This window comes from Phragmites australis, chromosome 17, assembly GCF_958298935.1.
Source record: "Phragmites australis chromosome 17, lpPhrAust1.1, whole genome shotgun sequence".
Taxonomy (NCBI): domain Eukaryota; kingdom Viridiplantae; phylum Streptophyta; class Magnoliopsida; order Poales; family Poaceae; genus Phragmites; species Phragmites australis.
In genome coordinates, this window is record NC_084937.1 from 17234988 (window position 1) to 17304738 (window position 69751).

Sequence of the window (69751 nt, forward strand, 5' to 3'; positions counted from 1 at the left end):
GTCTGTGCGTCGCCCGCGGTGATGCAGGCTGGATCTGAATTCTACGCAGGTTCATGTAGGCCGTTCTTTAGTCATGATATCGGCGAACTGTTGGCTAGTTGGAACATGCAGCATACATAGCTTGCCCAGGGCTACTTTTCCACGAACGAAATGGATATCAAGTTCCACATGTTTGGTTTGTTGATGATGAATGGAGTTTGCGGCTAGGTAGAGAACAGAGATGTTATCGTAGTAAACGACCGTGGCCTTGTTGATGTTGACATGGAGTTCCTTCAGAAGATTCCTTAGCCAGCAGCATTCGACGGTGATATTGGCAATGGCATGATACTCCGTGATAAATGTGTGTTCTGTGATGAAAAGAAATCTGCCAATCATCTCTTTTCTGAGTGTATTGTTGCTAAAAATACTTTGCATATGATATATGGCACTACTACAGAACATGCTATTATTGTCGGTCCAAAACTGTCATTATTGTCGGCTATAAAACTTGCAGCGAAATAGCGGTGGTGATAACTATAGATTATCATAGTTAGCTTATGAATCGGCAGTGATAGTAAGTATCACTGCCGATTTAAGTCAAGAACCGACAGTAATAATCTATTCATATGTGTAAAAATACTCTACTCTGAACTCTTCAATATAAGGATTAGCTTAACTTTGATATCAAACTTAAACATAGACCCCATACCAACATATTCATGATAGAGTATTTTATATCTCAAACTTAGATAAATAGGAATATATGTTTCAAAGATGTTGTACTAGGAGCTCTTTGACTTGGGAACATCGAAGAGCTCTTAGTACAGCTGTCTTGCGCCATCCGTTTTATATTTTACACTATTCAAGTGACAATAGTATATCTAAATGAATGACGAAAACATAATCTTAAAGCAAATGTATTTTCTACCACTTATTTAGATCTACCTATTGTCACAATCTAGCTACTCAACTTGCCACTCATTTAGTTGGGGAGACGGAGAGGCAAGCTTGGGAGATGGGGCGATGGGCTCGGGAGATGGGAGACGGGCTCAGAGACAGCGAGTTCGGCGAGACGATGATGAGCACGGAGGACATGGAAGTCGGGCCCAAAAGATAGAGGCAGTCGCAGCGATGACGATGACTATCGTACCACTTCGATCGCCACTATATCCTTCATGAGTGGCTTCAAGCAGTCGCGAGTGGCTTGGTAGACAGCAATTGTGAGGTGGCTCGGGCTCGGGAGACGGCAATGAGCTTGGAGGACCTGGAAGTTGGGCATAAGGGGTAGAGGTGGCCTTAGTAGCGACGATGACTATCACATCACTTAGATCGTCACTACCACTCGGGAGTGGCTTTTAGAGATTGGGAGTGAAGTGATGAGATAGGGTGTGACGGAGGGAGATGGGCTCGATTATATAAGAATTATCACTGTCGGTATAGAATACGAACCAGTATTGATAATAATTAACACCAACGGTTTGTCTTTACTCAATTATTGCTTTGCCGGTGAGCATACGAACTGGCAGTGATAATCATAATCACTATCAGTTTGGAATACGAGCCGACAGAGATAATCCTTATCACTATTGGTTCGTATTGACTTGATTATTGCTGTCAGTGAGCTTTTGAACCAGTAGTGATGTATTACTACCGATTCTAGCTACGAATCAGTAGTGATATTAACCATCAGTATCAGTTTTTAATAGTTCATAGTTAAATCTACTGGTTCAGCTTATGAACCGATAGTGATACTAACCGATAGTGAAAAAAGGGCATGAATGATTCTGTAACAGTGGGAATTTCTGAACCAACAAGTAGGAAATGACAACGAGTCTGTTGCTAAAATGTGGATTATGGTTCTCAAAGTAGTATTTGTGCACTGTGCTGTGGGCACTGTGGACCTGCTGTAATGATTTTATTTTTCAGAAACAAGAATGGAGCACTATCAAAATGATATGGAGGAGACTCTGGAAGCTCATAAGAAACTGGACGCCAATCTACGAGAAGCTCATAAGAAACTGGACGCCAATCTACGAGGATACCGTATTGGAAAAGGTGGATCAATGTTCTGTACACTTGAAGAGGCTAATGGGAGAGCCAGTGCAACTGAGGAATGCGGAAGATCTCTGACTATGAACATACAGTTGAAAGCATATACATATCAAAGTCTAAGTCTGACATATATATGACTTCTGCACTTCATGGTGGGCTTAGCCCCTGTAGTGCACTGAGCTGAATGCTTAACTCAGTTTCTTATATGATATATATGCAGCTGGGCCACCAATTTGGTGCCCTGTCTTTCTAAAAAGCACCGCATGCATTCGACAATCAGGTTATGCGCTGGTATGCAATAACCATAACCATAACTTGCATGCTGCATTGAACTGAGCAGATGCTTTTATGCAATGTAAATTAGTTTACTTGGCAAAATCATACATTATAAAGCTAATCAATGGTGCTGTTCTTGTTTCACATGAACTGAGACCATGGATGTTGACAACCCAGCAGCCAAGCTATAGAAAACCAAGGGAGGCTTAAGCCTACACACTGCTGGTTCACTACAGTAGCAGACAACTTCATCTAATTTCGAAGTTGATATATTCAAGGTCCAGTAGTCCCGTAGAGTCGACTCGACTCGACAAACATTTCAGCTTTGTGACGTTGGGACCGCGCGGCTGCATGGAGGTTGCGGTGCTGCTGTTTTGGTCATGATCTTTGCGTGAGCTAGCCATACGTGAGTGGCGGAATGTGGGAGCCGCTGGTGAAAGTTCTACCAAGTTTTTGGCTGGCATCAATGACGGTGATGCCATCGGGCGTCATTCTCCTTCTTAGAGGCGTTGTTAGGGCGTCTCTCCACTCCCCTCTCCTGGAGCTTCTAGGTGAAAACCTGTTTCGGGCTACCGGACGGGCGACGACGGTGGCTTAATGCCGTGTCCTCTTTAGAGGTGTCGCTCTGGAGATCCAGTTCTCGAGCTACGGTGGTCGTCGACTTAATGGCGGCTTGGCCAGGTTTGGTTTAAACTGTCAGCTTCTTTTATAGGTTTATCCTTACGTCCTCGATTCACAACGGCTCTTCGTTCTGGTTTAGCGCTTCATGACAGCGATTTGTTCAAATATACACTCCTCTGAAGCGATGTGCTGCTAACCTATGTGATAGAGAGGTGCGGCGTGGGAGCAGGACTGCACCAATCGAGTTGTGTGTCAGAGGTGCGACATGGGAGTAGAGCTCCGCCGATCGAGTTGTGACGGCGTGGGAACAGGACTCAGCCGTCCGGATTGTGAGGGAGACAATCGATTGGTTGGTTAGCGCACGAGTTGAGTTAGGTTGAACTTATCTATTGTCTGGTTACATCTTTGGTGTGGACGTCATTCTGTTTTAAGTTGAGATCATATTCTCGTCTCAGGTTGTTTGCCGGTTCCTTTAAACCGTACAGTTATGAGATTTTCAGGTCCGATTTTCTTTATAAACTGATCAAGTCTTCTCTTCTATTAAAAAAATGGCAATACTCTTGTTGTCCTTCGAAAAAAAAAGATAGTAGAATTTTAATTTGTGACAAATGTGCTGATGTTGATTTTGTTTGGCCAGTATTATACTAGGACACATTAGAAATCTCGAGAGGCATCCTCCGAGGAAAAAAAGAAAATCAATTTTTCAAGCAAAGTTTTCTTCATCAGTGCTTTGCCATTTTTTTCCAGCTACACATTTATTCATCTTGAAGTTGACTGCAACGATAAAGCCACGTGCAAAAAACATGAAAGAAGATAAACTACTTCCACGATGTATGCACTCGCTTTTACGCTTCTACGTGTTGAAGACATGTTTTTTCTATGACTCTACTAACGATATTTCTATTCGGCCAATTTTAATTGTTTTGCCGTTGTTAGTAGGGAAAAATAGTTTTCAACCAAGAGATTTTGCACTAGTATTTGGCGCCTTGTCCGTTTATCCTTTAAGTTATGAATGCAAAATTTATATAACACATATTCATCCATGTTAGGTAATCTCATTGTGGCCACTTATTTTGAAGGTTTTGATGTCTATGATATCATATCTTATTGTGAAAATTCATGAAATCCTTGTCAAAAAAGAAAAAAAATCAAAACGTCGAGAGAAAAAAAAAAAGAATTACAATTTGCCAAGGAATGCTACCCAGAGGAAACAAAAAGGAAATCATATACTATCACCCTTCCAAATATACATCTAGGGATGACAATTATCTACCTGTAGGTACGTTCGTGAATAAAAAAACTCTACCCGACGAGCATATAAATACAGGTATAGATAAGACTTACTACTATAATAATTGGATCTAAAATGAAACTCTAATTGGCCACCCTTGAGGCCCCTTCACCCCTCCCCATTCCACGCCGCCACCCACCCTCCTCAAAGGCTCATACCTCACCTCTCTCTCTCATTCTCATCCAGTCATCCCTAGATCTAACCTTGCTTGCTGCCTCCGCCCTAAATCTCCACCGCATCAGCCATAAATACCCGTCGTCACGCCGCCACCTCCTCCGCCCCCTATCATCCGTCCGCCCAGATCTGAGTCGACCATCCGTTTGCCCGTGCAAGCCCGTGCACCAAGGAAGACCAAATTTGAGGGTCGAGAACGCACTACGCCATACATTGGGGAACTTTAACGCACTGCACAAGGACTTCTACTATGTATACACTTGATTTTACGTTTATACATGTTGAAGAAATAGTTTTTTATGAATTATTCTTTTTTTAACACCGGATCCCTTTTACTCGGGACCTTTATTGGAGGCCAATACAGGGGATTGCGACACCAGGGATCGAACCCCGACGGGCTCAGTCGCACCCTGCTTTGCTATCGTGCTCCATGCACGTTCGCATTTTATGAATTACTCTACCAATGATAATAGAGAAAAACATTTTTCAACAAAGGGATTCCGCACTAGTATTTGATGCCTTGTTCGTTTACCCTTTTAAGTTATGAACACAAAATTTATATAACCCATATTCATCCATGTTACAGTGATCTCACCATCCCCAGTTATTTCAAAGGTTTTAATGTTTGTCACATCTTATCTTATCATGAAAATTCATGAAATCCTTGTCGAAAAAGAAAAAAATCAATATGTCGAGAACAAAAAAATAATTACAACTTGCCAAGGAATGCTAGGCAGAGAAAACAAAAAGGAAAGCATATATCTCTCGCCTTCGTCATCTCCTCTCTCCCAAGCTTCAATCCTCTCTTTTCTCCTCCAATGGCGCTGCTCTTCCCACCCCCCGCCCTCTCACCGAAGCCCCTCTTCCCCTACGCTCTGCGATCAGCGCGGCCGCCCCGCGTCACCTGCACCTCCACCACTACCTCCGCCACCGCAAGCGTCTCCTCCCCTCCCCCCGCCACAGCGCCTTCTCCCTCGACCTCCTCGCCGGCGGCGTCGGACGGCGCCGGTGGAAGGAAGAGGAAGAAGAATATGAGGTCTCTCAAGCCGAGCTTCGAGGAGCAGGCCCTCCGCCGCTGGTCCGCCAGGGCGCCCTCCCAGCGCGTCTCCTTCCCCTGGCAGCAGCAGGAGCAGCCGCCGCCGCATCGGGTTGGCCAAGAAAGCGACGGTGCGCGCGGGCAAGAACCCGGTGGAGGTTCAAGTGCGACGTTATGTTCCATCGTGGACTACTTGGGCGGCGGCTCCTCGGACGATGACGACGACGGTGTTCGAGAAGAGGTCGGAGGGGGTAAGAATGGTGCGGTCCGGAGCGAAGCGACGCAAGACCGGGACGAAGGGTCGCATTTTCCGCCGCGCTATCTGCTTGGGAGCCGGGCGGTCGCTGCGCCGTGGATGCACGGGGAAGGCTCGACCGAGGACCAGTTGGTTTTCGGTTCGGTGGTGGCCGGTGCGGAGGAAGGGGTGGACATGGATGATGTTTCTAATGATGAGCTGGGCTTGGTGGATGGAGATGAGGAAGAGGTGTCCAGTGAGGAGCCCCTTAGTGTGAGTTCAGAAGACGAAGTGTATGAGGATTATGCCTCACCGACTGCAAATTCCTCTTATTGGATGGATATGGTAGTGGACCGGGGCTCTAAAGGTGGTGAATTTGATAGGAGCATAAGGCAGAACAGCGTAAGGACAATTGTTAAAACATTGAGGAATTCAATGGAGGAAAGTAGTCCAAATGTTGCAACAGAGCGGTCTGGTGCGGAAGATTTTGTCCAGAAGATGGGTTCTGTCCTCCTTCCATGGGAAAGGGAGGAGGAGGATGAAGAGGCATTCGGTGGTGGCAGGCCAGGGAGGCGCAACAACACAGAGCTGGCAGAGAGGACTATCCCAGAGCTTGAGTTGAGAAGGCTTAGGGATGCGGCATTGAGGATGAAGGAGAGGATAAAGGTTGGGCCCGGAGGGGTTACTCAGGACATTGTGGAGAGCATCCACAGGAAATGGAAGGTGGACGAGGTGGTCAAGATGAGGTTCGAAGGCCCACCGAGCCTGAACATGAAGAGAACTCATGATTTACTGGAGGTACCTAATGCTATGCTTCATGTTTATTTACATTTTTTTTCAGTCCAATGAAATATGATTCACATTTCTGATCTTGCTTTTGTCAATCAGGACAGGACTGGAGGAATTGTTATATGGAGGTCTGGGAGATCAATTGTTCTGTATAGGGGAATGAATTACAACCTTCGATGTGTGCAGTCATATGCTAAAATAATAGAGGTTGATTCTAATGAAGAAGTTAGTGATGCTAATAGTGTTGTGCCCAGCCGTGGAGGTCACAACTTGCAGAAGTCAAGCGCAGATGGTGTGAACCACTCAACATCTAATGTCAATTTCTCTCCAGAAGCCACAGAAACATTTGATATTGATAGCTTCTTGGATCAGTTGGGACCACGGTATAGGGATTGGTCTGGTCGCAACCCTATCCCTGTTGATGCCGACTTGCTTCCTGGTGTAGTTCCTGGCTACAAGCCGCCGTTTAGACTACTTCCCTACAAGATCAAGAGCACTTTAAGAAGTAAGGAAATGACAGCTCTACGTAGACTTTCAAGGCAAACTGCTCCTCATTTCGCTCTAGGTATTGGAATTTCTTTTCGAAGTTGCTTGCTTCTATCAAATGCTACTCAATGTTCAATGAATATAAACCCTTTTTATGTACTTGTCTGTGGGTAGGGAGAAACAGAGAACACCAAGGCTTAGCTACTGCTATTGTTAAATTATGGGAGAAAAGTGCTCTTGCAAAGATCGCCATCAAGAGGGGGGTCCCAAACACATGCAATGACAGAATGGCGGAAGAAATCAAGGTAAAGCTATATAAATTTCAAAATACATTGTTATCTGAATGCTCAGCTGCGCACTTATTATATGATAAAATCTGTACTGAATCTGATACTGTACCCAATTTAGTACATATTGAGAGAGGATGAGAATTGGTTAATGTGGTCGATTGTATTGTATTGAGTCTCGAGGATTGAATATATAGAGTACAGATAGCTTGGATATCAAGCAACCCTAGAGATAAGATGGAACCTAATCCTATCCTACCATAACAACCGGATCCTTGTGTATCCTATACTATATACTCTAACATTCTCTCGCAGTCGCAGCGGGAGCGTTGCAGACGATGAGACTAGAGAGGAAGACGAATGACATCCCCCCGCAGTCGAAACAACACGATGCATATGCTATGACTGGAGAAACCGATGAGTTACTCATGCAGATGGTAGCCCTTTGTGCAGAAGTCAAGGTAGCCGAGAGCGGGGAGAGTAGCCGTGGTCGAGGATGTCGTGCGTGAGGTAGCCGTGGTTGAGAGAGCTGCACTTGAAGCCACGGGCGCCAGAGGCGCCATGGAGACGGGCGCAGGGAGGCCCAAGGGAGGAAGACGGTGACGCGGACGAGGCGATCGTTAAGAAGAGGTCGATGCCGAAGTCGACGCAATCGAGGCCATCGAGGATGAGGCGTGCACCGGGTTTGCCAAGCTCGTGAACACGTTACAGACGAAAGCACACATTGGTGTTGCCAGTACCGGACGCGCGAAGGTAGGGAGCCCAACTAGGCTCCAATGTGTGAGGGACCAGCAAATAAGGTCTCGATGGTCGCGGTGCACAGAGTGGCGAGGAGGAGAATGTGCAGATGTAGCCCGCAGTTGCTGGAATATGCGAAGAGGTTGAGGAGACTGCGACGTTGGCGACGAGGTTGTGTTGGACGAAGGCGGTAGAGGGAGGCGGAATCAGTTGCCTGGAGCGGCAACGCCGGTGTCCAAGAGCGTGGCGGCGATGCTCGAAGAAGCCGGTGAAGAACACTCGAACAGCGTGACGAAGACCAAGGGCACCGACGATTGAGGCGACGACGTGCGGAGAGAGGCGACATTGATCGGCCGAAGTGTCGTGGCGTGCAGAACGACAATGAAGGGCGACAGCGGGATCCTCCATTCAGTCGGACCGTGCCAGGGAGGGCACGGCGGTGTTGCGGAGGCACAGACCACAGACGGCAGCACTGCGGCCCGAAGGTGACGCAGCGGCAGCCTCAGTTCTCAGGAAGGGGGCATGCGCGTGCTCGAGGAGGACGGGAGCAATGCTCGATCGGTCGGGAGGAAACCGCACACGATCGGCTGATCAGACCGAGGGTGCGCGAGGCAGTCATGGCGGAGGCGTCCTGATTGGTGAAGGCGACAACGAACCAACGACGAGGGTATGTGGACGGGGCAGCCGGGCAACAGCGCCTGAAAGCATCCCTAGGGTGCCGCGCGCCTAGCCGTGCCGCACGGGTGGAGGAGCCGGTCGGTGGAGTCGATGCCAAGGTCGGAGTATAGACGCGCGGACGATGAGCGGTGGCAACGCAACTTGATCTCTGATCGGGGAAAAAAAGGAAAAACCAGCAGCAAATCGGGCAGCCAGCGGCGCGTGGACGTGGTCGGACGGAGATGAACGACGCATTGCGTGTGGTCGGGGCGACATGGTGACGCAAAGGCTGGAGTCGAGCGACGTGGCGACCAGATCGATGACGTGTGGGAGATGAACGCGATATGCGGTGTCAGTCGACCAGAGGCCCGTTGGTGCGTGGAGACAGAGGTGTGGAGACTGGTCGATGGAGACGTGGACGAGCCGACGCGACTCGTCGATGGACAACGTAGACACGTCGAGGCGAGCAGAGACGGGCGACGCATATCTAGGCTGGGCGCGTGGAGGCGTGCACGAGGAGGCGTGCGACACAGATCTAGGCTGGGCGCGTCTAGCCAGGAACGTGGTCGATGCAGCCGACACGTGGCTGGATCAGCGGTGACGTGGACGGCTAGTGTGGCGTGCGGACGCAGATGCGTGACGGAGATGGCGCGTGCCTTACGGAGCAGCCAGTGAAGTCCAGACACGTGGAGGAGGCGGTGCGGATCCAACGCGATGGGGACGTGCCGCACGGGAGGAGCCGGCCGGTGGCAGGTCGGTGCCGATGAGGATGACGGGCGGCGAGCGATGACGGTGCGATCGAGGAGCCCTACTGGTGCTGGATGACGCGAAAACGGCGGCAAATCAATAGGATCGGCCGCGGAAACTGAGCTACAGGTTGCGCAGCCCCCGGCGGAGATCATGGAGATCGATCTCCCTGGGGGCAGCACGGCGAAAGTGGAAGCGGTTTAGGGCTAGGACTGTAGGACCAAAACCTAAACTGATACCATGAGAGAGGATGAGAATTGATTTATGTGGTTGATCGTATTGTATTGAGCCTTGAGGGCTGAATATATAGAGTACAGATGGCTTGGATATCAAGCAACCCTAGAGATAAGATAGAATCTAATTCTATTCTACCATAACAACCGGATCCTTGTGTATCCTATACCATATACTCTAACAGGAGCAACCTTAGAGATAAGATGGAATTTAATCCTATCCTACCATAACAACCGGATCCTAATATATCCTATATCATATACTCAACACATATGATAAAATCTGTGCTGAATCTGATACTATACCCAATTTAGTACATGTGAGATTATCCCTGCTAAAATCATATGAGTTTGCTTTATATGTGGCTATTCTTCTGTTGCTCTACTATCTTATTATGATGCAACATTCTGGCCATTGCCATCTAGCATTTGTTTGTTTATTCATTTGCTTAGCCTTGAAAGGCTGGTTGCTGAGAAAGCAGTAAGTCACAATTTAGCAAAGAGCATTGTGGATAATCCGTTGATGGATCTTTTGTTGTATTTTCTTTTGCTGTTCCATGCTAAGTTTTATCTCCCTATGTTGGTTCGGATCTTTTGTTGTATTTTCTTTTGCTGTTCCATGCTAAGTTTTATCTCCCTATGTTGGTTCTTCTAAAGGATTTATCTCCTGCTTTGGTTGATTGCCATGCAAGATGATGTTCAACTTCGAAAATTTGATCCTTGTATTTATAGTTATTAAGGCGTCACCCTTATTAAGGCGTCGATTCGTCGCCCTTATTAAGGCGTCGCCTAATCGATGCCTAGTCGTTGAGGCACTCGCCGGAGCTCGCCGCGGCTCTCGCCTTGCCATATTTGAATGTGGTGTCTGCCTTGCTGGATATGGCGTTGATTAGGCATCGCCTTATTGCGATTTGACACCATATTGAGGGAGGCGAACACTGCAAGGCCAAGCTAACGCGCACGGGTGGGAAGAATTCGGAGCGCGAGTGGGAAAGGGAATACGCGGGAAAGGAAATACACGTGCGTGGGACCAGAGTCCATACCTGACTGGAGACTCCCGCCGCCAGCCGCCATCTCGTTAGATTTGTCGCGGTGTCTTCGTCCGTCTCCCGTCCCCTCTGGTACTCCATAACTCTAGTTCACGTCCTCTGTTGTCGCCTCCTGTTGTCTGTCGTCCGCTGGTCCCCTGCTCCCCTGCAACTCCGCAGGTCGTAGCGGTGCTGGCTGCCGGCGAAGCTCGTCGATTCCACCGCAGGTACATGCTCACAAGGCTTAGTTCATCTGCTTTGTGCCTCTGTGTAGTTGTGTAGCTTCGCTTGGTTTGGTATTGAGTGTGTAGTTAGCTATGCTTTGGCTAGTTGCTCTGTTATGCTCTGCTTTGTGCTCGGTGTTTGTTGCTCTATGTAGTTGACTTGTATATTCATGTGAAGTGAGTATGGCGCCGCCTCGCCGCACGCCATACTTGTCTGAAAGGTGTGAAGGTGTATCTTCTTCAACCAAAATCACAATCTACATGTCCCCAAGTAGGGCAAGAAAGATATTTTTTATTGGAGCCGTGGGAGCTCAGAACGGTGTAGTGATTGGAGACGTCAAGATTTTCTAGTCAATGGTGCCAAAACCCATGTGATAGCCGCCAACAGGGACATGTACAGGCACATACCAAAATTATCGATAGACACAAAAATGTGTACAGTATTTTTGATAAAAAAAATATGCCTCACCTCGCCTTACCGCCGTAATAACTATGATTGTATTCTTGCTACATAGCCTGTGTGTGTTTTGAGTTTGTGTAACAAATCACTTGCAGAAATTGACAGGGGGAGTGCTTTTGTCGAGGAACAAGGAGTATATTGTTTTCTACAGGGGCAATGACTTCATAACGCCTAAAGTAAGGGGGGTCTTGGTGGAGAAGCAAGAACAGGCAATTACTCAACAGGATGAGGAAGAGCTGGCTCGGCTTAAAGCATCAGCCTTGATTACTACCATCCCCAGAGAACTAAAAAGTCCTCTAGTTGCTGGCACTCTTGCAGAAACTACAGAAGCAAAATCGCGATGGGGAAATTCACTTAATGATGTGCAGAGGGAAGATGAGATGAAGCGCTTGGCTTTGGTGAAGCATACCTCTCTTTTGAAGAACTTGAAGAGAAAACTGATTTTAGTATGTTTTTTGAAATCTCTATCTGGAACAAAGTTTGATGATTTCATTTTTTGTCATTCATTTCCAAGGCAGCATCGCATTTCTCTCTCTTTTTTTAGAAGAAGATATTATTGCAGCCATTGTGCATAATAATAACTCTTACATACTTCCAGGCCAAAACAAAAGTTGCGAAAGCAGAGAAGGCTTTGGCAAAAGTTCAGGAATTTCTCTCTCCGGCAGAGCTTCCAACTGATTTGGAAACTATTACAGATGAGGAGCGCTTCTTATTTCGCAGAATCGGTCTGAAAATGAGGGCCTTTTTAATACTTGGTACAACCGACGCTTTTCACTATACATTTGTGATATAGAATGCATGGGATGAACATCTGGTGACCTACCTCTACTTATTAAAATTTCACAGGCAGACGAGAAGTTTTTGATGGAACTGTGCAGAACATGCACTTTCATTGGAAGCATCGAGAATTGGTTAAAATTATTGTCAAGGGAAAGAACTTTGCACAAGTGAAACATATTGCAATCTCTCTAGAAGCTGAGAGTGGAGGTGTTCTCATTTCACTCGACAAGACAACTAAAGGATATGCAATCATTTTCTACCGGGGTAAAAACTACAGAAGGCCCCAAATCATGAAGCCTCGAAATCTGTTAACAAGGAGACAAGCATTGGCACGCTCTATAGAGCTCCAAAGGCGGGAGGTAACTCCACTGTAAACTCTGGTGTTCCCTTTTTGCTTTTTGCCTAAGTTGTCGTTACCTTTTATCCACCTGATGGGTTAATATTTTCAGGCGTTAAAGCATCATATCTCAAGTTTGCAAGGCAAGATCTGGAAGTTGAAGTCACAACTTGTAGGGCATCGAGTTTCTTAAATCTGAATTTTATTGTACTGTTTTATTTAACTCTGATGTAGTCATGTGATACATTTTCCTATGTCATCATCATCAGGTACAAATGAAGGCTGCTAGTGAAAAACAGGATGTGAAGTTACTTCAAACAGTTGAGGATGGCCTGCCATCAGATGATGATGATGTAGAGGTAAGGCGAACAGATGGTTGGCAAAAGCATGAAATACTTAGATTGCTGAAAAAACCGTCCTGCATAAACATGGAAATTGCTTTTACTTCTAGCAATATCTTATATGTTACCTTCATGTTTAATTGAGACGTTGCTTGAGACAAATTACCTTCGAAGTTTTACTTGCCACTGGATGTTGATAGAAGCTGCTTCTGTTCCAGGATGAAGGAGACGAGGCTTATTTACAAACTTACAGCAACGATGATGAAGAGGATGCTGACGACGATTCCAATGAATATCTTTGAACTGGTGCAGTTTTAACAAATGGAACTCCGGTGTTTTTGTCCCAGCATGTTCCAGAGAAGGCAAAGTTCAACGAGTAAGATCCTGTACCTCCGCAAGGCTGCAATTCCACGGTTCCAGGAATAGTATGGTGCCCCTCAGTGGGTTGCAATTTTGAGATCAAATGTACAGTTCATTTTACAACACAGGCTGTAATTCCAGTTGGTGGCATCATTTGCAGCTGCTGCTCTCATCCGGTGTTTGCCATCGCCAGTTGCCACATTCTACAGATCCAAAAAACTCTCATTGAGCATGTCCAAGGCCGTCTGTCTGGAAGAAGCTGTTGAGTGTAGATCAGTCTGCATTCCCTAGAGAAGTTTGCGAGTGTAGACCAGCCTTCCTGAGTGCCCCTTTTGCTGTTTTGCCGCGGCTGTAAATTACTGTCAGTAGTGCCTGCATCTATTCACTAGATTCTCTTTGGGCATTGTTTTCAATGCAGGTATTTGCAAAGATTACATATAAATTTTGCAATGAGACGTGTTAATTCCAATTCGGATCGTGTCAAATTCTCGCGTTTCAGTCAGGCCGTAATCTGAACAGCAATTGCGTCACCAGGCTGCACAATTGCAGAAAACTACACACGGCCAACAGCCGCAGTTGTTTTGACGTTTTTTATTTTTATATTTAGAACTTTTAAATTTAGTAATTTTAGGTGTCTGTTTTGAAAAAATAGAATGAATAAGTTCAAACATAGAACGAATAGGTGTTTATCGCTTATTGGAAGGGCGACAGGTTAAAAAAAATAAAAATACAATATTCTATTGTTTTTAAAATTTAGAACACTGTATAAATGTTCATGAAAAATTTTGAAAAAAATTATGGTGTAGAGAATGCTTTCCAAAAATATTCAGCTAAAAAATTTAATTGTACAATGAAAAAAACAAAGACAAATTTGAAACGGGGCCTAAAATTGCCAAATTTAAAAAATTAAAATAAAAAATTCCAATTTTTTTAAGAAAAAATCGCCGTAGTTAACCGAGAAGTTTGGCCCGGCCCAACTAATGTTAGTACTGGGCCGCACTTACCATTTCAGGTCCGGCTCTGCCTAAATAATCTCCTCTTTCCCCGCCGCCTCCTCGCTGCTTCCTTCCATTTCGAATTCTCCAATTCCCCACTCGAGGGAAGTGATCCAAGTTCTTACCGATGGAGGCGGAGCCGCGGTGGTGGGCGGCGACGTACACGAAGCACGTGAAGCAGAAGCGCAAGGTCTACCACGACGGCGCCCTCCTCCTTTACCCCGCCTCCGGCCGCCTCGTCCTCCTCGACGACGCCGGCGACACCCTCGAGTCCAGGTTCCTCCGCGCCAGCGAGGAGGTCTCCGCGGGGGCCTCGCTCTCCTTCCAGGCCCACCTCGTCGACGTCGGCGAGCCCGAGGCAATCCCCGACAGCTACCCCTCCTCCGCGTCCGCGTCCGCCTCCACCGCTGCTTCCGGAACCACAGCGCGCCGCGGCGCTGCCCCCAGGGCGCGTCCACCGAGCGCCGCGAAGGTGAACCCGCGCGTGCCCTGCGCGTTCGTGAACCCGCCGAAGAGGCGCTGGGGCGGCGCTGGCGCAGGTGAAGCCGCGGGCTCTGGCGGCTTGGATGTGGCGGAGTCGAGGTTTCAAGGTTCGCGCCCCACCTGTTCGACGTCTGTCCTGTGGTCTGTGGATGCCTATGAGGTGAACGAATTGGGTGTGCTTCTGTTTTGTAGAGTGGACGGCACTGTACACCGCCCAGCTGACTCAGAAGGCGAAGAGGTACCACGATGGCGTTGTGAAGCTCGTGCAAGCCGGCCCGCATGTGAAGCAGGTAAGAAGCATTATGCATTTGATGGTTGTTTCCGTGCATGTTCTGAAGATTGGAGATGGTACAGCTATTATGTTGCTCATGAGTAATGATAGGTTGTTTATGTTGTCCTGCAATCAGTTTACTAGAAGTATTTTGACATGTGTGAACTGAATGTTCAGATTGTTTTGCTGGATGAAGAGGGCCAAGTACTTGGCAGCAGGCACCTCAAGTCGGGAGAATCCATTGAAAGTGGGAAGAAATGCCATTTCCCTAACTATCTGATTGAGATCTGCGAGGCCAAAAATGAGAAGAAAGGTCAGTTTGTACATGCCCTAGTACAGTCATGACGTTTTTGTCGAGTCTGTGGGCCTGTGCCTCATGAGAATTCCTGACTCATTTTGTGAAATACGTAATAATGTCTTGAAATATTTTCCTTTGCTATCTCACTGAATGGATTTTATTGTGTTGTGTTGAACTGTTGATCAATATGCAGGTGTTGAACATACTTCGGAGGAACCTATGGTGCGCACAAGACCAAAGAGTGAGGAGAATACAAATAACAAGATGGGACCAAGTGCAATGAGTAAATCTCAGAAATTTCTCAGGCCACAAAACTTTCATGGTATACACAACACATAGCTATATTCCACCTCTCCCGTCACAAATGACGAGAATCTTGTTTGTTTCCGTAATTTGTAGATCTTGAGACTAAATCAGAAGTCACTGCTAGTTCTGGCAAGCCAGAGACTGGCAAAGTTGAAGAGGTGGCTACTGGTAGCTCAGGGAGCCTTACGGGAACAGAGTCAGGTTTCAAAGGTTTGTGTGCCAACCCTCTCTTTACATCGGATATCTGTATTCTGTACGTATAGTGATTTTAAAGTTTAGTTTGAGGCTTATATAGTTATACGATCTGTGCACTCTTTGTAGAATGGAATGCCTTATACACCATGCAACTAACTCAAAAGGCAAAGAAGTACCATGATGGCGTTATAAAGCTCATGCAAGTTGGTTCACATGCAAGGCAGGTCAGGAACCAGTCCCTAATACTTAATTTGCATGCTTATTATATCAACATTGAGAGAACAAATCCTCGCAAAAATTGAGATAATGAAGTTGTTAATTCTAAGTTGGTGTTCTACAGTTTTATTAGATGATGCTGTTGCCTGTTAGATATATCAAATTAAACGTTGGCATGCTGTGGTATCTAAGTTATTACTGTTGTATTAACTGCATGTTTAGATTGTTTTGCTGGATGAAGAGGGTGGAGTGCTTGGCAGCAGATATCTAAAATCAGTTGAATCTGTTGAAACCGGGACGAAATGCCAGATGCCTAACTATCTTATTGAAGTTTGTGAGCTCAGAAATAAAAAGAACGGTTAGTTATAGACTTATAGCCATGCCCAACCATTGTCATTTTTATCCAACATGTAGCTTACAAGACTATGTACTTGTGCAAATAGGTAGTTTCTGGAAAACCTATCTTTTTTGTTCTATGACATGCACATACCTTATACTGCTGCATTATTTGATACGCATGTGTAGAGGCTAAGCAGTCTTTGGGGGAGGCTTTGAATCAGACAGGACCAAAAAATGAAGAGAATGCAAGTGACAAAATGGGCGCAAAAAGTAAATCTCCAAAGTTTGTTAGTCCATGTAAGTTCCAAGGTACTTGCTCTCAAGGTTACAAAACAAATAATTGTATTTTCCTGCTTACCATCTGTTGTATTACAGTGATTCATTTGTCTTCACAATCAGATGTTTGGAAGAGTAACTGGGAAAACACTACAATCTCTAATAGGCCACAGATTGGCAAAACAACCTGTAGTAACATGGATGGAGATGGAGATGGACCACTAAATTTTGATGGTACATGAGCTTAATGTTGAACCCAGTTAGTTGTATACTTATATTCTCTGCTTCCCATATAGCTTAATATAATACAAATATTGTTCATTTCCAGTGCTTTCGGATCTTCGATGGGGTAAATCAGAGAGCGATGCCAATAAAAGGGCAGACCATGCCAAATCAGCATGTGGTATCATGGATGATCCACTTCAATTTAATGGTACTTGGGCTTTATTTTACACACCATTTCTATTTTCCATCCTCTTATATGTTTTTAGGTAGTTATACTGCTCTTACAGATATCCAGAGGGGTACATCTACCAACTCTATTTGGCCTGAGGTTGGCAAATCAAATTCTAGCATTGTTGGTGATCCACTTCAATTTCATGGTACTGGGGTGTAATGTTACAACAAACTTGCATCCATTTAGTTCTGCTTCCTGCTCGTGATCTATTCTAATGCAGAGGTACCCATCTTTCTCCACAATTTGTAGATCTTCATGATGGTAAATCAGGATGTCCCACTAGTTTTATACGTGAAGAGGTTGGCAAATCAACTTTTGGTAACATGGATGATTCTTTGCGGACTGGTTTGTACACCTTTACTTATTGCTAGCTTGAATATCTGTTGCATGGTTCCTCCTTTGTAAGAAAATTGGGAAGAACAATTGATACATAGTTGTTATGGACCCTATAGTTGATGCTAGATGGCAGAGTGATCAAGCAGGCTGCCAGAGTTGTTTTTATGCTTTGGACTGCCCAAGGATAATTGATAAGCAAACATGAAAAACCCAATCAGCTATTGTTACATAGCAATTGTGGTGCTACCACTTTGTTTGTAAAATAAGTTAATTGTCTCGATACTTCTACATTTTAGATTTTTCTAAAAAAACTTGTACTATTTTTTTTTAATAATGCTCTTGTACAATGCCAAGGTTAGTTGTGAACTATTGGTTTTGTTTACAAGACTAGTATTCAACTATGCTAGATTATTTCAAAAGCTCCATAGTATGAACTTCAAATTAGCTTGCTATATGTTTCTATTAGCATTTTAGTTTTCAAGACGTTTTTTATGAACAAATATGGTTGTACTGCGCCGTGAATCAATTGCTGCCGAGTTATATTAGCTGATATGGAAAGATGGTTGTTCCATATCACTGAGAATTCCTGATTTAATTACTACTAATTGTGGTTCAATCCACTGGGTAGGTAAATAGTTTATTCTGTTTTGGAGGTGCATATGTAAATAGTTAATCAAGTGATATTTTACATCCTAGGGAAAGATTTAATGTTTGTCTTCATTTTTCGTTTAAAATTGGAAATCCTACTGTTATGCTCAGGGTTCAACTTATCGTTGGTAACCGGTCGAAAACCGCGATTACCGAGCCGCACCGAATTCATAATGCGAGCAGTTTTTGAATTTGAATTCAAAAAAATAAAAAAAAACCTAGAGACAATTCTAAGACCTTTGAAAAAAATAAAAAATAATATCATTTGCATCGTATTCTATAGGGAGAAAGTTTGAAAAAAAAGAAAAAAGTTGAAGCGTGCAGCTCATTTATTAATTCATGTTAAGGAAAAGCTTAACATGCAAACACATATTTTTCTTGTGTAGGGCATATCTTAAGAAGATCTTTAAAATTGGTTTCGCTTCATTTAGAGTTTTATTAATTTCTCCATGATTTTTACAAAGTTCACAAGTATAAAATGAATATGTTAAGAAACAGAACTGTAATTAACCTTTTCATGTCTACCATTATTTTTTCTACATAAAACATAGTATAAGTAAACTAATAAAAGTGGTTTCACTAATTTTGGAGGTGTGATGGGTTAGTTATGAATTAATCTAGTTGCAACACATTTACACAATTATGCATGTTACAATAACTGTTTCATGAGTTCATGTATTTTTAAAAGACATAGGATCATGTAAAGAGGACTAACAAAATTGGTTTCATGATTTTTGGATTAGCAAAGAGTTAACTATGCATTTAACTAGGTTTAGCAAATACATTTTCTCATAGAAAATATTCAACTTTTTTATGAGTATAAATACTTTTATCATGTAGATCATGTTACAAGGAAACCAACAAAATTTGTTTGGGTTAAGCCATTTTTTGGGTTTTTTTTGTTGAACTTCACTGACATTGGAGAAAACCGCTCGATAAATCGGGAAAACCGAACAGTTACCGAGAAATGCGGTCAACTCGGTAACCGGTCCAATTCGAGCGGTTACCGAATGCCGATTCGGTCGATTTTTTCTCCGAATTACAAATTTGACCGAGTGAATTTTGAGCGAATTCTCACCGAATTTTGAGCGGTTTTTGCGATAACCGCGAATTTTTGGTTACTGTCGGGGACCGGTTTTTGTGCCTCAAACAATATTGTGAACCTTGGTTATGCTTCCATGTCATGTCACCTTGTTCTTGTATACCACCAGGATGATAATCAGCAATTTGGAGATCATAATTTAAATACATAAAGTTTCTGTTGTATGCTGCTATAGCAATCAATTAATCATGTATGAAGTTGGTTACTTATTTTGACAGAACTTGTTTTGCCTAGAAGGTGGTCTGTTGGTGATCCTATTGGATTCCAGGGCCAACTTGGATGAGATGTACAACTACTCTTACCTCTTCAGATTCATCTACTTTGTAATAACAAAATATCGTCTTTACCTTTAGCATCCCAAATACTGTCCATCATGAAGCCCCCATCAGAAGTCAAAATTTCCCAAAGTGCTCCATCTGGACAAGTACGTGCATTGATATCTTCGAAATCAAGGATAACTCTTGATGTGAGTCGTAGAAACAACCCAGTGGTCGATGATTCAAACAGAACTTTTGATGGTAGTGAAAACTCTGGATTGTCTCACTTTGCTACCCAGCTTCGTACATCAGTACAATCTTGCTTGAACTTAGAAACTCTACAGCGAAAGACCTCAGTAAGGGCTCATCACTGGAATGAATCGTCAGGGAACAGTCATCCATTTTATTATCATCAAAACATCATGTAAGATTTTGTTTATTTAATATTTGTATCCTAGAATATTTCCTTCTGGACAGTAAGCTACGCTCCAATATGACAAATAGATTAACCAATGAATATTTACTTCAATGATGCTTTTTAGGAGACCAGCAGCTTATGAGGGTCAGGATTTGGCCATGGTAGATATCCTAGCATCTGACACGTCCAATGCAAAAGAGCAGAAACTAGATTCAAGCAATAATGATCCTGGCAGTTCTAACGGTACAGAAAGCTGCTTCAATTAGTTTATGTACTATTTTGTAAAGAATCTCTACATTTGCAATTTGCAAAGCTTGCATGCTATTGAGGAAATGATGAATGTTGCTTATGTTGATCCATATTTTACAGATATTGTGCCAGTTACGAATGTTTCTATAGACCCAGTCTTTCAAGTAGACAAAAATGGAACATCAGACCAGGTATGCATTTCCCCCATGGAACAAGAAGTGTAGCTTCGTGAATTTCAGAAAGTAATAGTTTCATGAGCAACAACTTCCTGGCTTATAATGACTCTCTGCCACTAAATATAGATCATTTTTGGCAAAGCTAATGATATTGTTTTAAAGGTTTTACATATAGTAAAGGTCAAATTTGGTCAAAAATTGATTTCATATGTCCACACGAAGACCTCCATTTAATGATTAACGGAATACATGTACTATGCTAGTGATTTGACTATCTGTGCATTTGCAGCTAAGCACACAGAACAACATAGCGAATGGGAAATGTGATGGCCCCTCATCTTTTTGCGCATACACCCTGACATGTAAAGATCCCAAGGTTCAGGAATTAATAGACGATTGCCCTTCGTTTGACCTTGGCTTCTAAGTGGAAGGTATTGCCCTATTTTATATTCAATAATACCGTTACACAACATTATCTGGGCTATTTGTATCATCTTCCACACAATTTAGTATGTTTTAAGTTGTCCTATTTTTTCCCGTCGTTTGAAATTTGGATCATTGCATTGTTCGGAAGGTACACAACTTTGACTGTTTGCTACAATCAATACCACTAGGTAGCAATAGTCTGTGCTGTTGTGGCCCCCTTTCATCACGTGACGGTGACAAGGATTCATTCATGTCCTTGTCGTGGACTAGCAACTGCTAAGCCAAGCTACCGATCAGTATCCGTATGTCTGAGACTCCGAATAGGAAGCAACTAAGCATGTACCCCACGCAAGACAATGATCACTTTGTCCACTACTTGTGGAAAGTTTCAGAGAATAATATATCTACGTTCGGAAGTGGTATATTACTGTGGTTTGACGCTATTACCAAACATCATAGTTTTTCTTATGCTATCGTGTTTTATAAACTTTTGTTTTTGCCATGGGCTTTGCGATTTGTTGTTCATTTTTGCAACTTCCAGTTATAACAACAGATGGCAAAAACAATGGCAAAAATGAAAAACAAATGGTAAAACCAATGGCAAAATCGAAAAATGATAAAACATGACGGCATAAGCAAAACTAGGTTGATTAACGCGCCTACGCCCGTCCATGGGACTTTAGTGTTTGGTCAAAGCAAAGGAGATAATGTTGAGGCAATACGTATACGGTAATATTGTCTGAAATTAAGTAGATGAGTTAAGAAGCACTCAATCTAGTTCTCCATATTTGTTACAGAGTTAAGGAAAAGTGGGTGAGTCCATGCAAAAGTACAAAATAGCATATCTATGAGAAACTGGCTTCTGTGACATCAATCTCCTTATCTGATATATTATCAGGACTTTTGAATTGTCTCGTCACTAAAGGATATAAAGTCTAACATGTAAACCTTGTAGAAATGAAGATGCTATAATTTGAAACAAAAACTTCTAAACTGACTGATCTTATGTGTAAATAACATTATTCTTATCTTGTGTACTACACAGAACAAACTAACACAATATAAGGTATAAACATGCATATTCTTGAGGAGATAACTTATTAAAGTGGCACTTTTCATCCATCGTTAATATTCGAAGTGATATCACTGGTAATTGTTTGTGCCATAAAACTAAGACCTATGTTTGTATGGAAAAGTCTGAGAACTTAAACAGAAAAATATAACACTTAAATAAGGTAGAAGGACTTATATCTAATTTATGAAAATCTATGAGCTTATCTGTAAATTGGAAGCCTTTTTCTTTTTTGAAAATTTCTTTTTTTAATAGCCTCTTCACTTTCTTCATACCCAGCGTATTGTTGTAGAAGAAAATTCCTTGCACTCTTGATCTCTTCAGATGCATCATGATCACCGAGAAGCTTGTAGGGATCCCATGAGAATATACTTACAGTGCATCAAAATGAATACCTCAGAATGATGGGAGTTGAGGCCTGATCAATAACAGTATGTTAAGCTCTTTATACCATACTTTGAGTTTCCTAATGATATAACAGTATCACTAATCAATAACTGTATATCCTAAAGCAGCATTGGAAACTAATGCTTAAATAAATACCCTTAATAATAAATCACCCCAAGGCTATCAATGCAACAACTAAACTTGCAAATCGACAATGCAGAAAAGGCAACAATGATAAACAGGTAGTTCACCTCAAGTGCATCCACGGTGAGGAGTAGGACAGTGATTTTCTTGGAGAACCTTTGGCGCTCTTCATGATCATGTGCAAGGCAGCGTCTGTAAGAGATGTTATAGAACAGGGACCTGATCTCCTTCAGCTTGGCTTTTGCCATTGCCAGATGACGCAGCGTAGCAAGGTGGGCCCTGTAGTTCATCTGGATTAGCAACGTAGCATCTTGTGGGGACAGCTCCTTCCTCTTTGCCTTGCCATTGCCCTTAGCAAAAGCCTTCAGAGAGGAAAATGCAGGGCAGTCAGTGCAAATGCATACAGCAAGGAAGCAAGATCAGTTCTTGGGTAACGCATTTCCTAGCATATCAGAATCCATAAGATCACAACCATTAGCACAGCTCTGGATCGTAAACACAACATCCTCGAAACGAAACCTCTCCTAAACAGCTACGGACACTCTCCTTCATCAGGCAGATGGAAGGAAAAAAAAGGGGCACATATCTATCAGAATCCTCCTGAAAAACCAATACTCTTTCCTTGATATAAGACTATATTCGACTTCTCAGGGCCTAAGATTCCCGTAAAAGGTTGGTCCCAACTAAAGATGGCCAAACGGGTGGCTCGGTCCGGCATGGCATGGACCCATTGAGGCACGGTCCGTTTAGGCCCGTTAGCTAAACGGGTTGTGCCGTACCGGTCCACGTGCCGTGACTTCAGCTTAGGCACGACTCATTTAAGATTGGGTAGGGCCAGATCGTGCTGGCCCACGACATAGTAGGCCCGATGATTTTTTTTTGCCCATCAGCCCGTGGAAAATTGAAAAAAATCACAAAAACTTGCTTTCGCTCGGAATCGAACACCCGACCTTCTACTTGGAAGTCAAACGCACTACCATTGCACAATATATCCTATATGGTATTAGATCTAAACAAATTATATAAAATACTGCAAAATATGAACAGTTAAACGAGTCATGCCGTGCCGGTCCGTCGTGCCGCGGCTCCGACCTAGGCACGGCCGAAGGCGTCGTGCCATGCCGGCCCGACCCGTTAGCCATCGTGCCGTGTCATGCCTGGGCCGCGCCAAAATAATCGTGCCTCATGTCAGCCCATTTGATCCGGCCCACTTGGCCATCTTTAATCCCAACCATCATCACAGGATGCCATCTAAAACCTCAGAAGCAATAACCCTATTACAAAGAAAGAAGCTCGGACCTTTCTGATAGCAACGTATCTGGCATCGTTGTCGTTGAGGATATCCTCGATCTTGATAGTGGTGGCAACAGGGCATTTCTTCTCTTTATTGACGACCTTGTCTTTCATCTTCTTCTCATTGACCTTACTCTTATTGTCGGTGTTCTTCTCCGCCTTGTGGGTGTGGTCCTCGTCGGTGTCGCTGTCGCTGTCGCTGGCGGTGAAATCCTCCCGGGAGCGGTGAGCAATGTAAGTGCCTGTAAGAGATGACTCCAAAATAGCATAATTCTTTTCTTGGATAAATCACTTGAACTATTAAGGTAATGAATACAGGTATAATTGGATATGTTTGACACAACCATTAACCAAGCTGCTCCGCTCAGATTTCAGGTAACTACTTCAAACAAATCTAACAAATCAAAGTTCACAGCATATAGATTGCAGCACAACTATTTCAATCCTCACTAATTCATTTACTTTTCATAACTACAACAAACCTTGTTCTTCATATATATACATGTATGATTTTTTCTTAGAATATCTTCTGATATGTAGTCAGCACAATGTAATCACAGTAAAATCAACAAATGAGGGGTCAAATCACATAGATCGTAAGAATCGCTGACTCTTCAAATGAAGAACTGCTATCAAATCCGGCGGCGCTGGCAAGCTTACCTGAAGCGTCTACCGCCTTGGTCCCCACCAACTCGGCCATGAACTGCAACACCATGAGCGGGGCCTCCTCGTCCTTGCGCTTGGCGATCTTAGGGTTATATTCCGGCGGGGTGGGCCGGGGTCTGGTCACTACAGCGACGTGGGAGCCCACCGCGAGTGCACAGGGGAGCTCCATCACCCGCACGCCATCGAAGCGCAGCTGCTCCCCGTGCACGAAGATCGAGGTAATGCAGGTCAGCGGTGACGACACGGCGGAAGCGAACACGAAGGTGGGGTCGGAGGCGGTGTCGGAGTGGAGGTGGGCGAGGTGCGACTTGGCGGAGGCGAAGGCGTCGGCGGTGGCGTTGGGCCGCGGGAGGAGGATGAGGCAGGAGAACATCGGGAGAGGGGAGGGCTCAGGGACAAAACGGCGGTGGCGGCAGTGGGGGAAGGCCCGCTTGACGGGGCGGGCGAGGGAGAACGGGGAGGTGAATGCCGACGTCTCGATGTTCAATGCGTCGATGCCCCCAGTGACCTTCAGATCCTTCCATGGAGGCCGGTGAATCCTTCCGTGATGAAGATGCCCCATTGAATCCTAATTGGATGGTGGGGCTACGATGGTACAATAGCTACAGTCATAGAGAGCTGGGTGGTCATCATTCTTGTTTCGATAGTATATGTTATCAATTAGGATCCTGCTAATGGTAAAAACAAAATTTTCCCAAAAAAATATACGTGTGTAAGCTGTTAATTCCTATGGATTCTCTGTTTGTGAAGCCTATGATTTCTGAAGATTGCATCTCAATTCTCAATCAGTTGTGCTTTGCTTTGCATCCGTTCGTTCGCAGCTGCTGCTGGAGCGAGGAGGCTGGAGCACGCATGATGTGAGTGCACAAAGAAAAAAGGGTTGTGGCGAAACGGCGGGTCGGCCAAAAGGATTTAATCCTCGATCGGTGGGCAGGATTAGGGCATTAGGCAAAGGCGAGGTAGGCGGGTAAAAGGAGCGATCTTGCGTGGGTGCTCAAGATTGCACCGTACACTTCTTTCCTCCTGTTTTCCCATGTTTTCTCTGGTAATTGACTGGTTTGCTTTCGCTGTTCTGCCATTGTTTGACACGAGTGCGACAGGTGGATGATTGCTTCAGTGTAAAGGAAATCCATAGGGTTCGATGCTTTTAGGAGGAACTTTGTTTTCGTCCTTAAATACGGTCGTCTAAATTCCTGCGAACGAATGGATGCAAAAACGACGCGTAGAAATAGAACATTTCTTCCAATCGGTTTTTACCCTGTCCCGTCTCAGTTTTCCTGCTAGTCTGATGGAGAAATATAACTTCATATGTTTTTATACATGGTTATTTATTTATCTTAAAAAATTTATATATTTTTAATATAAATTTTAGAGAAAAATGCAAACCCCCTAAAAGTCAGTTGGATTTTGACTTTCCCTCCAAAAATTGTTTTGTTGCAAAAACCCCCTAAAGGTTTGGTTTTGTTGCAAAAACACCCCAAAAATTCAAAAAAATTTAAACAAAATAAAAAAAATCGAAAAAAACTAGAGACAATTTTAAGACCTTTTGTGAAATTTGTTTTTAAAAATAATATCCTTTGCATCATATTTTATAGAAAGTAAGTTTAAAAAAAAGAAAAACGTACAGCTTATTATTAATTCAAGTTAAATGCATAGTTAATTATTTACTAATAAAAAAATAATAAAACAAATTTTTTAGTCTTCTTACATGATCCTATATCTTTTAAAAATTCATAAAATTTTGAAATAGTTATTGTAACGTGCAGAATTGAGTAAATATGTTACAGATAGATTAATTCATAACTAATCCATAACACCCTAAAATTAGTGAAACCACTTTTATTAGTTTACTTAAATAATTATTTGTGTAGGAAAAATAATAGTAAACATGACAAAACTAAAATAACATGAGTTAATAAATGAGCTTCACATTTTCTTTTTTTTCAAACTTTCTCTCTATGAAATATGATGCAAAGGTATTATTTTAAAAAAAAAAATTTACAGAAGATCTTAGAATTGTTTCTAGTTTTTTTTAGATTTTTGTTTGTGATTTTTTTAATTTTTTAATTTTTGAGGGGTTTTTGCAATAAAATCAAATTTTTTGGGATTTTTTCCAACAAAACAATTTTTAGATAAAATCAAATTTTAAGTGATTTTTTGGGATTTTTTTGTATTTTTTCTAAATTTTAACATAAATAAATGATTAGTGTGCTGGAACAAGTGCTGCAGCACCACGTCACTAAGCAATCAGTGGGGATGGGAGGTGAGGTGACGGCATCACCGACGGAACACCTGCCCCCACCGCCCTGCAGACGTATGGGCTCTCAGCCTCTCACGCTCAGTGTCACCTCACGCGTCCCCGGAGTGTCGGCAAATTGGAGGGGGAAACGAACGGATAGGTCCTCTAACTAAGATTTTTTTAAAAAAAATGGCTACCAAATTCTGCCGAAAGAGAGGCGGCACGGATTCTCTGCACACTTTCTTGGACTAGTAACTAAGATTTTTTTTAAAAAAATGGCTACCAAATTCTGCCGGAAATTGAGATGACGCTGTTTCTTGAAGAATGGCTACCAAATTCTGCCGAAAAACGGCTACATAAAATCTGGGAGATCCAGAAAAGGATAAAAAAGAAAGAAAAGGAAAAAAGATCTGTTTCTGTCAGACTAGGTAGTAGTGAGCAGTGCAGAAACAGCAGTTTATTATTAGGCTCCCTCCCTGTGTTCACTTCGTTCATCCTGCGTGCGAGGAGAGGTAGTCAAGAAAAGGAGAGGTAGAGGGGGAAAAATATCACTTTACTTGCTGTTTCTTCTCGATATCACTCTTTGCTTTCACGTCGTTATCCAGAGGAGCAACAAGGGAAGGGAGAAGGCGGAAAGATCCCTCCTTTTACTCCTCTCTCCCGTCTCTTCCTCCTCTTCGTCGTCGTCCCCCCAGTGGGGATTCGGCTCTTGATTCAGTCAGCGGTGATGATCCGAAGGAATCGGCAGCATAGTGGTGTAGAAGAACTCGCCTTCGTCCTGTAGGCCTGTGCCTGATGCGGTGTTGCTGGTCCAGGTTCCAGGTGAGTTAACTTGTACTTTCATCTGAGTTTTTTTCCTTTCTTGTGATGCCAAGAACGGAGGAACCCTACCTGGTTTAGCTTCCTTCTTCCTTGTGATGATCTGATCTACCTGCTAGACATCTTGATTATAATACGTCTAGGCAGATTCTGAAGTTGAGGAATTCAACAGCCATCTGCTTAGCGTCTGATTTGGGACAGATCCAATTGCTGTGATCCCATCGGAGAGCCTGTCGAGGAATTGCGCAATCTTTTTTGTTTTTTTTTCCCTTCTGGAGGTTTCCACTCTGAAATTGGCAATTGGTTGATTGGTTATGGACATTACGTGTACTTCGACGTTACATGCATGTTTGAAAGACAGTTGTCCTCCACCTATTTATTGAGCTTATTTGAGTTCCTTGTAGCATCTAGACTCCTTTGATGCTAAGCAATTATTGATGGACAAAGTGATAAGTCTACTTAATGGTAGTTTGAACATTTGTGGATAGTGCATGTTATGCTGTGACCCCAATTTAGAGCAATTCTTTGTCCTTAATGTTGTTCTCTTTATGGATCAAGTTCCTACTGAATTGATGCCAAACAATCTTGTGATGGAAAGGTTGTTAGCATGTGAGAGTGATGGCGGCTGCTGAAGCGAGAGCTGCTTGGCAACGCGCTGCTAACCGCTGCTTGGTTCAGGAGGATGCAAAGAGAGCTCCGAAGCTTGCCTGCTGTCCGCCGTCCTTGCAACCGCATGACACGAGCAATGGAAATCCTATGAACCCGCAAGATCACCATATCCCTAATTTTATGCCTATAAACTGGAATCTGATGAACTCCAATCTGCCGATGGATACCCAGTGGTGGCTTCAATTGCAGCCAAACTTCGGGTGCCAGATGGGTCTTGCTAGGGAGCATCTGAACTATATGAGTGGGGAAGCTGGTGAGAAGAAAATGGAAGGTCTAGTGCCAGTGTCTAAACTTGAGGATATCGAAGGTAAGAAGAGTGAGGATCCTTTTGAGCCTCCATGGATCGTTTCAACAGCTTTCATGAAGCAAACATCTGAAACAGGTTTGGAAGAGTTAAAGACTCTTGCTGGCTATTCTCCAATGAGTCTCAAGTGCAAAGGAAATGCCAACAACTGTGTTCACGAGGACAAAGAGTTTATGGAGTTCAAAACTTTTGATCCTTTGTTTCCAAGGAAGCCGCAGAAGGAATATTGTGAGATGCATGCACCTTGGGAAGAAAGCAAGAAGTCTCAGCCATGGTGGCAAATTGCTGATGTTGACGGTTTGGCTTCCCTTGTTGCTGAAAGAGCAATGCAAAACATCGTGAACAATGATCTGCCAAGACCCACTCAGACAGTACAGGTTCATGGAGCTAAATTGAACGGCCCTGGAAATAAGGATGATTATGGTCTGCCATTAACTTATGCTGATAAAAAGCCAGATCCTGTACATGACACTATGGTGTGCAGCTACAGTGTTCCAAGCGCCGATGAGACAAATTTGTCTGATGGGGAAGGTTGGCAACAGCATCAAAGAAATAATGTGCCTGGGTGAGTGTCTTCAGTTATCTTGTTTCACAAGCAGTCAATCACCAAAAACCAAATTTTGTAGATTTGCGTTGTTTTTTTTTTTGTGTTAGGGAAGATTACAAAAACCCACCTGCAACTTTAGGGGTTTGTAAAAAAAAAAAACTACAACTTGTTTTTTGTCGATGAAAAGCCCCCCTACAGCTTGTTTTTTGTCGATCGATCCCTTGCAACTCTTACTTGGCATCAAATATCCACCTAGCATTGTTTAACCGTATGATATGGTACTTGTGTACTTTCAAAATGAAATGGTGGCTTCTAAAACGATTTTTCGTAGTTTCCCGAAACATTAAATTGGATCAGCCACTCTTGTTTTGCACACTTAAATAGGATGAATACTCAAAAGTATGTGAATATGGAGCCTAAATAATGAAATGTTATGTCGATTTAAATTGTCCCAAAGATATCGGAAGCGAAGCTAGATATCACTACACCACTCTAGGAACCCTAGGAAGTTATGCAGACACCACATTGTGCGATTAACGGTCTGATAAACCCCCAAAGTTGCAGGCGGGTTTTTTGCAATTTTCCCTTTGTGTTATATATTTTTCCTCGGTACAAGAGAAAAACTTATATGGATCATCTACATATATTGCATTTGAGAGCGGCTAGCTAGAGGCTGAAAATGAAGAATATACCTTTCTCCTAATCGTCTAGTGCCCTTTTGTAAATACAAAGTTCTATTAAGTTTTATTTGTTTTCAAACAAAGGTTACATTTGAATTGCCATTTTTTCTATGCTACTTGAAATTTGATTTTGAAGTGATCTGAGCATCATATTATCAGATGGTAAACATCCTTTGTATATTCCATCTTGTCCTTCTCTTTCCAGCACTTGGAAACCTTAGATGTTTTCTACTTGTTAGCCTTTTCCTGGTCCATCCCATGCATTAATATCATCACATTTTGACTGCAGGGGTGAACAGGATTCTTATAGTTCCACTGATAGTACTTCAGGCAGCAAGCCAACATATCAGAATGCTTCCGAGAGGGCCAAGCTGCTAGACGCCCTCCGCCATTCACAAACACGTGCTAGGGAAGCCGAGATAGCTGCCAAGAAAGCTTATGACGAGAAAGACCATGTCATCAAGCTATTGTTTCGTCAGGCCTCGCATCTCTTTGCGTGCAAGCAGTGGCTGAAAATGCTGCAGCTGGAGAACATATGCCTCCAGCTCAGGTTCAAAGAGCATCAGATAGCAGCCATGTTCCCTGAGCTTCCCTGGTTGATGGTGAAGGAAAAGGTGGCACCATGGCAAGAGTGGAAAGATGGGACATGGAAGAAAGGTAGGAGGCTGAACAGGAAAGGCAGCCTCCGCAACGCCATCATGTTTGCCGTCGGTGTAGGTATCGTTGGCGCTGGATTGCTTCTTGGCTGGACTCTTGGCTGGCTGCTGCCCAAGCTGTAAGTTCCATCATCTTCGATGACTGCAAAGGGGACGAGATAAATGCCTCCTGTGCGCGCAAAAATGAATCCATGATAGGTAAAGCTCCAAGTGTGCTTCAGATTCTTAGAACACAATCATGCTAGTCTGTTGATTTGGTTTGGAAGCCATGGTGATTGACAGCTCGATACCTTCTGTTGGCACCTGTATATATAGTAAGGATTTGGTGTACATATTAGCCAGAAAACTGGGTACTTCTGTAGTTTGCATGGCTGTCTATCTTAGTGTTGTACATAGGGGTCAGTGGTGGTCTGGTGGAACATGAAATCAGTCGACTTCAACAATGTATGCTAGTACTGTAATCTGTAGCTTTTATTTGCTTAGGGACTGTTTATTTCAGCTGTGGATTGTGAAAAAGAACTTGTAGATTGTAAAAAGTTACATTGTGAAAGCTGTATTGCTGGACTATTACAATTTAAAGACTAGATTGTACAATCTAGCTTTTACAATCCAACCTGTAGCTGAAACAAATAGACTTTTAATCTAGTAGGAATTATATTAATCTGCTTGCTGCCTACTGCTAGCAAATACTCCTCCCAGATTGCTTGTATCTTGTTTCTCTTGGTTAATATGGACTAAAATCGTTCATTCATATTTCATTCTGTGCATACGGTTTTCGGTTTTTTTTTAGACCAGTACTAGGTGATTTTGTCCGAAGAAGAAAAACTGGTACCCAAATTCTAGCCTAAGAAAACATGTTTTTTCAATGTTGATCTACATGAATGTTAGCAGCACTTGGTTAGTTGGAAATCTCAATACATGAGAAATAGAGAGAATGCACCAAAGGCACCAACTGAAAAATGCTCTGATAAAACGTGGACCTGCTTTTAGACCAGTCAGAATTTGAACGGATTTTTTGACGTTTCTTCGAAATAGTAGCATCAATTTACCGTCTAGGAGCCATCTTGGTCACTAAAGCATTGTCAGGTGCAACATTGAACGAAACTAGCACAGCAGCAGCGCAAAAAAGTACAGTCATCACAATGCATAGCAGCCTCAATTTGATCTTGGAAATTGCATTCTCCGCCTCTACATGAGGTTCGAAGAGCGTTGCTTTGCTGCTCATGGATAATTTACTTGTCCAGGCCGCGGCTACCGAATGTGCATAAATGGCTCCCAAGTTCGGAGATCACATCCACCAGACCCCTGTATCCGGCAACAGCTGCCATCTGAAGGACAAAGTTAATGATTGTGAACAGAAATGCGCGTCGCTGGAATTAGGTAAAAACAAAGCCAAGAAGTTCAAATGAGGAGCAGATGGGAGATAGGTGCATACCCCCGATGAGTGGATAGAGACAGAGAATGCTGACTGAGGAGCACACTTTATTTGTGAAAGAACAGTCCCATTGATTGTGAAACGGGAGAGCACAGGTTCAGCACCAACTGCTAAAATCTGAACGGATGCAAATGAATGAAAAGGGAAATGAAGGCAGTTAGCATGCTTTCTGGATCACAAGAGTCGAGAAATAATGGATGCTGCTACATTGTTTATGTCTCCCAAGTCTACATAAACCTCTAGTAGATCTCTAATAAAACAAAACATGCGAAACATGGTTACAGCTAAAGTATTACAGCTTAATTCCTATCCCTATAAAAAAGTCAGCTCTTGTTCCCATTTCTGTCGTCCTAAACTCCTAATTCAGCAAAACCGCAAAGCTTGAAAAAGTTGGCAGGCTAGCTGCAGGCTACAAAGCATTATGGGCGACTCTTCCATTTTGTTTGCATTTTGCCCCACACAAATGTAAGGTGTTTTCTAAAGGACAACTAATCTCAATTTTCAGATCTCCATAAATTTATAACTGCATGAAACTTAATTGTTTTTACAGTCAAACAGATAATGAGCTTGGAAATAGGCACTACACCGCTATTAGATCATGCACTGGTGGGAACTATCATACACCTTAATCAAATGAGATGCATGGAAATCATTAAAGTAATCAAATAGGTGCATAAGTAGTCACTACAACCATAATGCTTGGTAAAATCACTAAAAATGATATCATCTGTCTAAATATGTTTTGCTGTCCAATAGAGATCATTTTTCTAGTTTACTAGACACTAGTTTAGTCAGGATGTAAATGGAAATGGAGGGGCAATCACTCACTTGGTTCTTGTCAAACAACAAGTCTTGGACAGGACCATGACAATCCAAATTAAAGATGCACTCATTTGAAATAAGACTCCAAACTGATATACCACTAGACGTGCCACAAGCCTGAAGACAATACAAACGAGAATAGAGAAACGCTAAGATAAACATCATATGATGCCAAGAAGACTAGTTATGAGCAACAAAATACTTCATGTATATAATGTTAAGCAGTTTAAAGGTGCATTATACCAGCCAACTTTCACTTGCATCAATGGCAACACAACTGACCATGAGCTCTCAAATGCCTTGTTCTTTACTGGATGTATAACCTGAGGACACTTCCCACTTCTGCAATCTGCAACGTCCAAAAAGAGCATGAACAGGCATGACCAAAGAAATTTCAGGCGCCCATAGCCTTTGGCAGCAAATACTTCATATCATACAGTAAAATGGGTAAACCAACATTTTTTGCACGCTATGAGTAATAATGCAGAAAAGTAAGAAAGCAACACGTAATCAAAAGGAACAGAGGTTGCTACAGCTTGCTGGGCATGCTTTTTCCCCTTTATACATAATAAATAGGTAGGTATTTTTTCAATATAAATTGTTCAGCCATTTCTTAACATTGTGCTGCCATCTGAATTCGCACATGCTCTTCATTATAAAAAAAACATCATCAAGCTACATGTGAACCACAAGACAAGGAAAAAAATCGCTATTGGAAATCATTGCTCACCCCAGATACGGGCTGTCCCATCCTCTGATCCTGTTACCACCTGAAAGAAAAAAGAATAAGGCGCTTAGTAAGAGATGATACAAAATGTAGGCAAGATCTACATCAAAAAATGGAATAGTAACATAATCAAATACCTGGCTATTTGCCTCACGAACTGCAACGCTGTGCAAATAGTCAGTATGCCCCTTGAATATCATTTTACATTTACTACTCTCCTGAAAGAAGCAACCATGATAAACATTACTGTCAGATACCTCCTCAAGCACAGAAACTCTCAAGCAGAACCACAATTCCTTCCAAATGGTTCAAGACTCCTATATGTAGCATTTACCACAAGAAAATACATACCACATCCCAGCAATAAGCACATGCATCATCTGCTGCTGCGAAGATAGATCCTTCCTGTTTGGAAGAAGGATAGCAACAACAAATAAGATATATTGAACCAAGCAATATGCACAAGGAACAAACATTAGAGACTATCACGCTTCCTGGAACAATGTAAAACTTCAGTTATTAACCTGTTTGTTAATTGCAATGGCACTGTTTTCAGGTATTGGAGAGCAAGCACCCCAAGGACCTCTACAAAATTGCAAGCAACGGCAATGAAAACCTGGCAAATGGGAGGACCAATGCAGTTCTCAGGAAAAGGGTATACACTGAAAGGTCTGTGAGATGTGCAATTCTTTTCATAGAACCTTACTTGTGTTGAGGGTTGACCAAGTCAAGTGCTGGTTCTAGATGATCCCATGGAAAGAAAAGCAACAACGAAATATTTCATAAAAGAATGAAATAACTGAAATGTAGAAGACAAAGTAGAGCATTTTAAATCTCCAAAAAAAAAGTAGAGCGTTTTACGTGCATTTCCACACAGATGCTTTGTTTTTTTCCTTAACAGCGTATGCTTTGTTTCACCCTGTACTTACATAACTATAACTGATTAACTGATTCAGCATCGAAAAATAATCAACTTGTGCGTCTATGCAGTGGGGGGGGGGGTGACACTCACATAAATTCCATTAGCAACATTGCAGAATTTATTCAACCGCTGGCACAATCCCACAACGTAATCAGAATACTATTCCGATAGTCCCGACATATGTTTTATGTCTAAGATCAGAACACATGCCCTATCTATATATAGCTTCACAACAAGTTTAAGAAAGAGCGAATAATTAACATTATATTACAAGCTTTTAGAGGATCATTATTTTCAACAATTCTCAATAAAAGATTATAGAAACTATGAAGTGGAAATAAAACCTATTGGCAACAAAAGAATGGTGGAGCCATTTGCCCTAAGGCACCACCCGAAAACACCGTCACTCCAATAGTTTGCACTACTCATTCCCGTCACCAACATCGGCGGGCGTGAAGTAGCCAAAGATCAACTCATCCTCACCTGCAGAACCTGAAAGAACAGCGTGAGTACGAAGGTACTCGCAAGATTTAATCTATATAAGGTATATGTAGATAGTCCGACTCTAAGGATTATGTATTGAGCCGCTAGCAAGGAAAAGATAGTAAAATAACATGCGACCACAACCTAGACACATACGTATGAGCATCTATATTTAACAAACTATATCTTTCTAACCTGTAAACCTCAACATAAACATGAATGTATGTGTAACTGGAACAATCTACGACTGCTGCAAATGGACAGAAACATGCTCATAACCGAGAGTGCGATAATTTGAATTATTCTTACACCCTACAGGGCTACATTTTACCCACACGATACGAGAATCATTCGTCTTGTGCTACTCACTAAAGTACACACAAGAGGATACTTGTGACAACCTTTCTCATACTCGGAACCACCACTAGCACATGCCCTTATGGCATCGGGGTTACCGCGAGCAAGTCTTGGCCATGCTCCGGCTCCCTGACACCTTGCTTCTCCTTATTCTTTTTCTCTTACGCGTCGTAGGGCCGCAAGATAAGTGTCAGCATGGCGTATGATAATTGGCTTACCTTACCATTAGATCAACATATGGTTAGTACGGAAAGTGCTGGAGCCAACTGCAACAACGATCGATGCTTAAACGATGCAAGCAGTCTATGGTGTCTGAGCTCCTCTCCCGACTTACCCAGGGGAACTCCACATCCGGGCAGGAGAAACACCCCTAACACCACCCACATCTCGCCTCATCATCACAACTCATCCATCTTAACTTTGTAACCATTATTGTAAACAGTAAGTAAGCCCTAGGCTTGAGAATAACGGATGCACCATCGCTCGACTACCGATGACCTACGCGGTGCTAAGCATTTTGATTAACCTTTGAAATTAGACACTAATTACATAAAGGCTACGAGGATATGGATGAACAACAACTCAAGGTAGAGGTAATGAAATTAACATAGGTTCTACCCATACAAACCCGATATCAACTCACTGAACATGCAATATACATAGAGCACAATTTATCAAATTAAACTCCATTCAATTTGAACCAAATGGTGCAATATGATTAGATGTTTGCCTTGCTACTCTGGTGCCTACCTGACGCTACCCGCATAACACTCGCAAAACTCTGGTAGTTCGGCATTGTCCTTGATCGCGCCCGCGTCACGCTCCGGTCCTTCGTTCACTACTAAAGAACGCATGCAATGATGAGCATGAATAACATACAATGAAAGATACTCCATAGTGTATGACCATAGTGCAATGCATCATGCCATGAGTTTAAAGCCTAAAGGTTTTCTTATTTCAGATTATTGACAAACATTTAATATTTCTTGGATTAATTAAGCTTAAAACTATTTTATTAACCAATGAAATTCCAATACATATTTCATATCTCATAGTATTTTTAATATGTAGATTATGCTCATAGAAACCCAACAAAATTGGTTTCACAATTTTTGGAGCAACATACAATTTCCTATGTATTTTTCAAGTTCCATCGATTTAACACATGATCAATAAATCAATTTTGCTATTTCCAAATAAGCAGATTATTAAATGGCCCTAAACTTTTTTGCACCGGCGGGGAGCTAGCCTTAGTCGCTGATAGCGGGCCTGGCATTTTAACCACAGGTCAAAATTGACACGCGCCATAGCTGCACAACACCGGGCTGCACGGGCGGCCTCGCCGATGGCGAGCGGCGGCGCAGCTCAGCCAGCAGAGGGCAGAGATGGCACCAGCACGATAGGGGGAACACACTGGTGGCACATGCGGTCGATGACAACGGCTGGAGAGCGGCCAGCGGTGGCACACAATGATGGTGACACAGCAGCAGCTCGGTCCAAGCGTGCCGACGATGAACGACAGCCCAAACGGCCCAGTCTAGGGTACCTATGGCTTCTACATGCCCTAGCGAACTCAATAGCATGGCTATTGGCCGATGAGCCTGGTTGCAGCTCGGCCAGCGACGTGCGCCGAGGCAGTGGCGGCTAATGGCGCATGCGGAGACCCGCTCAGGCGTCGGGCAAAAGGAAAAGGAGCACGCGCTAAATACTCAGTGGGGAATGAGGAAGCTCACCATGCAGTCGATTAAGCCGGAGAGCAATGGCATGGCAGTGCAACGAAGAGGGGCGGAATGGATGCGCTGGAGCTGAGGAAGATGAGGGACGACGCATCGGTCGACAGTGAATCCAGAGAGGAAAGCTCGGGGGAGATTCCACAGAGCTCAGGCCCAGCCAGATGGAGCTCGAGCTCGACAGATTGGGGCTCAAGCATGGAAACTTGGCTTGTGGTGCGCAGTGCGGTGCGGTGCTTAGCTTGGCTCTGCTCTGGGCGCGCACGAGAAGAATGAGGGAGAGGAAGAGACGAGCGGCAACGGGGCATAAGGCCAGTGGCCATGTGCTCGGGGTCAAGGAAGTCAGCGCCAATGACGTGTGTCAGTGGGTGGACAATGGCCGCAAATGTCCACAACGACAGTCGACTAGAGAGTAGAGAGGAGAGATGTGCGATGAACCGTAACCGTTTGGGTGAAAAAGATTTCCCTCCTTTCTAATCTATTTGGAGATCTTTCCATGGTCCAACATTCGTGGGACAAATTTTTTGTGAAACTATGTTTCTTGTGCAACCCATGTTAACTTGTTCGACCCAAAAAGCTTGAGCCAATTTTTTGTTAAAATTCTTCAAACATGCACCCTTTTCTAACTTGTTGTAATTTTTATGCCTTCAAAATATCTCCCAAAAATTTGAAAAAAATTAAAAATATTCCTCACTTATCATGGACTAATTTCTAAAATTATTTCCAACCCTATGTTGCATAGCAATATTGTGAGTTGCTTCACAAGACATCAATTATTATTTAACTTAACCACTTTGGGTAAGCTTTAATTGAATTAATTACATGCTCAACACTTCAATTATGATGTTAATGATACTCATGAATGCTCAATTATGTGCTTACAGACTTTGGGCTGTCACAATTAGTTTTCTTGATGGTAATATTGGCTATAATCAAATTTTTGTGGCCGAGGAAGATATGTCTAAAACGGCTTTTCATTATTCTAGTTTTGTTGGTTTATTTGAGTGGGTGATTATGATATTTTGGTTAAAAAATGTCGGTGCTACTTATCAAATAGCTATGCATTTAATCTTTTATGATTTGCTTGGAGTTATATTAGAAGTATACATTGATGACATAGTTGTTAAATCGGATGATAATGATTGTCATTTAGCTGATTTGAAGTTAGCCTTTGAGAGAATGTGTCGGTATGGTTTGAAAATGAATCCATTCAAATATGTTTTTGGTGTGTCAGCTAGAAAGTTGTTAGGCTTTATAATACATGAGAGATGCATAGAGATAGATCCTGCTAAAATAGATGCTATACAAAATGTTCAAGCACCTACATGTAAAAGAGATATGCAAAAGTTCTTGGATAAGGTAAATTACTTCAGAAGATTTATATCAAACTTGTCTGAAAAGGTTAGTGATTTTATGCCTATACTTCGGTTAAATAATGAGACTAAATTTGCTTAGGGGGCAGAACAATAACTTGCATATGAAGAGATCAAGAAATATTTGTCTACTCCTCTAGTGCTTCGGACACCTAAAGCCTGATTACCTTTTCGGTTATACGTTGCTATGGGAGAGAACATGATTAGTGATGTTTTGACACAAGAAATTTATGGCAAGGAGTATGCAGTGACCTACTTGAGCCGAAGTCTCTTAGAAGAGGAGACGAGGTATGTTTTTATTAAAAAATTATGCTTATTGTTGTATTATGCTTGCACAAAGTTGAGACATTACTTGATATCTAGTACTTGTGTGGTAGCATGTCAAGCTGATGTGGTCAAATACATATTGCAAGGGCCAATTTTAAGTGGTAGAACTGACAAATGGGTTTACGCACTTATAGAGTATGATGTGGCTTATGAGTCTTTGAAATCTATGAACGGCCATATTGTGGCTAATTTTATTGTTGACCATCGAATTTATAATAAGCATGATTTAGAAGTCGGCTATGTATCTGTTAAACTATGGAAGCTTTATTTTGATAGTTCGACTTGCGGAGTAGGATATGGTGTTAATCTTGTTTTTGTTTCACATACAGGTGTTGTTTTTTAAACATCTTGTCGTTTGGAATATTTTTTACTAATAATCAAGCTGAATATGAGGTCTCTTGTTATGATTGGAAATTTTGAGCTCCATGGGTGTAAAGAATATATAAGCTTTTAGTGATTCGTTGCTAGTTGTGCAGCAAGTTTATGGTAATTATCGATGTTTCAATGAATCACTAAATAGCTATCTTGACAAATGTCTAGACACCATTGCCATCTTGGATGATTTTGCTATCAGTCATGTGTCTACAGATGATAATTTTAGGGCTAATGACTTAGCACAACAAGCATCTGGTTATTAAGTTGATAGAGGCAAATTCTTTGTGATTGAAAGATTGATACTTGAAAATGTTGGTCATTATATAGCCAAACATGAGTTTTTGGATTTGGTTATGTCTTCTCCAATGAAAGAAAAAGTTGAAGTGGTTGAATCTAAGTATTGGAGAAGATCTTTGATTGATTATTTGAAGGATCCAAGCAAAAATGTTGATAGAAAGATTCGGTGATAAGCCTTCAAATATGCATTGTTAAATGATGATCTATGTCACCGAGTTGTAGATGGTTTGCTTGTCAAGTGCTTGGATTCAGATCAAGCAAGAATTGTTATGGGAGAGGTACATAAAAGCATATGTGGCACACATCAATCAGCATGCAAGATGAAGTGGTTTATTGAAAAGAGCTAAATTTTATTGGCCTACTATGCTTAATGCTTGCTTCAGGTATTATAAAGGACGCAAGGCATGCCAAAACTTTAGTGATATTCAGTTAGTTCTTGCTGCTATGATGCATCCTATTATTAAGCCATGACCATTCCGGGGATGGGGCTTGGATTTCATTGGTCAAATATATCCTCCACCTTCTAAAGGTCATCGCTTTATTTGGTGTCTATTGATTATTTCACCAAATGGGCTGAAGTTGTTCCTCTCAATAATATAACACACAAGGAGGTGATCGGTTTTATTTTAGAGCATATTGTTCATAGATTCAGTATTTCGTAAACTTTAGCTACGGATTAAGATACTTCATTCATGTCACATTAGGTACGTGAATTTACCGAGTCATTGAAAATTCAGTTTCTCAATTCATCTTCATATTATGCCCAGCCCAATGGTCAGGTCGAGTCTAATAATAAAATTTTGATTAAGTGTATCAAAAAGAAAATAGAGGAACACCCCAAAAGATGGCATGAAGTTTTATCCGATGCTTTATGGGCACACCATATTTCTAGACATAGTGCCACCAAAGTAACACTGAATGAACTTGTTTATGGACAAGAAGATGCACTACTTATTGAAATAAACCTTGGTTCTTTGAGGTTGGTCTAGCAGAATAACCTGTCGACTATGGATTACTATGATCTAATGATAGACATGATTGATGAAGTGACGGATGAAAGATTACAGGCTTTGAGGGAAATTAAGAAGGACAAATTAAGAGTAGCCAAAGCCTACAACAAGAAGGTAAGAACAAAGTCATTTCAAATTAGAGATCTTGTATGAAAGACTATCCTGCCGATTGGGTCAAAGGACAATATGTTTGGCAAGTGGTCTCCGAGCTGGGAAGGTTCATACAGAGTTGTAAGTATCATCTCCAGAAATTCTTATTTGTTAGAAACCTTGCAAGGAGAGAAATTGCATAAAGCTATTAACAGACGATACTTGAAGAAATATTATCCTAGTGTACGGCAAAGTACTTTGATAAAACATAGCTGATGTGTTGCTTACCATTGTTCTGAGGTACAACTAAGGATATTATTTTATATCAAACATGTTTGTTTACCAAAAATAGGGGGTATGTGTTGATGATAAGATTTGATATCTATAGTGGTCATAGCAGTTATGATAGGTTTAATGGGATAATGTTGGGACTGGTCGAATGCGTGAAGGTGGTCTCTAGCTAAGGTGGTCTCTAGCTACGATCTTCGAGTAACCACGACTAGTGACCAGTGACCACGACCACCGACCAGTCACCATCAACCAGGTGACCACGTCCGGTGACTACGACCAGTGGGCACCGACCAGGTGATCACTGACCACATTGATTTTTGAATAGGCGGAAGAACTGGGTGGATTCGAGCACATGGATACATCGAGCAATTGTCTTCTAAGTAGGTAGTCAAACCGAGAAGATAGTACGCGAGCAGATATTCAGGTCAAGCATATAGTCGAATCCAAGAAGGTCGAACTGCAATAAAGGATACTCGGACAAATATATAGTAGTTTATGTGGTCGACTAGGAAAGATATGTTAGTTATAGGAAATTTGGAGATCAGGTGGTGTGGTATAGCTGAATCATATATGTAAGTCTTATTCGATTTGAATTAGGAGTCATGATCTCTTATGGCTAAAACTTGCCACCTTTTAAATATGAGAGGATCATGGCCGATTGAGAATCATCATCCAATCGATAAAACACAATTTACATAATTTACATAACCTTTCATTTTTCCTAGTTCCTATAGTCTCATTCTCCTTTTCAATCTATATTGCTATATGTTCTTGATCTCGATGACCAAAGACAAGTCGTTGGTCATCTACTTTCTGACAGGGTCCCTGAATTTTAGCATATAAAAATATAGCAAAATTCGCTCCAAATTAAAACTTTTTCTAATTATTAAACTAATGTAAAACCAAGGAAGTATATATTTGATGTATATATACTTGTATGTATATATTCAAATATATTATTTTGGCTAAGTATTCCAAAGATCACTAAGTTAATTTTTAAATTAATCGTTGCATAAATTGAGCATATGCATTTTGGTTTATTGTTCTTATGGTTCTTTGTGTGGCGATTCGAGTGTTGTATGCTTCTCAGTTCGAATCTATTCTAGTTCTTCTCGGTAATTTCCTAATCCAAATCAATTCATAAAGATCGATCTTCCAATCCAACTCAAATCTATAATTCAATTATTCAATTGAGTTATCCCCATTTAATTTTGTTCGACTCGAACTGAATGTCTCTCAAATTCGAATCTCAATATTTATTCTTATCAGCTCAAATACAAATTGAATTCAATTCCTTTGAATTCAAGCCTCTCTCAAATACCGAGGTTTCCAGTTCAAACCTTTCTCCTAATGCAAATACCCTTATTTGAATTATGCCAAACTTCATTTGAAATTCAAATTCGAATACTCATATTTGAGTTTAATCCTATATATCTCAAATCCATTTTCAATTCGAACTCATTTTGAATTATCACCAATCCATTTCGATTCGATTGCATTCAAATTGAATCATTCAATCTCAATTTGAATATTTCCAAATCCTATTACCAATTCAAATTATTCAATTTGAATCCTTGCAAATACAAATACAATTCAAATACATCTATTTGAATTATCACACATTTCATTTATAAATTCAAATACATCTTTTGCAATTCAATATATTTAATTGAATCAATATTCATACGCAAAATATCTCTCTCTCTCACATCTCTCCTTCTCTCCAGCACCCATGCCGGCCATCTCTCCCTGATCTCCACCGAGCAAGCCAACAGCCATTTGCTCTCCTCCCTCATGCCTTCGCCTGCAAGCCTCAACTCCTCTCCACACACATGCATACACACACCACACAGGAGCACACCGGCGCTCTCCTCCTCATACACACAACCACATACACACAAATGCATATGCATCACAGCACAAGCACAGCCGGCCACGAGCTCCTCCGGCGCCGTTCTTTCCTCTCCGCGCCGTGTTGCCGTTCCTGCGTGCTCGACGTCCCACGCCAGCCTTCGCTGTTCCTCTCCGCCGCCGGACCGAGCACCGTCTAGCCATGCTGCGCCTAGCCGCGCTTCACCACCCACGCCGTCGCCGTTCGTCATGGTGAGCCCGCCTCCCTTTCGTTCGCTCTCCCTCTGCGTCGCCTAGCCCACTGGATGCGCCGTCCGTGCGCGCCGTAGCTTGTTGCCGCCGACGCGCCACAGCCCCTCTGCGCCGCGTCACGCCGTCTGCGCGCCGCGCTCCACCGCGCCGCGCTGCGCACAGCCCCCGCCCGCGTGCGCCGTGCCGCCTCCTGCCTCGCCAACCCGCGCCTCCCGCCGCGCCGCGCATCCCGCGCCGCCCTGCGCTGCAGCTGGTCCACGCGCCGCTCCCTCCGGCAGCCACCACCGCGAGCCCCTTTCTCTGCCAGCGATCCCTCTCTTCCTCCGGCCACCGCCTCCCGGCCTTCTTCCGTCCCGTGAACCCCATCGCGCCGTCGCTCAGTTGCACATCGCTCCGCGTCGCCCGGCCGCCCCTCCCCGAGCTCCGGCGCTGCCGTCTCTCTTCTCCCCGGCGCCACTGTCTCTCTTCTCTCCCTTTCTTTCCTCTGTGCCGCACGCACGGGAAAAATCCCCAGCCGGAGCCGGCCGTGCCTTATCCTTCCCCCCTCTCACCTCTCTCACGCCGACACGTGGGCCCCAGTGGCCGGGCAAGCTCCCCGGTCCACACGTTCGGTCCATGGTGGACTAGCCACCCAAGCCGGCCCCGGTCCACGGACCATGAACCGAGTCCATCCAAGTCCGGTCCACGGTGCACCACCCTCACACCCACTCTAGTCCACAAATTCCGTAGACCGAGTTTGCGAAACAGTAGTCCTTTTTAATTTCCAGATTTATCTTTTCGGTAAATCTTCCGATAGCCATATCTCCTCCAATTCAACTCCGATTTCGGCGATTCTTTCGCCAATGTTCCTCTAAAGTCATAATCTACCTCCATGCCAAATCTTGTAAATTTTGGAGTTCGTTTAATTTTCTCGTTTGGTAATTATTTGTATTGCGGCATTTAATCTAGATTTAGATTTTCTCCTTTAACAAATAAAGTTGAGTTTAGATAATTCCATAAGTGTGTTTGAGATATAATCATATTTAAGTTGCTTATATTAATCTCGCTTAAGTGTAGGTTAATCATCATATGAGTTAAAGGGTAGGTTTTAGATTAATCTTTTAATCAATGTTGCAATGTATTGTTATTTCATGTGATATTTCATGTGATGGCTTACAATTAATCTTAGCTCAATTAAGGTAATCAATTAACCCGTGTAAATGATAGATAAATAGATATTAGTCATTAGAATTTGATAGAATAATTTAACATTGGTAATTAATTAATTAATTAACCTTTTGATAATTAATTAATTAGATTCAAAGGATAGATTAACCTAATTAATTAATTGCTTGTATGCTTTTATGATAGCATTATAGTATAACTTAATTAGTGTGGCAATTAAACAACACTAGGTAATTAAGGTTAGTTGCTAAACGACCATGTTTTAGTGCTATAAATTAGAGTGTTTAATCTTCACACTTAAGCACTTATAATTGTCTAGAGTTATACTTATGTATATATGTATACATACTCACATACATATAGACATGAGTATTACACATATATTCATGTCGATACACGTGCATTCACCTACACGTAGAATCTCTAGTTGTCGTCCTTCGACAGTTAATCTAATAAGAGTTCACCTAGTTAATCGTGATTTGTTCAGGTTTTCTCTTAAGTTGATAAAACAACTAGGTTATCAGCTTATCCTAGCTTCGCTAGATTATCCCATTATTCTCTGTGTACTAGTTTCGTGTTGATTAGAGTTACCGATCGTCTTCCGCTAGGTTTAGCTTTCGTCGTTTTCTTCGTCGTTCTTCTTCCGCTTTGATATTTCATTTGGTTTTGTTCTGGTGTTCAATTGCTTAGTCGTTGTGTGCTTTTTGTCGTTAATCTGCGTAGACTCGAAGTCAAGGTTCTAAGCAAGAACGCGAGGAAGGAACTGAAGGCAAGGTCCAACGATGAAGAAGAATCCCGGGAAACTCAAGATACAAGACCAATCGTGAATTGACTCTTCAAGAAGGCAAGTCATATTTCCTTGATCATATTGAACCTATGTTTTCGAATAATATATATGATCAACTAAAATCAGACTTATTATCGCATGTGCTATATATTGCATTTCTTTCAAACTACTTGTAGTAGTTAACCCTATCAACACTGCCATGCCATACATGTTATCATCCAGAATACATATCACCCTAGGAATACCTGTTGTTACATATATTAACAATAGACGACACCTTGATATCTAGCATGCTTAGGATTGAATACATCTCCTCGGAGATGTCGCTTTTAAAACACTTCTCTTCGGAGATCAATTTGCTGTTACCAATGATAACTCATATACCATGTTTCCTTGATGGTTGTGAATTCCGTGATGGTCGGGAAATCCTTGATGTCATGTGGGACATGGAAGGTGATGTGTAAAAATGGGTGAAAACTGTTTTGGCGCGGGCAGGTAGAGTAGTCCTCCGGGGAGGATGCTCATGGGGGCTTGAGTTACATGATGGTATTCATTGCCCATGAAGATGCCTAGCCCGGCCGCTTAAGGACCGAGTCTTGCGCCGTCATGCTTAGTCACCCCGTGCAACCATGCGTCCTGTATGGGCAGGACTTGATTTTCCTTCACTAGACTGAGTTGGGCATCATACCAGGAGGCTGAGAGCAACGAGCAGCCAGGGGTCTATCTGTCCCGCTGTTTGGAGGTTCAGGGACCGGCTTAGGCTTAAAAATGGAGGCTGACCTTCGGAACATGCAGCTCTGGAACTTGGCGTGTCTCGTGGAAAAGCCCGGCAGGAAAGGTGTTTGGAGAGTCTCGGTATGATTCGCTCCTCCGCTTGCAACGGTTGGAGGCTGAGCATATCGTATGGGTAAAGCTGCACAACCTCTGCAGAGTGTAAACCTATTCGAATAGCCGTGTCCACGGTCATGGACATGCAAAGCATTGACCTCACTTGAATAGACTCCGGGTGCATGCGTCTTGATGTGTGAGTGTGTGGACTAGATGTCCGTGTGATGTGGTTCCTGGCTCGATCCTCCAGAAGCTGTGTGGTACTAGAGGTACACCAGATGTGATAAAAGGGACTGCGGAGTGAGGTATAGCCCCTCCCAGGACTAAAAACCCCCAGATACAACTTGTTACCCTGGTTTTGGTTTTAAAACTATTTCGAAAGCTGGGTTACATTTATTTCAAATGGTTAACAGTGGAGAATATAACTAGATACCTGCATAAAACCTGCTTTACGCTTAAAACTATACCGTAAAGCCTTATCCTTGAAATATTCATTATGCATCTATCAACCCCTTTGAAGTAGTATAGTACTTGTTGAGTACCTTCCGTACTCAGTCTTGTTGCTTTCAGATTGTTGAGTTGGATATCAACCTCAACCCAGATGAATTCGAAGAGAAGAAGTCTAAGGTCGCGTCCGCACCCGAGTTGCCTGTGGCATTGGGTTGCATCGTCGTTTCGCTCCGCTGCGCTGTAGGCTCTTCTGCCTGGCTGGTCTGCTGTGGATTCTTGTCCATCAGATCATCTTTTCTCCTTTCAGGTATTTATTTTACTTATTTGTATTCGAAGTATGTATTTGATATCATTCTGTTGAATTCTGTGCGTATCAGCTACTTGATCCAGGGACTGATACAGGAGGCACAGGGGAACCCGGGATCGGGGTCCTGACAGTCCCTCCCAAGCGTGGGTGACGACAAAGGTCCGAGGACGCAGCTCCACGACCAGGGTATCCTAGGTACTGCTTGCCGGATGCACGCGAGGTACTTAATGTTTGGCATGAAATCTTTCTGCGTCAACACGGTGCTAAGAACAAGATATTCCTAAGACCTACACTATACCAAGATCAGGCAGACACCATGCCTCGAGTTGCTCCTCATGTTGATGGCAACTAACACAAAAAAGGGCTAATAAAATTTAGAGAGCGAGAGAGCAGCGAGTGGGGGTGGGGGTGGGGGAGGGGTGGTTGGACGTGCCTGTGGCTAGCTATCGTCGTCGGTAAAGTCGATCTCCTCTGGGAGGGGGAGAGATGCCAATTCGGCTCAGAACATCGCACTATGGGAAGGCAGGAGAAGGGAAAGGGGATAGAGTGAAACGATATTTTTTATTTGTTAAATTGAAAAATTAGAGATCCCCGTTTTGAAAAACGACTGGTTTAAAAATAAAAATTATTGTGTTTCGTTACTCTCAAAATTCAAAATGCTATCAAATAGTCATAAAAAATTCTAAAATTTGGTGATGTAGAGGATAATATGATCTAGATCTCCAAAAAAATTTCGAAAAAAATATGATCTGTATAATGAGAAACAAAAACAATAAATTTAATTGTACAAAGTCTGTATAGTAAATTTTGTTTTTTTTTCTCATTGTACAAGTAATTGTTCAAGTTAAAAAAAATAGAGAGCTATATTATAGCATCCTCTACACCATGCATTTTTTGAATTGTTCATAACAATTTTGATAGTGTTTTGAATTTAAGAGTATTGAAATAGTGTACTTTTATTTATTTTTAATATGTCATCCGTTAGAAGGGCGATGAGTAGCTATCACTCTTTCAATGGACTATGGTAGTCTATATGCACTATTTTTCAAAATGAACCCATGTTTTATAATTTTCGATTTAAGAAATATAAAAATAAAAAGTTGGCATATTCTACGGCCCAATTGTGTCCAAAGCCCAGTGGTTCAGGAACTATAATTGTCCACGTCTTCCGCCGACATGCGGGACCGGAAGATTTCTCCGGTCCACCTGTCAATGAATGTACGCCTTTCCTGAGCCAAGTACAGAAAGCATTTACTACTTTTATTTTCGTATTTACTCTACATATGATTAAATTTACTATATAAAAAGTTGATGATAGTAAACACAAACGGAGTTAGGTTATGTTTGTTCGGTTTCTATTTTAAGTTTTTTTTTAAAAACTATGTTTTTTTTTTTTTGAAAAATAGTTTTATAATAAGCTGTTGGTTTTTACAATAATTTTTTAGCTTTTTAATACATAGCTTTAAAAAAAATGTTTCTCAGCGAGTTTCTCAGATTTAATTTATTTTTCTTAAAAGTAAACTTCTGACTTCTTTACAACCTTATTTAGGTTTTATTTGTTTCCTTCTTCTTATTCTACTTCTGCTACTGTCAGAAGTCAGAAACCAGAAGCCAGAACAAATAAGATTACGGAGAGGTGACCTCTAGAGAAGCTAGAAACATACTTCTAAGAAAAATAAAATAAAACTGAGAAGCTCGTTAAGAAACGTTTTTCTAACTAGCTATGTACTAAGAAACTAAAAAATTATTGTATAAATTTATTTCCAAAAATAAATTTTTAGACAAATAAAAATACAATTTTTTAAAAAAACCAAAAACATAAACATAAACAAATAAACTCTTATTCTAACTTTTATGATCTAGCAGCAACAGAAACCGAATCGGAAGCAGGAAATATGGCCTTAGTAGCTTTCTCTGCCATCGGATGCGCCCGGGGATCCGGGGTCTCACCTGCCAGCGTCCCTCCCCCTGCCCCGCGACAAGCGGCCGCTGGCCAGTGGGCCAGTGGCTGGCAAGAGGCCACCCGCGTTGTTTGTTTGTTTCTCTTCCAGTGCGCTCCTTCTGCGGCGTCGCCCGTGCGTCTCCCGGCGGCGCGGGGCCGGACACGGCGTCGGAGGAAGACCAGCGGCGGCCGCAAGAAACGGAGCTCATCTTCCTTGGCACGGGCACCAGCGAGGGCATCCCGCGCGTCAGCTGCCTCACCCACCCCACCAAAACCTGCCCGCTATGCCATTGCCCTCCGTCTCCATCTCCGTTTCACTCCCAGCAACGTTGCGTGATTCATGCCACGCTTTTTGTTTCAAAATGTTGTTTACTTCTTCGTCCTGTCCTGCATGCAGGTTTGCACCAAGTCGGCCAAGCCGGGGAACCGGAACAGGCGGCGCAACACCTCCATCCTCCTGCGCTATGCCACCCCGGCACCCCCTCTGGCACCGCCAACATCCTTGTCGACGCTGGCAAGTACGCGCTATTGCTGCACTATCAGCCATACCACTCGCTTCATTTCTTTTCCAATCTGATTCATGAGCTCATGCTTTGTTTCCTCTTTCAGGTTCTTCTATCACTCGGCGCTCCAGTGGTTTCCCCTGTTTGGGTACTGTCCATGAGCTGCTCGAATGCTCAGTGTTTGTTTCCGTGGAAGTTGGTCATGCTAAGTGTGTACCAATGTTCATCAGGTTGAGGACGATTGACGCTGTCATAATTACCCATTCTCATGCTGATGCCATTGGAGCTTTGTAACCTTTGCCAACCTTTTTCAGTCCTGCTGTAACTGTTTAACTCAAAGCAACAGTGTTTGTATTAATCTGGACAATAGTCCTTGTTCCTTTTTATCTTGTCCTCTCCAAAAAGAAAAGAAAAAAAGATAACTGCTCCCTTGATGCAGGACTTGATTGCCTTCGTGGTTGGACAAACAATGTCCAGCCATCGATCCCAATATATGTGGCGGATTATGAGGTTCGGACAACATTTTTTTTTTGTCTTTCTACTACCGTGAAGAAAACTTACATGTAGCACTGTCCTATCTGTGTTGGCCTGTCATCATAAAACAGTACCACATGTCAAATGAAATATGTACTAAATGATTATTGCCTTTTTTATTTTCCTGATTGTAAAAACTGGCTCATATTTTCTTCCACTCCTTTCCCCCATTTGCTTGTCTGTGCCAGGTGATGAAGATGACCCACTATTATTTGATTGACACAACTGTTGCTATACCTGGAGCTGCAGTTTCAGCATTGCGATTCAACATTATAAAAGAGGAACCATTTATGGTTCATAATCTTGAGGCTTGTAATCTGAAATAATAAGTAGCAAAATCAAGAAGTAAACATAATGCTGCATACTGTTAATGGTAACTAGTGATTTTTTGTTTTACAATTATAAAGTATGTTTTCCCTGTCAAGTCAGTGGAATGTTGTATGGGACTACAATTATAAATTTACGCTTATCTCCTTGTTTTGGTCAACTATCATTGCAATAGGTTCACTTAATTAGTTGAGAATATGTTAGTAATAGGCCAATTTGAAGCTCCGCAATTCGAGTAAATTGGATTAGAATGACTGCCTGAAGCAAAGTGGGAAGCTTGCCAGCAAGTGAGTTTTAGTAAATCTGTCACGAATTATCGTTTATTCTTTAAGTTAACTGTCTAAGTGCCCATTTAATTTGCTTTTCATTATATCAGTGCATGCCAAGCGTGTTCTCGGCACATAACAGATTGAAATGCTTCATTTATATTGCTGAAGGTATGATTTCTTCATTTTAGGTAATTCCTTTGCCTGTTTGGCATGGTCAGGGTTACCGCTCTCTTGGTTTTCGCTTTGGTGACATATGCTACATAAGGTAGACTGAGTTAACTGCAAGGCTAATTTTGTTACAATGAATTGTGATGATGTAAGGTCTCTTGTCTGAATTACTCTGATGTATGCAGTGATGTCAGTGATATACCCGAAGAAACCTACATACTTCTGGAAAACTGTGAACTTGTTATATTGGTATCATATTTTAAATTGTTTCTTTTGCTTATTTCGAATTGTTAAATCATGAAACATTTGATTAAGTGGAAAGCTGTAATTTTTATGTTGTTAGCTTTCTTATTAACTTGCTTCTTGTGCATCGTTCATAAGTCTTGACTAAGGATTGGATTTAAGTCTACCAAGGCCCTCAAGGAAGTTAGAAAAATAAAACCAAAGAAAACACTGTTTGCTGGTAGGACCTGATTGACTGTTCATGTGCATGCTTTTATTGTAAATTTATAGAGAATTTTATCAAACTAGCTTTCAGTTTTTGACTCTACTGTGTTTTCGTTTCACTGTGGATGTACAAAAACACAACCCACTGCTGAACAGACTGCTCAGTTTACTACCGAAAAGCTTGCATGGTTGTTTTGTACAGTTGACAACAGAAAAATTTACCTGCCTTTTGTTTAGGTTTTAGGTGGGTGGGGTTTCATTTCAAAAAGGAATGGAAAATGGTCAAGGTAGTTGAACTAATGAACCATCTAACTATTTTGATCTTTTTAAGGAATACTTCAACAATATGCCACAGCAAGAATGTAGAGGAAGTCCTACATGCATAATTCTAACTAACGTTGAGGTTATTATAAGTTTGATATTATCTTTCAATATTTGTGAAAGAAAAGACTAAATATTTATTTCATTGCCATTTAGAATTTTCTAATGTCAGAAATGTACTATTGCCCCCATTTTCTCCAGCATTGAAGCATGATAAACTCAAGTGATATTCTGTTATTGTTTATGGACATGGAAGCCTATAGTGTTTAATTTGATCAGATTGCAATTACATGTCTGATGTCTCATGTTTCATTGTTTACACTTTACATAATGTTGCTATTGTCCTATTGATAAGTTGAACTGAATGATATCTTCAGGAATGATGCATTTAATGGACCATGAGAAAGTAAACAATGATCTTGACAGGCTGATGGAAACAGAGGGGCTTGACATCCAGCTTAGCTATGATGGTTTCAGGATACCTATAAGGCTCTAGAATTATTGTTCTTTTGAACACAGGCATTGTTTTATCTTTTAAGTGCTGCTTGTTGATGTTTACAGAGTTTCTCTAGTTCCACTTGAGTAAAATGATGAGTAAAATGATGATTACCAAATGTAATCTGTTGAGAGCCTTTCATTTTCTTTCTCCCCTCTCAAAAGAGGAAACTTATATAGCAAAGTTACACTATATCATTTCCCAGCGGAATAAATTCAGATTATTGAATTTTATGAATCAATATTTATTCTCTTTTGTGATATATTGCACTCTGCCATTAATTTTCTTTCGTAGAGATGTAGTATTGTAAAACAAGCTCAAACTTTCCTGTAAGATCAGGGAACAGGTCATCAGAGCTTGTTTTTCCAAATCCACTTAAACAAGAAAAAAAAGAAAGAGAGTTAATCAATCAACCATTTAGGCCCTGTTTGTTTCAATCAATCAATCCACTTAACCGCTTTCCAGGCTGATTCTTAAAAGTGGTTATGAGAATCAAAAGGTGGTTTTATAACTAGAATCCAGAAGCTGGTCTGAAGGTACTTTTGTGGATTCTGAGTGATGATGTTAATCTCACTTCATCCATATCAAAAGTTAATCTCACAATTAGCTTTTGGAGAATCAGCTTTTTAAAATTCACAATCCAGAATCAGTTTTTCCAAAAGCCTCAGCTCAAACAAACAGATCCTTAATCTGCAATAATATATTAGACAAATGATTACTGGGTACAGATGAAACCCCAAGCTTGTCTTTCTTCGACGATTCATTCTGGACCCCACAAAAAATTAGCAATTTCTTTCCTAGGTCACACATATTAAAAAGCTAATGTCCATGAACCAATTACACTCCAGCTTCTCGTCCCAGCCTTTTCCTTAGGATCTTCACTCCCATGTATCTGAGCAAGAAATATGACAAAAAGCAATTCAGTATCTAAAGCTAGAATTTTGTTAGGTAGCAAAACAAGTAAGTTTCGTCTCTGTGAGTTACCTGCCCATCATCATGACAGTAGCTTGAGGGTTGGTCCCTGGTGATCTAGAAAATATTGAGCCATCAACTACACGGAGACCTGAAACTCCAAGCACCCGGTAATGCTGGTCAACCACCTTCCCTACATGGCACCCACCATGATAGTGCCAGATGGTGATTACTGTGTCCTTGCAAAATTGCTTCAGGGATTCTGTGTCATTTGTATGCTTGGGTATCAAGTTTACATTAGCCTGCACGCTCAAATTGAGCACCCTTTCCATTGAAAATTCAGCACCATTAGCAGCCAGTTCAGAGAAACGGTTTGTCTTCAGTATCCTTCCAATAGTCTTGATACCATAGACACACCGATTGAGATCCTGTGGATGACTGAAGTAGTTGAAGGTAACTGCTGGGTTCTTCCTGACATCAGTGTCTGTAAGGACCAGATGACCTGCGGACAGTGGACCATCAATCTTCTCAAGGATGAAACCACCTTGGAATACCTCTTTGGGTAGATTAAGTTTGTTATGAGCATATTTCTGGGCTGCTTCCAGGGTTCTTTGCTTCGGAGGAATTGTAGACAGCTGCCCAATCTGTATTTGCAGGAATTTAGTGTGCTAGCGCATTAGACCAACAGGACCAAAGAGGTAATAAATTTCACAAAATCATGAAAGCTATGGTGTCCCCGCAAAAAGAAAGAAAGCTGAATATCCCCAAGAACTTTCCACGGATATAAGCACGTGGAAGTTAGTAATTCACATGTCAAAATCATAATAAATTTCACAAAATCATGAAAGCTATGGTGTCCCCGCAAAAAGAAAGAAAGCTGAATATCCCCAAGAACTTTCTACGGATATAAGCACGTGAAAGTTAGTAATTCACATGTCAAAACCATAAATTATGCATCAATCTTCTTACACTATTATTATTTTTATTTTGTTACTATTACTTAGTAACTTTATTATTGTTATTGTTTTCACATCATCTTTTTAGTTAGATCTTGTGTGTTTCATCTCTAGCCTACCTGAATTTGCTTAGGACAAAGGCGGCTGCTACTGCTGCTGTTATTGTATGGCAGTTATAATTGCATTGCAAGAGTTCAGCCCATATACAGAATTGAAATTTTCTTTTCTTTGTTTTGGTCCAAGCTGAAATCCTAGCGCATAAAAAAATATAAACATAAAACATGACTTAAACATTGCTTACTACTACGTTGTCTTAAAATTTATGATAACATGCATATGTATATCCATTGGCGATTAATGAATGGTTTTAACTTCTAAGTTATGTTCTTAATGTAACAAAATAAGAATTTCTATATGCACTTCAGAATTTTTGCCGAGTTGATATGCATGTTTTAGCTCAAAGAAGCAGGTTTCCTAATGGTGTGTCTATTTGGTCCGAAACTATGTGTTTTACTTGTTTACTCTCTGCACAAAAAGCATCAAACAGTGTAATACGAAGCTTGTGGATAAATTGCACAATTTGGAACTGGTAAGCAAGTGGTTGATGCCAGACCTCAGCGGACATGATCCCATGGTGGCAGTGGACACTCTCTGATGACTGACCAAAACCGCTGCTAGCCTCAATGAACACACCGGCTTCAGTTATTCCAACAGTTTCAATCAGCGATTGTAGAGGAGGGCTTTTTGTGGGAATGAAGATGGAGTTCATGGGGTTGTCGGCCATCCCTTTACCCACATATTTGTTATGAAGAACAACAGGAATGTTATGATTCCTGAGATCATTCTTGGGTCCAATACCACTGAGTAGCAGCAACTGGGGGGTGCCAATCGCACCAGCTGATACAATTATTTCACTATCTCTGTTGTTGTTTAGAAGTGCCTGGTGAAGTCTCCCATTCTCATCGGTGAATTGGACTCCAATAGCCCTTGGCTTCAGTCGTCCTGCAATAGAAATGATGTTTCTGAAAAAGGTTTGCATTTGCTGTAGTTTCTACTCTTTTCATTCCAAGTATTTCAGTAACTTTACTGCTTTGTAACACGACACAGCTCATGGAAGGTCGGATACATATATACATGGGTAATGATTACCTTGTCGCGAGTTAAACACTATCTTGTGCACACTAGCATGAAGCAGCACCCTTAGGTTGTAAGGATCTCCAGCTGCAAGTAAGTCAGCAGCCGTGTGTCGGTACCCGGTCTCGTCAAAGATGGTGCCACCAACTTTTGTCCCAGAAATATGATCATAGGTATACCCATTGAAAGGGGATACACCTGCTTGTATCAGTCCATCCCGTAATGCAGCCTGCCATGGTGCGATCTTAGGCCACTGGACAATCTTCTCCTCAACCCAAGGGAAGGACTGATTCACCAGGTCTTCATCCCAGCCTACCTCCTGCACAAAGCTGTTGGTACAAGAACACAAGGTATGTAAGTTATAGTAAGTGAATTACCAACAGGAATATTGGCATGGCAGATTTGTTCTAAAAAAAAATACTGCACCTAGTGATAATTGAAGTTTGCTAAGTTATATTCATGAAAATAAATAAAAATGTGATATATCTTGGTAGGTTGATCTTAATCCTAGATTCCCAGTTGCAGTTGGCCTGACCTGTAACGGGGCTTGGTTATCTCTCAGTCTGTCCAGTCAACACAGTTACCATATAGCTGCAATTATGGCCCCATGTGATGTTGTTTGTCGCCTCTTTTAAATCTAGATTGTTGCTGTAGTATATGGCTGTATGACTCTGACAAGAAACATGAGACAGTCTTTATATGGTTTTATTCTGTGAGGGAACCACAGCATGTGTTACCGGCAGGCTAGGATAGTTGCTTCTTTGCACTACCACAGCTGAAGCAGCTTAATGCACACTAATGCAGTATCTGATTGTTTCTCCTTAAGTTATCAGGTTATCCACCTAACACTCCTTTGTATGCTGTTTGTCACAAATCTAAAACTATAACTGATTTTAGAACTGTTCTGTGATGGCGCCGAAAATTAGAATATGTCCAGCCAGACCATGATGTCCCAGGGGACCGAGACATCTAGTCGAGTGCAGTGTTGAGTATGTGGTCTGCTGGTAATGCAGGAGATAGTACATTGCAAGGCTGAGTGCCAGTTTTAGTATGGTCATTTAGCAGTTTTAGGGTGTATTTGACTCGCACTTGGCAGTTTATCTTCTGTGTGATTGAGCTGCTGAAGTTGATACAAGTGGCTATAGGCAATAGTCATAGGGACTTACTCATCTTCGTTATGGGTCACTGAATTCTATTTATAGATGGGTGTTTACTTGTTCTTGTTGAATGTTTCCACAGACTGCCAAAGTGCAGAGAGTGAGCAATAGCGCATATAGTTCCAGGACGCCAGCAGTCAAGCAGACCTTACCATTTATTTTCTCATGGCGCTATCACTGCTCTCTATTTACCCTAGAACTGGCGTTACAGACGTGAAAGTGACTGGTCAGTGTGCTGCTTGCTGCATATAGACTGAATGATGACAATGACATATTATATTAGCTTAAGATAATTTGATACTGGATTCAGCCTGTGTAGTTTGCTATCTTGTGCGTGCGCCTATATGCTTTTTGTGTTCTTCCGTGTGTAACAAATGCTGCCCGTTGTGTATTCATTTGGGTAAAAATCTCCTTGTTTGTCATGCACGGGGGGAGCTATATCATACCCAGCATAAACAATAATGGTGCAGAATATATCATGCATCCAACGAATTGCATACCTTGAGCTAGCCCGGCTGTAGAAGCCGGCATTAATGCAGGTGCCACCACCCAACACCCTCGCCCGGGCATTGATGACGCCGTCGGTGGAGACGAAGACCTGAGCCGGTGAGTCTGGCGCCATATTCATCAGCCCAATGTGGAAGTTCTCCATGTATGAGATGTTGCGGTTGCCATACGGAGACCCTCCCCTCTCCAGCAGGAGCACCTTGTACTTCAGCGACAGCGTCGCCGCCAGGGGGCTGCCGGCAGTGCCCCCGCCGACGATGATGTAGTCGTACGTCCCCGGGCACGCTGTGGGGTAGCTGCTGGCCTTCTGGAGGGGAGGGAGATTCTTCAGGGTGAATTGCCTCTTACCTACAAGGACGAGTGTTCCACTGTTTTCGTTAACTGAAACCGGAGCCTGCTTAGTTCTGCTGTAAGTTTTCAAGTTTTATCTTTATCACATTTTCTTGAGTTTGGCAAAACAAATTTTTGATCTGATTGAACTTACGTACTCTCTTGACATCAGGCTCTGACATTATGCCACCCTGAATGGGATAACAGGTACATATCTTTTATACCCTTGTCTCTTGCTCTCTCTTCCTAATCGTTACTTTATTCAATATAGTAAGGTGTGAATAATAGTCTAATAGATGGTCTGCCACTTCAGCATTCTGAAATGCTAGTAGCGAAAACCAACAGGTATCCACAGAAAAAAACAAAACGTCGGAAGATGAAAGACATGCATATAAAAGAGTGATTCTGAAGAACTCTGAAGGAAAGACGAAAGCAAAAGTTGGGAAATGTATCTGCATCGTTTCTAAGAGAATGGTGTCTGAGCATTGGAGTTTCTTTATCGGAAAGGTGAAGCAGAGGCATTCATGAGGGAAACAGAAATGCCCAAGCAACATTGACAAGAAGACCCCACTCTCTTTCTCGAAGCCATTGAGCCTTCGGATAATCTGAAGAAGAAGAGAGGCGCGCACCTTGGGATAATCTGAGGAGGCAGAGGCATGCCAAGACCTTGAAGAAGAGCACCACTCTCGTGCTCAAAGCCATTGGATTGAACCCTGAGAAGCACCTGCCAAGCTACGAAGAACTTGTCTACCCTTGCTTCCAAGAGATGAGTTGTTCTACCTGCCTCCTTCCTCTATCTTGCTCTCAAGCTTGCTCACCGCGTTTGAACTGGCTTATGTTATGTAGACGGCAATGGAGGAATGAAGGCAACAGAGTGTTGGGCCTGCATTGAAGAGAGCTCACCAGCTGCACTAATGGCTATTCATTGCAGAGGAAGCACTGGCCTGGCACAATGGGGATTTATGGACTTCATGAACTAACCAACCATCACAAAGCTGCGGCGAAGGTGCCCACCTCCCTCATTTACAAGAATGGCAGACAGCTCTCTCCCTTCCCATTTCTTTACTGTCTTTCCGGTACCTGTGTTTTTGCCAATTGGTTGAGCCAACGAATTAATATTGTTTTGTTTTCCCTCATCTGTTAGCTCCATTTTTAAATGGATATACGGTCCTGTCTGCAGGTACTGCCATCCATGAATGGCAGTTGCAGGAAATGTGGTGCTATTTTCAGCACCAGTTGTAGAAAATGTGTCCTGTCATCTGAAAGCACCATTTGCAGGAAATGTATGCCCTGGAAGTTTCCATAAATCATGGTTCAAATCAAGATTATGCGGTTCGATCTCTGCTACTTGTATATTTCATTTCGTTCATGCAAGCTAGTCTCTGTAGAAGTTAAGCGTAGGGAAGTTTAATGTGGTGCACTTTACAAGGTTGTTTTCAGAATGATAAGAACTATCTCATTTTTATTTTTGCGGAACGTTACTGTTAACATGATGCATTTTCATGAAAACAAGAACAGCTGTTGAATGAAGACAGTGTAAGCTTGAATTGACCAAACATCTGAGTAGTATTTGTCCAACCTGGAGGGTAGGGATTTATGTTACTATCTTTAAATACAACTAATGTATTTGATGACCGTAGCAAAGACAATAAGTGACATTAAATGCTATATGCTCCATTTGGTTAGGGAGTAAGCATCTCTGTAAGATCTGTCAGGCCATCTCCAACGGAGTCTTCAAATTTGAGGATTCTAGTGCTACAGTGTTTTGCGGTATACTGTAGCACTAGAAATCCATCTCCAACAGATCCTCTATCCAGTGATACAGTACTGCTACAGTATTAGGGATAGGGGATGCTGTAATAGTATTTTGAGGATGAAGATTTGAGGTAGCTGTTGGAGATGGTCTCAGGCCCTACAAACACAGGCACAGTTCTGATGTTGGGCTTTTCTTGTCCATTCAACAGGTCTCACTTTTCCAGTATACTAGAAAACATAGATAATTAGAAATACGTAAGAACTTTAAACTGTAATGCAATTAAGCAAGTAAACAATATCTATCATGTGGCGCAAGGCCAGAACAGCAGAGTGTCACGTGGCGCCCTCCCTCGAGGGTTATCTCCCCGAGGTCCGAGAATGTCAAGTTCCAGGGGAGGGTGCTCGGAACCATAAATAGTGGTCTCCGAGTACCCGGGTTCCCCGATGACCCGAGAAGGCCAAGTACCGGAAGAGGGTGCTCGGGGCCATGAACAGTGGCCCCCGAGCACCCAAGTTCCCCGATGACAAAAAAGCCAAGTTCCGAGAGAGAGTGCTCGGGGCTGCGAACAGTGGCTCCCGAGCACTCGGTTCTCCGAGGACCCGAACAGTCAGTTCCGGGAGAGAGTGCTCGGGGTCGTGAACAGTGGCCCCCGATCACTCAGTTCTCCGAGCACCAAGAGAGGGCATATCCGTGAGAGAGTGCTCGGGGTTACGAACAGTAGCCCCTGAGCACTCACAGTTCCCCGAGGGCCTGAGAAGTCTTTCACCAGTGGTCCCACAAGGGCTCAGCGGTGAGGTGTCAGCTGGTGAAATGCCCGATGCTGCATTTAAGAGGGCGCGTGGCCTGTCACTTCCAACCACTCCCCCCACGCCTGGTGTCAATCCCTGCCACGGCCTGGCAGGGAGGCATGGGGACATTTAATGCACGGGTCCCATCGCGCGTCATCTGGCGCGCCTCGGGATAACGTCGCAGAGCTCGAGGCACACCGCCTACCGCCCTGCTGTGTCAGGCTTGCTCTGACCCGGCGGGCACGCGGGGCTGCTTGGTGGCTGCCCGGTGGGCCCTCCTCGGGGCACTCGCTGAAAAGCCGAATGATGACGAACAAGACCAGACGGGGGCACGTTTTCAACCCTCCCCGTTACCTCGCACAGCAGCCCATGATGGTTGCTTTCCATTTATGGCACCTTGGAACTCGCACCATCCTTTCTGGGCACGCTACCGCCCCGGCGGGTATATAAGCGGGGCGAGTTCCCCGAAGAAGAAAAACAACCGACGACCAGACAACACCGAAGCACGGAACACATCGACGAGTTTCAAAGAACAAGGAGCACGAAGCTCTAGACTTAGACAAATATTCTTGTAACCCAGCAGATTCTCAAAGAGACATTCTCATAGCATTTATAGTATACACACAGGAGTAGGGTATTACGCTCAGTACGATTTGAACCTGTTTAAAAATCCCTTGAGCATTTACTCTCTTCTGCATCTGATCATTCCACCTCCACCTGCATCTCATTTACTTCCATTTATTTCACCTACGAAGCGGATTCAAAATCATCCCCGGCCGAATCTCAAAGGGGTCCCTCCGGATCCCCGCTTGAAGAGTTCACCCTCCGACAATCACCATCATCAATTGATGCACAGGAAATGAGTGTTCACTAAAGTATTAGAGCTATTTGAACCCTACTAGGCTGCTCTCTTTTCATTTCCCTGCAACCATGGAACCTGTGAGTGAGTTGAAAAAGAGTGCGATCTAGAGTATTCTAGTTTACAGCTATGCCAACTATACTTGCTTCCTCTTCATTTCCTGCATCCGTGGAACTTATGAACCGAGCAGGGTGAAACCTAAAGTACTACTATTTCAACTATCACACTGCACGATGCAGCCTTCTTTTCGTTTCCATAGCAACGATGCAGCTTAATGTGTTGTTTACGTGTCTGCGGATTTGGAGAAAGAGACATCACATCTTCTTTGCTCCCTAAGGACGGCACACTAATAAGTATTGTGGAGGACGAGAAAGGTACTCCCTTCTCTCTCTTTTTTTTCATATGTGAGTTTCTTTATTTTTCTCGGTCTCTCGAAAATGTAACATTGACTATTATGCTTGATGATTTATACTAACGTTTAGTCCAAAATTATGATATTATGAGTAGTTGTAATGACAAAGCTAGTTGTACAACAGTATAGTCTTGACTCTTGAGCATATCGATGATCAATCTTCGAAGATTGGACGGCATGAAATAAATAAGAACGGAGGAGTGCCAGCAAGTGTAGTACGATGTGCAGTCTGCATCATCATATGGCTCGTGTTTTACAGGCCGTTTCATCTAGCGTAGGAGTAGAAGGGCATGTGAAGCGACCCGGAAGGCAGAACACTCGCTCGCCATGCGGTTGGCGATCATTGATGCCTGCCGACAAATCATGTGAAAAAAGAGATAGCGTTGGCGATTTTCAGCTCACGTAAGCGAAGCTGGCAGCAGAACTTGGACTGCAACCTTTGCTCGAGAAACCTGTGAGTCGTGCCGAATCGTGTAATATTGGGCGTAATCTCGGCCAACGTAGACGAAGTGGAGAAAACTATATCCTTCAGCTGAAACCTGCCAGGAATTTGGATCCATCCATCCATGGCGGTCAAATCTAGAAGGAAGATGACGATGCCAAGGATCTGCCTGCCCATTTTTTTTAGATAAAGGAATTAGTTCCGGCCTTTTGCATCCTCCGATGCATACAGCCCCAAAAAGTTTATTACAAAGCCACAACCTTAACGATTAAAGACCCAAAGAAAAAAAAAGCCACCTATAACACTAGTAAATTATTGTTTATTGTTCATTGCTTACTGGAATCACCTTAACGATTAAGGATCTGCCTGCCCATTGCTTACTGGAATCACCAAGATGCTCCATTATACGTACCCTGGAGCCCCGAGGCGCTCACAGCCTCCCATTTGAGGAGCACCACATTGAAGCCGTGGCAGGTAGACGAAACAAGGCAGTAGATTTGGCCCTTCAAAACGCTGGCCCTCTTGTTTCAGAACTCTCACATTGGCATCGGCGTTCCTTAACTCCTGTGGGGGTAAACCGCAACCCCCTCCCTGCCACGAGATTCAATGAAATGGCCCAGGAAAACTACGTACCCCAGTTCCCAGCTTGTGTTGTTAGCTTACTTCATTACTACAGAACATATTACATCAGTGTTAGTTGTGCAAAAATTGATACCGAAGACGTATCAATACTGGTTGTTAAATTCTCACATGTGAACAATAGCTGAGGTGCCACTGATAACTCCCGTGCACGAACAATGGAACCAGCACTAATAGTTATCGAGTAATCAGTGCCGGATCCAGAACTGTCACTGATGACGATTTTGAACCGACACTGATAGTCTATTACATGATTGTGCTTGTAACCGCGGCGCCCATTGGTCCGACTTCCACCCGGTGTCGTGCGCGTACGGATGATCCGTGTCATGAGATCGTCAACAACAGTTGCTGGGGCATTTTTTTTAACAGGGGCGGACCCATATGGTGGTCCTGGTAGGCGCAGGACTACCCTGGTCCAGTCCAAAGTTTACGATATTATACCAAATTTGTATTATCTTCTATCAAATTTTATATTTTTTATCAAATTTATAGTTTTAAAAATTTGGATATCTACCTACGAAAAAATCCTGGATCCGCTAATGTTTTTTAACATCGGTATAATAGGCAAACGCAGATCACGCACATATACAGTTATACACTTACATCACCATACGATTCGCTAAGGCTAGGACGACGGCAACTGTTGATGACCATCTCATAAGATGGGATATTATGGAGTTGCAAACATAAAGTACGACCGATGATTTTATGAGATCGTCGGGGAACACCGGCCCTTATGTTGGTGCGATTCGCCGACGGCAACTTAACAGTGGCCGGCCCGACGGTCTCGTATAAGGCGAGTCGTTCGTACGCGTCGTGACAGTGCTGTCGCTCGTGTGCGCGCGGTGCTGTGTCGTACAAAGGCAAGCTAGCTGTGTTACCGTGCGCCCCTTGAATGAGCGGCAAGAAGGCCACATGGGTTCCCGTGTGTGTTCAACCCGGCCGTCTGCCCCAGTGCATGCTTCCATGCATTTCGCTCCCGGCCGGTGCTCATGCATGCATATGGTGGTTGCTTCCATCTTTTATTTGGACGGTACTACTTAGCAACGTCAAGCGTGCTTACCGCAACCTTTTTCTAAGGACATCTTTAATAGAGTCTGCTATAGTAACAAAAAAAAGTGTAGCGCTCGAATTTTCAATTGCTACAGTATTGAGAGAGGATTTGGTGCTCCGAATTTGCTAAAACACGGTAGCAATCGTAACACTGTTTACAAAGGTTAACTGTGGGTTCGGAGGGAGGAGAAAAGTAGTAGAAGGTAGAAAATAAGGTAGCTGTTGAAGATAAAAAAAATAAAGACTAGTATAATAGTGTTAGAGAATACTATAATAGTGTTATAGGGGATGAATTTTTAGAGTATCTGTTAGATATAGTCTAAGAATATAAGTGACTACTTACACTACACTATAGGATAACCCATTGTCGCAGGTTGTGGTGTTAGTACTGGAATTTTCGTGAGCAGTAGTACCGCTTCTGGTAAAAGTTACCTCCTAGCGCCAAATAGGGTCGATCTATACGTATATGTTGATTCACTCTGGTTTAATTTAACCAATTAACTAGATAAATATAAGTTTAAAAATTATCTAGTTAGTTGATTAAGTCGAATTAGAGGAAATCAATAGATGAATCTATGCCCATCCCTAGCACCAAAGATGTGTCCTTAAGCTCGATCGGCACTCGAATGATAGATCCACGTAACACCTGCACAGCTCGTTGTTAGTGGGACTCAAACTGCGGCTCGTTGTTAGCCGCAATCATTCACACGGTTTAATTATTATATATTCATAGTTTTAGTTTCATGCGATTGAACTAGCTATTTTTGTCCATTAATCTATCAAAATGCTTAGAATGCCTTATAACGTCCAAGTGGCGCGGTGGCAGTGAGCTCACTGGCTATTGGTCGTGGCGCCAAAGGTGGTGGTGCCATGGCCATGTGCCGGTGAACTCTATGGTTAATTGGTTAAGGTGTAGTTTGGGAAGCGCCAGAGGATGATTGGTACAGTTTGTGTTTATGGCATAGCTTGTGTTTCTATACATTTTCCTTTTTTAGATAATTATGTGAAAAATATAATCTGTTTCTTCATATTATATAGTTTATTATTAAAATCTATTTATTGATAATCTGCTATACAATCCTATCGTTTGGTACGACTTCTATAGAATCTACCAGCAGAAGTTATACCAAACAGAATCATATTACTTTCATAACGATTGAGAATGGAACCATTTGGCCGCAAAACAGGGTGACGCGGCTTTCATTGGATCAATAGAAACCAATAATATTGTGAAAAAAATATATTTTTTGAAAAATAAATATCTAAATGTACCAACAAAACCCAAAAAATTATGGAGTCTTGTATCTTTTTCTGAGCGTGAGATGCAAGTACGCATCAGTGACTGGAAACTCGCGCGTCAAAATCCAAATTTAATGTGTCCAGCTTGATATTTTTTCGGACGTACACTTTCTCTACTGCTTGGATGCGTTTTTTTAAAACCCCATTACAACATACAGATATAGTACTCGCACAATACATAGATACACTACTATATAAAATATTATTATTATTGGTTTAAAATTGATATCATTGCAGTGAATTAGTCAGTCGGCAATGATAATCCAACAATCACTATTAGTTCATATCTTGAACCAGCAGTCCACATGTGCAAAAGTACCCTACTGTTAACTCTTCAGTATGGGGATCACTCTCAAGCTTAAGACATAAGCTCCTATACCAAAATGTTCGTGGTAGAGCATTTTATACTTAGATCTACAAATAGGAACAGGTGTTATAAAGTTATTGTACTAAGAGCTCTTCAGACATTCCACGTCAAAAAGCTCTTGATACAACAGTTCTGCATCATCAGTTACACATCTTGCACTAGCCGAGTGACAATAGTAAATCCAAACGAATGACAAAAGAACAATCTTTAACACTCAAACTTAGCTTAAAGCAAATGTACCTTTTGCCATTCCTTTAGATCTACATATTGCTACAATCATCTTCACATAATATTCACGCGCGTAGTGAAGACGGGGAGTGGAGATGAGGAGACGGGGAGACAGTGGGCTCGGCGAACGCGAGGTGGCTACAGCTTGGAGCTGGCAGATGGCGGGCTTAGCAAATGCACGGTGACTATGGCTCGGAGGATGCCGAACGTCTGTAGTGGATACAATGAGAGGAGATGAGGATACAGGGAAGGTGCACGGCCGCGCATTGGCTCGGGAGATGGTGGGTTCGACGAACGTGAGGTGGAAACGACTCAGAGCTCAGCGAACGACAATGTGGTTACGGCTCGGAACTCGGCGGACGAGGTGGCTACAGCTTGGCAGACACGTTGAAGCTAGGCACAAAGGAGTAGAGGTGGTCGTAGTGGAGATGGTGACCACCGCTCCATTGCAACCGCCACGACCTCTTGGGAGAGCGAAATGAGATGGGAGCGGCTGTAACATCCTGAATTTAGCATATTAATTAATAGCAAATTTCAGTGCAAATTTAAAATTTTTTATAGTAAATTAAACCAAATAAAATCAGCGAAATGTATATGAATATATATACTAGTATTAATTGGCTAAGTATTCCAAAATGCACCAAATTTATTTTAAGATGATCCCTGCCTTAAGTTGATTCATATGCAATTGGTTTATTGCTTTTATTCTTTTTTGAGTAGAGATTTGAATTGAATGTCTCTCAATTCAAATCTTTTTTTAGATTCTTTCCAACTCAGATCCAAATCGAAATTAAATCTTTTTTATTCAAATCATATTCCCAATCTCAGGGCTTTACCTCTATCTCATAATTCAAATATTTCCATTTAAATCGATCCTAATCCAAAGTCAAATTTAAATTCAAATCTCTCATTTGAATTTAATTTCCTAACCATTTTTTCCCTTTTTCCTTCTCCCCAAACCGAATCACCCTTTTCCTTCTCTGTTCACCCCACCGAGCCGGCCCATTTTTCCTCCCTTCCCTCACTCTTCTCCCGCGCTCGGCCCACTAGCGCACTGATCCAGCCCAGTCGTTCGGTCGCGCGCGCCAACACTCGCTCGCGCCCTGCCCTCGCTGCGCCGTCCACGTGTCGCTCATCCACCCAGCCCGCGCCTGCGCTATCTCCTCCTTCCTCTAGCTCGACGCCGCACCGCGCTGTCCGCCACCGCGACAGCGTCGCTCGCCTCCGGGAAATATCGCCGCGACAACCCTCCGCGCCGTCGTTCTCTCTCCTCTCTCTGCCCTCACAACACGTCGCCCGAGCGCCTGACGCCGTGTGACTTCCGCGCCCGCGCTCACGCATGGCTGGCGCAGAGCCACCTCTGCCACCGCGCGAGGCCCAATGGTGAGCGCTGCCGTCGTGCTGTGTCGCGCCTTCGCGCCCTTGCCACCTCTCTGCAGCTCCCTCCCCACTATAAATAGAGCCTCGGTCTCTCCCTCTCTCTCTTTCCCCATTTCGCCATGCCACCGCGCCATCGTCGTCGCCATTCACATCACCGTAGCTCGCTGCCATCGATCCGCCGACCACGTGCTACCGAGGAGCCCCATGACCTTGCCGCCGCTTTTGTGCCACTGCCCGTTCACCGGAAGCCCGATGGGAGCCCGTCCGCGCCAATAGCCAAGCAGTGCTGTTGCCGCCTCTTCAACGAATCACTAGCCGTCGTACTGCTTCTCATCGTCCTTGAGCACGGTGAGCACCCCAAGCCCCTAACACCCCCTCCTAGATAGCACGTAGTCGCTCCCGTGCTCTCTCTTGGCCGGTTTGTCATGCGTCACCGTGTGTTTGACTTTCGCCGCCGTGCTTTGGCTCAACGCCGGCGTGCTGGTGCTCCGTGTGCGTGGCCGGCTATCGTGTCGTGATGCCTAGTAGCTTTAGGCCCATTTTTCTGTGCATGTTGGCACCTCCCAGTACAGGGGAGGTGCTGCCCGATTTTTGGCCACGCCAATGCCCCTCTTCAGCCGCTAGCTGGTGTTGATCTTGTCGTCAGCCGCCGTCGATGAGCTCCCCGCTGCATCCACCGTACCACGTAGAAGCCCGGCGTTGACTTCCTGTCATGAAACCCCGTTGGAATTCCACGTCAACGAGCTTCCTAGTGCGCGCTGCCGTGGAATTCTCACCACTGGCTACTTTTCCTCTCCCCTCCGCCGCTCGCGCTGCGCTCGCGTGGATCGGCCAAAGGCCGTGACTCGTCCTGGCCAAGTGGGCCACGGCTCGGCCCGGGCGTCACTGGCCAGCTAGGCTAGCCCAGCCGTTCAAAGGCTGCGCCCGAGTGGGCCAACCCAACTCCTGTAGCCCGCTAAGCCACCCAGTCCAAACCTGAGCGGGCTGACACTGCGCAGCCCCGACACTGTGCAGCCCAAGCCTGGCCTGGACCTGGCCCAATCTAGGCCCATCTCGACCCACCTGTGGGTCCCACTCATTAATAGTGTCATTTGGTATTTTTTAATTTAATTTAGATTAAATCTTTCGGGAGCCATAACTTCTCTGTTCTAGCTCCGATTTCGGCGATTCTTTCGTCAAATTTCATCTAAAATCGAGATCTACTCATCTGTCACATTGTGATATCCATTAGGTCTCATTTAGTTTTTCATTTGGTGTTATTTTATTCTTATCTAGTATAGCCATTATTGATCGTAGTCACAATTGCAGAGTAACCAAAGTTCCACGAGTGCTGCGCAGGACGTATCAGGAGCGAGGAGGATCCTGATTACAACCAAAACTTTGAAGAGAACTTCGGATAAGGCAAGTCATATCTCCTTGATCATACTGAACCTATGATTTCTAAATAATCTACATGATCAACTAAAACTGAACTATTATTGCATGTGCTATGTATTGCGCTTTTATTAACTACTTTTAATAGTTAATCCTAGCAAACACATACCATACCTTGAATATTATCACCCAGAATACATATCACCATAGGATTACCTGTTGTTATCTATATTAAACAATAGACGACACCTTGATACCTAGCATGCTTAGGATTGAATACGCCTCCTCAGAGACGTCGCTTTTAAAATGCATCTCTTTGGAGATAACGATTTACTGTTATCAATGATAACTTATATACCATGAATCCTTGATGGTTATAAATTCTGTGATGGTTGTGAAATCCTTGACATCGTGTGGGATATGGTGGAAGATGTGTAAAAATGGGTGAAAGCTGTTTTGGCGAGGGCAGGTGGAGTAGTACTCTAAACGAGGATGCTCCTGGGGGCTTGAGTCACCTTTGTGGTGTTCGTTGCCAGAAGATACCTGCTCTGGCCGGTTAAGGACCGAGTCATTGCGCCGTCATGCTTAGCCACCCCCGTACAACCATGCGTCTTGAATGGGTAGGACTTCACTTTTCTTTCATCGGACTGAGTTGAGCATCATACTAGGAAGCTGGGGAGGAGCGAGAAACCAAGTGTCCATCTGGCCCTCTGTTAAATATTTCGAGAGACGGCCTAGCCAATCTGGTATTCTAAACATGGTCTCTGGTACTCGTGGTGTCTCGTAGAAAAGCCCAGCAGGAATGGTGTTTGGAGGGCCTCGGTATGATTCGCTGCTCCTCCTACAACAGATGGAGGCTGAGTGTATCGCGTGAGTACAGTGTACAACCTCTGTAGACTGTAAATCTATTCGAATAGCCGTGTCCACGATCATGGACATGCGAAAACAGTAACCCTGATGACTAGACTCCGGGTACGTGTGTCTTGATTAGTGAGTGTATGGACTAGATGTTCGTGTGATGAGGTTCCTAGCTCGATTCGCTAGAAGCTGTGTGGTACTAGAAGTACACCAGATGTGATAATAGGGATTGCGGAGTGAGGTGTAGCCTCTTTCAGGATCGAAAAATCCCAGATAAAGCTTGTTACCTAGTTTTAAACCATTTGGAGCGGCTTTAAAAACAATAATAAATGATACAATTAAGTACCTGCATAAACCGCTTTACACTTAAAATTAAACCGTAAAGCTTTATCCTTGAGTTACCCATTTATACATCTATCAATACTTTGAAGTAGTATAGGGCTTGTTGAGTACCTTCCGTACTCACTCTTGCTGTCATTCATATGAAAAAGCAAATGCTACCAACGTCGGAGGCGAAGGTCAGGATGAAGAGTAGTCACCAAAGTTGCGTTTGCACCCTAACTGTTTGTAGCTTGGGTCTTTGCTTTCCGCTGTGTTTTTGTTGGCCGTTCAGCCAAGTTTGTATTATTACTGTTGGGTTGTAGCCTTTTGTACTATGTAAACTTAATACTTATGTATGAAGTTTGACTGTGATACTACAACTGTTATACTGTGTGTATCAGCTACTTAATCCAGGGACTGATACAAGAGGCACAAGAGATCCTGGAAATGGGGTCTTATAGCGACTGAGGGAGATGGATTTTATTTATAGAAGAATTATCGCTATCGGTTTGGAATACAAACCGACGTGACAATAATTAGGACCGTCGGTTCATCTTCATCAATTATTGCTTCATCGGGTTGAATTATAACTCGGCAGTGATAAATATTATCACTACCCGTTATTAAAGGCATGTCTTTTTAAGAACCGAAAATGATAATTGGGCTACCATTGTTGGTTCATAACAAGAACTGGCAGTGATAACTACTATCACTGTCGATTCTTATTAGCTCGGCTTTTTATATGCGTCTAGAGCTTAAGAACCATCAATGAAAGGGAGGGAGGGAGGGAGGGATGACCCTTTCTGTAGTAGTGATACTCACACAACACTTACTAAATATTGGAAATGTAGAGCTTGTAGATTGACGAAGTTACCACAGATATCTCATTATCGGTAGGTATGCTGCCTACCATTGAAAAAAAATCTGCCTTAATAAGACACACAAAGATGAAACTTAGGGTTTGATCCATGATGGATAAGAGATATAACTGCCCAACTAATCATCCAAGCCAAGAATAGATTCTCCGCTTAGATGTGTTTATGCATGTCTTATCTGAGTACAAACGATCTAGATAGCACATGTAGAAAAGAATTAATCCAACCACTCGATTGTTTTTCCTTCCCCAGACACTCTCTTTCGGCGAGCAAGGTCATGGGCAGGCGTGGTGGTGCAGTGACCCGTCCCGCAGAATTTAATACTACGGGATAGCCTGGCAGGCGAGCGTGACGACGTTCAATGATAGGACAGAGTGTGCAGGGTCACTAGGGCAGGATGGGTGTGCATACCCACTGTTATTATGAGCTAGGATTAGCTAAGCTTCGTCATGTGTAGGTATTTCATCTGTTATGGTACTGTTTGTTTGTATGTACACCTTTTTCCCCTGGTATATAAAGGTGTGAGGACCCGGGTAGCAAGGGAGAGGCAGAGCACTTTGTAACAAATTCATACATTCTGTAAGAAAATACACATGACGTAGGGCTATTATCCTACGAAAGACCTAAACCTAGATAAAATCCTTATATTTTTTAGCTCATTCAATACACACCCCCACCGTCCGATACACACCAAATTTATTATTAGGGTTTATCCCCCTAACAAAACTATTGTCGCTCGTTGAAAGGGCAACAAGGACCTGTCATCCTTCCAACGGGCGACATGTTTAAAAATAAAAAATGATGCGTTCTATTACTCTTAAAATTCAAAACACTATCGAAATAGTTATGAATAATTTTAAAAAAAAATTGGTGGTGTAAAGGATACTATGATATAACTCTCCAAAAATTTTCAGACAAATTGGGATATGTACGGACTCTATATAATGAATTTTGTTTTTTTTCATTGTAAAAATAATTGTTTGAGTTGATTTTTTTAAAGAGCTAGATTATAGCAGCCTCTACCTCATATGATTTTTTTGAGTGAATTATACAAAACTACAAATATTGTATCATTTGTAATACAAAACTATATGTATTGTGCCTAGTAACATAAAACTACAAGTATTATGCATTAATTTTACACAAAACCAGATTTTAATTAGA

At 42.7% G+C, this 69751-nt stretch overlaps 5 protein-coding genes and 1 long non-coding RNA gene across 17 annotated transcripts; 4 read left to right on the plus strand and 2 right to left on the minus strand.

Annotated features, from left to right (window-relative positions):
• Positions 1-5171: 5171 nt before the first annotated feature.
• Positions 5172-13602, plus strand: LOC133897498 (CRM-domain containing factor CFM3, chloroplastic/mitochondrial-like). Of its 2 annotated transcripts, XR_009905917.1 has the most exons (10): positions 5172-6462; positions 6553-7018; positions 7114-7244; positions 11409-11759; positions 11912-12068; positions 12160-12452; positions 12543-12602; positions 12700-12789; positions 12990-13147; positions 13292-13602. XR_009905917.1 is itself a non-coding variant. In XM_062338244.1 (9 exons), exons 1-9 carry the CDS (start codon positions 5212-5214, stop codon positions 13071-13073), a joined length of 2883 nt encoding a protein of 960 aa, XP_062194228.1. In that variant the 5' UTR covers positions 5172-5211; the 3' UTR covers positions 13074-13602. The 2 variants fall into 2 exon arrangements, 1 of the variants encoding a protein (XP_062194228.1); XM_062338244.1 differs by having other exon boundaries at positions 12990-13602.
• Positions 13603-14191: 589 nt separating this feature from the next.
• Positions 14192-21018, plus strand: LOC133897500 (uncharacterized). 8 transcript variants are annotated; one of them, XM_062338249.1, is made up of 18 exons: positions 14192-14716; positions 14802-14899; positions 15058-15193; positions 15372-15500; positions 15578-15694; positions 15806-15903; positions 16118-16253; positions 16421-16531; positions 16610-16744; positions 16839-16943; positions 17023-17112; positions 17217-17312; positions 19407-19519; positions 19610-19734; positions 19853-19971; positions 20098-20168; positions 20443-20584; positions 20768-21018. In XM_062338249.1, the coding sequence occupies exons 1-17, from the start codon at positions 14254-14256 to the stop codon at positions 20575-20577; spliced, it is 2277 nt and encodes a 758-aa protein (XP_062194233.1). In that variant the 5' UTR covers positions 14192-14253; the 3' UTR covers positions 20578-20584; positions 20768-21018. The 8 variants fall into 8 exon arrangements, with proteins under 8 accessions (XP_062194233.1, XP_062194236.1, XP_062194231.1 ...); XM_062338252.1 differs by having other exon boundaries at positions 19407-19477; XM_062338247.1 differs by having other exon boundaries at positions 16421-16543; positions 16634-16744; positions 19407-19734.
• A 5848-nt stretch (positions 21019-26866) lies between these two features.
• On the plus strand, positions 26867-30668 carry LOC133896786 (uncharacterized). 3 transcript variants are annotated; one of them, XM_062337421.1, is made up of 4 exons: positions 26867-27202; positions 27798-28175; positions 28251-28737; positions 29689-30668. In XM_062337421.1, exons 2-4 carry the CDS (start codon positions 27818-27820, stop codon positions 30176-30178), a joined length of 1335 nt encoding a protein of 444 aa, XP_062193405.1. In that variant the 5' UTR covers positions 26867-27202; positions 27798-27817; the 3' UTR covers positions 30179-30668. The 3 variants fall into 3 exon arrangements, with proteins under 3 accessions (XP_062193405.1, XP_062193403.1, XP_062193402.1); XM_062337418.1 differs by having other exon boundaries at positions 26868-27202; positions 27798-28737; XM_062337419.1 differs by having other exon boundaries at positions 26867-28737.
• Positions 30669-31069: 401 nt separating this feature from the next.
• LOC133897781 (THO complex subunit 6-like) lies at positions 31070-34706 on the minus strand (the record flags this gene model as incomplete). The annotated part of the gene is given in 11 exon segments (XM_062338603.1): positions 31070-31383; positions 31491-31607; positions 32319-32429; positions 32556-32593; positions 32596-32661; positions 33043-33082; positions 33177-33257; positions 33391-33444; positions 33564-33624; positions 33746-33790; positions 34693-34706. Coding segments are annotated over 11 exon segments (723 nt in total), but the record flags the coding sequence as incomplete, so codon positions are not given.
• Positions 34707-47877: 13171 nt separating this feature from the next.
• On the plus strand, positions 47878-51103 carry LOC133897476 (uncharacterized). 2 transcript variants are annotated; one of them, XR_009905915.1, is made up of 7 exons: positions 47878-48393; positions 48485-48526; positions 48609-48888; positions 49101-49526; positions 49616-49773; positions 49862-49925; positions 50822-51103. It is a non-coding gene; the product is annotated as an uncharacterized LOC133897476 (long non-coding RNA). The 2 variants fall into 2 exon arrangements; XR_009905914.1 differs by having other exon boundaries at positions 49101-49773.
• A 517-nt stretch (positions 51104-51620) lies between these two features.
• On the minus strand, positions 51621-56877 carry LOC133896564 (protein HOTHEAD-like). Its single transcript, XM_062337159.1, has 6 exons — positions 56566-56877; positions 55600-55954; positions 53958-54271; positions 53422-53810; positions 51925-52496; positions 51621-51832 (listed from the first exon to the last, which is right to left on the minus strand). The coding sequence occupies exons 1-6, from the start codon at positions 56636-56638 to the stop codon at positions 51778-51780; spliced, it is 1758 nt and encodes a 585-aa protein (XP_062193143.1). The 5' UTR covers positions 56639-56877; the 3' UTR covers positions 51621-51777.
• Between the last annotated feature and the right edge of the window lie 12874 nt (positions 56878-69751).

Bases quoted from the DNA above. Each gene is read 5' to 3' on its own strand.
- LOC133897498 (XM_062338244.1), top strand. From the start codon at position 5,212: ATGGCGCTGCTCTTCCCACCCCCCGCCCTCTCACCGAAGCCCCTCTTC. The intron at 7,245-11,408 runs GTAAAGCTATAT...AATCACTTGCAG, and splicing joins GAATGGCGGAAGAAATCAAG to AAATTGACAGGGGGAGTGCT. The intron at 11,760-11,911 runs GTATGTTTTTTG...ACATACTTCCAG, and splicing joins TGAAGAGAAAACTGATTTTA to GCCAAAACAAAAGTTGCGAA.
- LOC133897500 (XM_062338246.1), top strand. From the start codon at position 14,254: ATGGAGGCGGAGCCGCGGTGGTGGGCGGCGACGTACACGAAGCACGTG. The intron at 15,695-15,805 runs GTTTGTGTGCCA...CACTCTTTGTAG, and splicing joins AACAGAGTCAGGTTTCAAAG to AATGGAATGCCTTATACACC. The intron at 17,113-17,216 runs GTACTGGGGTGT...CACAATTTGTAG, and splicing joins TGATCCACTTCAATTTCATG to ATCTTCATGATGGTAAATCA.
- LOC133896786 (XM_062337419.1), top strand. From the start codon at position 27,818: ATGGCGGCTGCTGAAGCGAGAGCTGCTTGGCAACGCGCTGCTAACCGC. The intron at 28,738-29,688 runs GTGAGTGTCTTC...TTTTGACTGCAG, and splicing joins CAAAGAAATAATGTGCCTGG to GGGTGAACAGGATTCTTATA.
- LOC133896564 (XM_062337159.1), bottom strand. From the start codon at position 56,638: ATGGCTTTGAGCACGAGAGTGGTGCTCTTCTTCAAGGTCTTGGCATGC. The intron at 52,497-53,421 runs GTCTGGCATCAA...CTGCAAATACAG, and splicing joins ATGGGATCATGTCCGCTGAG to ATTGGGCAGCTGTCTACAAT. The intron at 51,833-51,924 runs GTAACTCACAGA...TTTCTTGCTCAG, and splicing joins ACTGTCATGATGATGGGCAG to ATACATGGGAGTGAAGATCC.